General features: G+C 24.3%; 3 protein-coding genes across 3 annotated transcripts in view; 1 reads left to right on the top strand and 2 right to left on the bottom strand.

Annotated features, from left to right (window-relative positions):
• LOC145829588 (matrilin-4-like) overlaps positions 1-10,799 on the top strand; it is a 14,039-nt gene extending 3,240 nt beyond the window's left edge. Inside the window, exons 3-10 of the mRNA XM_082937428.1 lie at positions 1,034-1,136; positions 4,557-4,699; positions 4,925-5,099; positions 5,409-5,477; positions 5,668-5,853; positions 6,535-6,644; positions 9,606-9,721; positions 10,341-10,799. Of these exons, the coding sequence (XP_082793554.1) occupies positions 1,034-1,136; positions 4,557-4,699; positions 4,925-5,099; positions 5,409-5,477; positions 5,668-5,853; positions 6,535-6,644; positions 9,606-9,721; positions 10,341-10,401 (963 nt within the window). The 3' untranslated portion in view covers positions 10,402-10,799. The remainder of the gene's footprint in view (positions 1-1,033; positions 1,137-4,556; positions 4,700-4,924; positions 5,100-5,408; positions 5,478-5,667; positions 5,854-6,534; positions 6,645-9,605; positions 9,722-10,340) is intronic.
• Positions 10,800-15,669: 4,870 nt separating this feature from the next.
• Positions 15,670-27,104, bottom strand: LOC145828963 (uncharacterized). Its single transcript, XM_082936707.1, has 12 exons — positions 27,003-27,104; positions 26,489-26,631; positions 24,453-24,555; positions 22,064-22,206; positions 21,637-21,811; positions 21,205-21,276; positions 20,623-20,796; positions 19,923-20,114; positions 19,611-19,793; positions 19,118-19,242; positions 16,399-16,511; positions 15,670-15,745 (listed from the first exon to the last, which is right to left on the bottom strand). The coding sequence occupies exons 1-12, from the start codon at positions 27,088-27,090 to the stop codon at positions 15,670-15,672; spliced, it is 1,587 nt and encodes a 528-aa protein (XP_082792833.1). The 5' UTR covers positions 27,091-27,104.
• Positions 27,105-34,732: 7,628 nt separating this feature from the next.
• On the bottom strand, positions 34,733-47,988 carry LOC145829575 (uncharacterized). Its single transcript, XM_082937415.1, has 10 exons — positions 47,848-47,988; positions 47,267-47,409; positions 44,191-44,293; positions 41,748-41,890; positions 41,210-41,384; positions 40,820-40,888; positions 40,347-40,529; positions 39,113-39,228; positions 36,497-36,621; positions 34,733-35,293 (listed from the first exon to the last, which is right to left on the bottom strand). The coding sequence occupies exons 1-10, from the start codon at positions 47,942-47,944 to the stop codon at positions 35,212-35,214; spliced, it is 1,236 nt and encodes a 411-aa protein (XP_082793541.1). The 5' UTR covers positions 47,945-47,988; the 3' UTR covers positions 34,733-35,211.
• Between the last annotated feature and the right edge of the window lie 24,101 nt (positions 47,989-72,089).

Here is a 72,089-nt window from a genome sequence, read left to right as displayed (position 1 = left end):
GGTTTAAAAAGTAACTTTAGTGGTTACAGTTCAAACAGAAAACTTTGAAGCTAATTAAACAGTTAATTAAAATTTAAATCACGTTTAACCTAGATTCAAAGAAAAAAAACTTACTCAAGTTATAATAAAAAAAATAATATGAAAATTCAGATTAACGATGTTAACTTTTAAAAGTAAAACCTGTATACTTTAAAATTCAATGAGTTGTTATTAATACAAATATCTCTGTAGTATTTTTAAATGATGTAAAACGCTGAAATGTTATGATTTTTTTTTCACCTAAAGCAGAAAATGAATAATGTTTCTTTTCTGAATTAATTTTCTAAATATTGTTTTAATAACGTTTAACAGCCTGAAGAAAAAAAAACACTTTATGTAGTTATATTAAGGTAAAACTAAGAACAGTAATGCTACTTTCTTATGTAACATTTTCCTAGAATATAATTTTTCTTTCTAACGTTTACTAATTAAACAAAAGCCGTTTTGTAATTATACCATTTATCAATGTAGCAAAATACAAGTCTAAACCTCAAAGAAAATATTTTTTTAAATTGTTTTTCATAATTAAAATAAGTTTGTAGGTTGTTTTTTATTAAAATTACCATCAATTATAATTCATCTAAATTATGCTTCAGATTATTTCTAGTATTTCTGAAATAATGGTTTTCCATATTAATTATGGAAAATTTTAAGAAAATTCTTGTAGAACAAAGTTCAAATATTTCTTTATAATAGTTATTATTAAGTAAGACATATTTAAAACCATAAAAAGCGTTTCAGTTTTCAAAAGGCTGCCAAAAACTAAATAATAAATCAAAAAATCTATTTTAATTGACGTTTGAGTTGTTGTTACATTTTCTCTAATTTCATTTTAATTATTTTTGAAATATTGATAAATTGATAACCCAAAAACTAGAAATATTTAGAATATATTGCACTTATTAATTTTTAAATTTTTGTAACTAGTAAGTAAGTTTATTGTACTAAAAAAAGCTTAGAAGTAAGTTTTTTTTTGACTATTTTCTCTTAACAGTTGCAAATAGCCAGCAATGTAACGGAAGAAATATCGCTCAACCAGTACTTCACTGTGGAGCAGTACACAAACGCGATAAGAAACATCGGGTTTTACCAGGGAGGTAAGATCAGTTTTGAGAAATGTTGCTGTTGCTTATAAGTTGGCAGCTTTGTCGTTTACTAGTAGTTCGACATCGGGAACAGATTGTTTTCAAAGTTATTGCTAATTTGTCGCTTTAAACGTAAAAGCTGTTTACTGGCAACTTAACATCGGAACCAGATTTTAAGTTTAATTAGGTTTAGCATAAGAAATTTTACGCTAAAAAGGGTAAGAATATAACTTAAGTTTTGTTCGGGTTAACTACTATAAATGAGTTTTTAGATATTAAATGTTATCAGTATTGTAATAAATTAGTTTATACTTGTACACGATTTTAATTTTGTAAGATTTGTTGAGTAACAATTTTTTATAGTTTAATAAACTTAATCAATTGAGTTTTAAGTAATTATACATAAACAAAACTGAGCAGATTTTTACTCCACTTAAATAAAACTTTAATTTTTATAATTTGCTTTATAGTTTTTTAAGATTAAAAATAACTTTAGCGTAACTTCTGTACAAATTTAATGGACTATAAATACAATTATACATTAAAAATAGAGTTTTCGCACTATATACCAATTCCAAGCATTTTAGTTTTGTTGCAAAAAAAAAAAGTCAACAATGTAAAATTTAAAAACGTTGCAAAAGGAAACTGCATCACTAAGTTCACTTTAAAACAATGTAAAATATTTTTAATATTTTTACTACTTTTCAAAAAATGCACAAGTTGTCTTTTAAAGTATAATACTTGTCAATATTCTGAAATAATTATTGTTAAGATTTAATCTTTGACTTGAAGCGCGCGAAATTAATTGATTACGACCATAAAAACGCTCTTCAATCATATTCACAAAATTAAACGTACAAAAAAGGTTTATGGCGCAAAGCAAATGATTTATATATATATATATATATATATATAAACAAAAGATACTAAGGTACAGAGTAGATTTGATAAACAGGATAACTTGTTTTGTCAAAAAAACTTTAATTATATTTTTCTTATTATGCCGGTTAGCAGATAATATGCAATTATTAGTTTTGCAAAACAACTTACCATGCAAACCATGAAACCAGTGAAGCGTTGAATATTCGCACGACATTCAAGTATTGCGACGCGCTAATTGATAAACACACTTGAATGCCACTCAATTATATAATTACGTCATTGCTCTGTTATGAAAGTAGATGTAATCTATCAATGCTAAACACTTTATATTTTGTTTATTTACCTAATTTGTTCTACATTTAACATTTTTAATTTTGGTAGACGTTTGAACTACAAAATAAAACATTTCAACTAATGTTTTACAAAATTAACAGGAACACTGGTCGGTTTAAACTTTAAAGTCTAAAAGTTTTTATAGATTAAGTGAGCTCAAGTTCGGAGTATCAAATTTTCGCTTTATTATATATTTTTGAAGAGGTCGTAATTCAAAGTATATTGAAAATATTTTAGAAAAATTTGAAGAAATAATATTTAGTGCCTAAATTTAAGTTTTACGCATAAGTGTGGCTGTATTAACAAAAGTCGCGACTGTAATTGCTACTGTGTTTTAGAAACTGTATGGACAACTTACCTTTAGATATGTAACTAATGCTTAAATAGTAATTTTCTTCTTTAAAACTATGATTAATATACAAAAAGTGAGCTGTTGATGTTGACTAATAAAAAAATATTTTTTACGTAGCTTAAATGTGTAAAACACTTATTTAGGGTTTGATGTTGTTTCTTTTCAAAGCCTTTGTTCTATGATAAAACTGTATTTTCATTTAATAATCAATTTCAAGATCTTCAGTTCACCTGATTCAATTTAAATTTTAATTTGTATAACTTCAGTATTTATCGAATTTTTTTTTTGGGTTTTTAAACTTCCGTTATACTTTCGAACTTCACATTTCGTTTATGTGCATAGTTTTACAAAACCTAGATTTAGTTGGTTAACTTTATGCTTGGTTGTTTAAACAAAAATAAAAATCGTAAGATGAAACTTTTAAATGAACAAACCTTTTCGTGATGTCGATGAGTTTTAAACTAAGTTTAGGAGTATTGCAGTTTTATCGCTATGCAACTATTTACAAAATTGCTTTACAGTTAAATAAATGTTGGAAGTTTCTAAAAACACAGCATTAACTTTTACATATTTAAGTTACTATGTCAGTAAAAACAGTTTCTAACTAAACAAGAAAATTATAACCGCTTATCACAAAATTATGTTAGTGATAAAAGGAATTTTCAAAAATATTTATTATCTGCATGAAAAATTTCAGCTATAAAAGAAAATAATAGCTGTTTGTATTCATACAAGTATATGGTAGTGATAATATTACAAACAAGAAATTTCCAACCTTTTTATCTTCTGTTCGTATAAATATTTATACGGGCCACAAACTATTTAAACTCTTAATAAAAGTATTTGTAAACAAACAAGTTTTGTTCAAAAGTAAATAAAAATATTAGCTTGTGTAAGACTGATTGAACACTTTTTGCTTTATATTGCTAAGTAACAGTCCAATAAAAAAAATTATTCATTTATTTAAATCGTATTAACTAAGTACAAAAGCTTACGTTTATTGCAAAGTAGGAAAACAGTTATTATAAAAGATATAAACATGTTCTACTTGGAAGCTTATAAAGTACGTAAGTTTCGGATATAAGGTGAACTAAACCAACCTTTTGGCAGATTATATAATTTAAAACACGCATAATTGTCGGCTGTGACGTCAAAGTAATTATTTAGTTGAGAATTAATTGAGATGAGCTACTTTGAAATAATGTTTTATTAAAAGTACGGTCTTAAGCATTATATGGAAATGTAGACGTTTTTAAGTTAATAGAATTAAAATTAATAGTACAATTAAACAATTAACAACAAAACAATATGTACAAGTTATACGTAAATAAGAAATATTTTGTAGAGTTTCATAATATTTATACATTTCTTTTATTACTATTTAATTAAAACTAAAAGTTTTATACAATAATTTAAATACTGGTGTTTTTTTTTTAGATACAGTTGTTTCAATAATAATTAGTCTCTATGAGACTTAAAAACATCAAATAAACCTTTACTTATAAAATTAAGTTTTTATTCGCGAAACAGTGAGCTTGTTTTGTGTCTTATAAAACCTGGAAACATGGAAAGTTTTAAAGGCTTATTAAAAATAAACAGATGCTAAAGTTTATTTAACAACTAAAATACACTATCATCACTTTTAGTTGAATAAACCGCAAAAGTTGTAAATGAATATAGAACCTGCTGAAAACATCTATGTTTGTTATTTAATCTTACGCAATTAATTGAAATATATCATTCAAATAAAGACAAAATATAAACTAAAAACATTGAAAGCAAAATACAAAAAAACATCAAATTTCATAAATTAAAATAAATCTCTAAAAACTAAAACTAATCAAATTATTACTACGTCATAATAGGCACTATGACGGCAAAGGCAATAAGGTACATGGTTGAGCACACTCTACGGAGCAGACCTGTTCATAATACAAAAGCAATTGTGATTACTGATGGCGCTGCTCAAGATTTTGAAAATCTAAAAACATCCTCAGATCTTGCTAAGGTACTCAGTGCTCAATTACTAATTAAACATACCTTGTTAAATAGATAAAGCATATACTGGATAAAGTTATTACTACAATGTTTTTAAAAATTTGAAGAAGTATACGTAGAAACGTTTACTTTCCAAAATTAATTGTGACCTGTAACTTTTTAAACTTATAATTAATCGAAATTAAGCATTTGTATTTAGTTAGGTTATTTAAACAGTTTTTGTTGTTGTGAACAGAGTACAGGGGTTGAGATGTTCGCAGTTGGCGTCGAAATACCTTCGCAAAAGAGGGAGAAGTGTAAGGCGGAACTGGCAACAATTGCTTCGAGAACTAAGAAGGATCACGCTTTCATCGTGAGAGACTTCGATCATCTCATGAACAAGAAGAAAATATGGGAGAACGTCCGATGCTGTAAGTATTTTGAATGTTTTTTTACTTCTTAATAATAGTAATAGTTTTTTTTTTATACTTGCGTTCTTATACCACTATACAAACTTTTAAAGGTGCCAAATATAAACGATTGAAAAACAAGTTTGATAATTGCGAGTGCGTACAAAAAAAATTAACAAATAAACTGTTTCTGTTACGCTAAGTTGTAAAAGTAAAAGAAAAATATTAAATATTAGTTTCTGTTTGCTGTCAGTGTTTTGAATGTTTTGATTCGAAAAAATCAAAGTCTAGTTATAGTTTTACACTTTAAAAAATACTCTTACGCCACAGACAACCCATGCACATGTAACGAAGGATACGTCATGACTCAAGACAAATCAAACTGCGTTTTAAGGCCAAGTGAGAACAGTTTATAAAGTATTTTCTAAAATTTTGAAATGCTTTAACATGATTAAGACTTTGCTTATAAAAAAAAAGCAATTTAGGTGTATTGGTATAGTTATCCACTACACTTTAAAACTGATATTTAATTATGACAAACAAAATGTATGCTTAAAAATACTTACCAAGCTAAATTATATTTTTTCAGGACAGTTAGTTCCATCGATCGTTGATTTGGAGGTTCGAACCACAGTTGGGTCAACAAGTGTGTCCGCAGAATGGCAGCTGAACGGCGTTACAGAGTTTTATGAAATAATTGACTACTACTACGTCACAATTACTAATATTGAGAACGGTTATGAACAAACAGTTGTTGTCAGTCAGCAAACTAGAGGTTAAAGTTTTATTTTGTTTAAATCACTGCAGTCTAAAGCTTAAATAGTTCAACTAATTCCTCACCAGTAAGATTTTTATTTCCTTTGTTAATCAAAAATGTACTTGATTTATATTTTATAAAAAAAAATGTATCAAGAGCGACACGTGATGACGTCATATAGAGATTGATTCATCAATTAGCACAATGTCTTTGAAGTTGTAATTTTGAAATTATGTTTGGGTTTAAGAAATTATAACATTTAAAGTAGATCACTTAAGTGTGAAAGATGACTATAAAGGTTTTGTTGTTAAAAGACCTTTTTTTGTATAAAAAATTATTCACAGCTTTAAAATGGTTATGCAAAGTCGAAAAAAAAACAAATGCAATCGAACAATAATAAATATAACATTTCTCTGTTATTAAACCTAGTTTACAAATAGCTTTGTTTTCATAAAAACAGCATGAGAACACTTTATATATGATACAATTTAGTTTTTTTTGTATATATTTTATTTTACATACATTTCTATGTATGAACTAAAACTTTTTGTTTATACTTGGTCAACTTATTAAACAACATATAAAATTTTTATAAATATAATTATACTTCACTGTACCAATAAAAAATTGTTAAATTTAATGTGAATATCGTTATGTTAGTTTGTAAAACGATTAAAAATAATAGTTTATACTAAACAGACAATTATTTCCACGTTGATTTAACTCTTGGATATTCTTACATGATACATGTTGTTGGTACCACTACTAAAGGAAATAAAACTAACAAAGTTTCTAAAGATTTTTATCTAGTAAGTTTATTACTTATTGTAAATTACTTGTGTGCAGAACAACTGATAAAATTTTTTATATAAATGCAATCTTTATAAAATTCGTTTTTTGTAGGTTTTTAACATATGTGAGTAGAGTATATATTACAAAATTTTTAAATGTTAAATTAATAAAGAGATCATTTTCCATGAAAAGTTTAAGATAAAGTATAAATTAAAGCTTACAGATGTTTTTTAGCTATAAAAATAATCTCTAGAAATTATTTTGTTTTATTTGTACACCGGAGTAAAAATTTTAAACAGTGTTAGTTTTCTTACAAAACAAATGGTATAACGATTCGTATGAATATGTATCAAGCAAACAGTTTTGGACAGATTTATGTTAAAACATTCATTAAATTTCTATTTTTGCTGTTAAGAAAACAATAGCTCTAGCGAATTTTTATATTAATTGAATAAAGTTTATTATATTATTATATTTATTATTTATTAATTTATTATTATGTTTTGCAAACTTAAAAACTGAAGTTTACAAACACTCATAATTCGAGCTTGAAACTCATAGTTAGTGGTTAGTTGAGCATTTTAATTTTTTTAATGAACTCAACTGTGAGCAACCTTCTTCAAATATTTCACACTCAATTGGCGATCACAGTGCCAATTAAACAACATCTGTTCATATAAAAATTTCGCAAATTCTTTCCATATCGGCTTATCCATGCAAGTGTCAATTGTCGGTTTCCTAAGCCGAATAAGATTATTTATTTCATGATACACTGTTATAATTACATGTTATTAAGCAATTTGTTTTATCCGCGATTTACAAATTACTGTATTTTCATACTTTTTCGGATCAAAAGATTTATTAGCGAATAAGTCAGCTGTCTAGGATTAGAAAACTGCTATTTTTTATAGATTTACAAAATATAATGTTGAGACTTAATTTTTATTGTCACCATATTTTATTATAATGCATATTTATTTTTCACAGTGCTCAACTTTTTCGAGCTATTAGTTACACAGTTTTTAGCTTTTTATTTAAGTTTCTTTTTATATGCTAACCTTTCTTTTTACTAAAATGTTGTTCCTTTTCATGAATTAGTTGTTTTATGATAGTAAACTATTAAGTTATAGTTTTAAAGGTTTGTGTAACACAGGAAAATTTTTTACCCGTTACTGTACTTCTTTATGATATATTTAAGACTTTAAAGTTTAATTTCGGCATATAAAGTTTGTAAACTTTATCAAATTTACTTATCGTAAGACAAACCCTAATTGTTTGCTTTTAATGTAAATAAACTTATGTTTTGAAATTTTAGTTATAATAGACAAAAAATACATTCGAAATGTGCACGTAATTTGTACTTAATCTCTCAGTAAAGGTTGATACTTTGTTTATGCATAATATGCATTGTATATTATATTTGTAGACAATGAATGCATAGCTTTAATTGATTTTTAAATAAAATTGTTTTAACACTCACATTACAAAACAACTTGAACTTACAAAAGGAAAGTACAAGTACAAACTTCAAGTGTTTTCCTTTCTGGGAAATAATTTCGGTGTTTAAGCTTAGAATACATGCCAAAAGTTCAAAAAGATATACGGTTATTAAACTTTATTTTAAATAGAATGCAAAAGAGACATAAAATGTTTCAAACATTGATGTGAGCTTTTAAATCTCAAGCTACCATTCCAAAGCAGTTTAAGTCTGTTTTATACGCTAGATTAAAATAGTTTTTATCAATAAACTTTTAATTCAGTTAATTTTTTGTACTTTTTTATTTAAAAAAGAATCAGTTAATCTTTTGTAATCCTTATCTACAAATACATAGAAAAAAATCGACCTTTACGTAGAGATAAAATACATACATGTGCACATTTAGAATAAGAGTTTTTGACTATTGTTACGAAAAAAAAGTCAAAGTTAAAGCGTAAATATTTGCTGCTTTTAAACTTGAACTTGAACTAGCTTTTCATTAAACTGTTAATCAGTATAACTTTAACTTTTTTTAAAATCGTAGCTTTTATACCCGTCCGATTTTAACTTTTAGTTTATGTTTTAATAACTGTAGCTTGCAATGTAACTAAATAACTAGAACTAGTATTCTCTTAATTTTGCCAATAAAAACTTCTTTTGTATAAAAACCGGCGTACATATGGCTTAAATCCAAGTGTTTGTTTGTTTGTTACAACTTCTTTTTATAAACAAAAGTAGTTATTGTACAAAAAGTTTTTCTTACTTTAGATTCCCATAAAAAAAACTGTAATGTATTCTAAGTTATAGATATTTGCAGAGGTAAAAATAATTTCAGCTACGTTCTACGATTAAACTTACAAAAAATGTTTTCTTTTTTTCATTAGTTACAACTTAAAATTATAGTGAGCTTAGATTTTTATAACTATTTTGTTTTGAATTGTCACAAATATTTTTCAAAAGTCTTGTAATTAATTGTAATACACAGTACTATAAAACTGTCACTGTAAAAAAGATAAAAAAAGATTACTTACTATTGAGCATTACATTAAAATTAATCTGACTAGAACAGTTATCTTTTTTGATTTTAGAGGTCAAAGTAGCTTTTTTTGAGTAAAATTTCAAAATGTTTATTTGGTAAGGATAACATTGTGGAGAATAAAAGTTTTAGTTTGTAGTCTGTATATTGTTAAGAACTCAAAATATTAGGTTAGAGTTTTTTTTTTGGTTTTCACAAGCTTTCTAAACATTTAACTATTTAACAGGAAAAACAAATAATTGAACCTGATTGCACTTAATAGTTTAGTATCGATAACAACCATTTATAACTTGTGCTATTGTTTTCTTTAGACTTATTATTAAAGCACTAATTGGTTCAAGAACTTTGTTTTTCGACGTTCTTATAAACAAAATAATGTTATGACAAATAAAACCGAACTAAAGACCTAGTAAATTGTAGATGAGGGCTGTTTAAGCTTTAACTAACTTTGTAACTGATTAACAGGAATACGAACCAGAACCGAATGTTAAATGCACTTGCGAACAACAAATAAGAAATCACAATCAACTTGTACAAAAAATGGATGCTATGACTTCTATGATGCAACAACTACTTAATACGTGAGTTTAAAAAGTCATTTAAATTTATAATTTAACAGACATCTCTCGCAAATAGGTCATATTAGTTAGTAAACTAATCTTTGTCTTTAAGTGGTGAATAACTTTTCGATTTTTTGCTTAAGTCACAATATTTATGTCTGTCAGTTTATTTTTTAGATAGTTATCATAAAAGTATTTTATAAGTACTCTTGCATTTATACTATCAGTATACAAACATATTCTATACATCAAACTCAAAGTATAGCTTAAACCTATATAGTTGTGTGAGTTTTAGTTGAAATGAAAATTGAAAGCCAGCATGTGATAAAAAATTATAAAATACAGCTAAAACACGAATAAGAATATTTAGTTCTAAAGTGAAAACAAGTATCTTAAAAAAACATACAACGTTCGATTTCTAACTACTATCAAAATGTTTATGATTTCAGTTGTCTTAAGTTCAATAATTCAAGTAACTTATAAGTGTTTCTTTAACTTTTTTGACTTTATTAATTACCATTACTTTTGATTCTATGTTTTAACTGTAAAATTTAAAAAATGTGTTTAAATTTCAACACCTTACTCAACTATAATCGAAAACAATGAAGTGCATTCTAACAATCCTTTTTATACTTTTTAGAGTCGAGCTTCTCGAAAAAAAGGTCAGCTACTTGGACAGCAGATCTATTTATAAAAATTAAAGAAGTGGCACCAAGAAAATAAATTAGAGACAAACAACTCTAAGGATTTTTTAAGCATCATGCATCCTTGCCAGCTATCAACGCCTCTTATAAAAACTTGAATTTTCATTTTTTCTTGACACAAAAACACTTTTACAAGCATGTAATACAAAAAAAAAATAGCTTATAATTTTTTTGGGTATAAAGTTTCAAAAAATTGTTTTCTTTCTTCTTTTGCACCCGTACACTTTATGTTAGTGATACTGGTTTTATAAATGTTGAAGTTTAAAAAGTTTCGTAAAAGCATTTTCGTTTAATTTTGTTTTTTGCATTTTCAGCATACTTTTTATATTATTTTTTGAATGGTTATGTTTTCTTACTAACAAGTATATTTTAATAAAACTATGCTTCTGCGGTTATCTAATTTTATTCTGATGTTTAAGTTTAACTTTTTCAAGCTTCAAATTTTAAATAAGTTTTAGATCGTAAATACAGTTTACTTTTTGTTTCATAAATATAAAACGATACATATTAAAAAAAAACAGGAATACTTTAAACCGCGTTTTAAATAACATTTGGCTTTTTATTATATTAAACAGGTTCAAATTTAAAGTTTTTTAAAAAGTTCGTTTTTTTTTTAAAACATAGGGACGTAGTTAGCTCGAAAAAGTTACGAATCTGCAAAAATAAAAATAAGATAGGGATGACGCGTGATGACGTAATAGGGTGTATTTTACCTCTCTTCTATTGTACTTATATAAAAATGTGCAGTTATGTTAAAACTCTAACAAAAAATGGAATGCTGAAGTTTAAGAAATAACTGCTAAAAGGCAATTTATGTTGTTTCACATCACATAATAGTGGGTCCCTTTAAGTCTTAAACTTTTTCAAATTTTCATCATAAAATCAGCAGAAAATTTGTTAAAATAGAAATCTTGTAAGATTGGTGTAAACCTTTGTAAATACAAAGCTGCAAAAATTTGGGTGGGAAGCTTCAAGGATTGGCTTAAGACATCGCAATTTAAAAAAATCACTTTTAAAATTTAAAATAATTTGCTGAATACCGCTAATAGTGTACCAAGTTTACAGTAGTAAAACAAAATAAACTCAAAAAACAATTATCAAAATGAAAAGCTATCTGAAAATTAAAAAGAATGCTAATCTAAAATTTATATAAATTTTGTAAATCACATTAAAGCTTGTTAATACGAAAAAAATTAAAACAGAGATAAAGATAAACCTTTGAATGTTCAAAACAAGAACAAAACCTCTGAAAGAATCTTCATATTACAAAAACCTATGCATAGAAAATAAGTTGATTGTAAACAAACTGTTTAAAACTATATATTACACATTGTTTATTAAATATACATGTTATTTCAGTTAAAATTGCCACCCTGTTGATTTTATAATTCAACATGTTTTATTAATTTTAAATGCTTTTATGTATTTTTAATATTGTACTTTTTCACAATATAATAAATGAAAACATATGTTATATATGTTATACTAACCAAGTTGATACTTATGACATAATATGTTCAAATAAAGATTTACATATTAATATTTTAAAAAACTTATCAATGAAATCTTCACTGTTTGGAATGTTTTTACTTTTCGTATGTTCGTCAACCACTGTGCTTCATCTTGCAACATACAATTTAGTGAGCTTATTTTACCTAGTCAAAAGTTTTTCCATTTTATAGGTTTACTTTGAACCTCATCTTCTTTAGAATACAAGTTGTTGTATGTATTGCCTATTTTTATGTTATACTATATTTATTGTTAGTTTAGATTATCTATTGACAAAAAGTAATAAGCAAATTTCCAGTATGAGTTCATAGTAGAATAAACTCTCTCACTTTTTATATACTTTTTATTCCCTCACATTTAAAGAAATAAAGCTTAATATGTTTCTCAGATTCATTTTGCATTGCAAAGCATTTTAATAAAGAAATCTGAAAATGACCTAATTGTTAATAACTTATATGTATTCAATTGGTTCTAAACGTGCTTTAGAGTTTTTATTGGTCCAAAATTACCTCTTAGGAGTGCAAAACTAAGTATATATGAAAGAAAGCAGAACATATATAAGCTAAAATGTAGATTATTGAAAGCGAATTGAAGACAAAGCGAATAATACGTTGAGAATCGTACCAAGATACGTGCCTGCACAATAGTAATAAACTTTAAACACTCTCATCATATCAATTTAAACCGTAAAGTTTTGATTTATTTTTAAGTAGAAGTTGTACTACGAATTTTTGTTTTTAACTATTTTAATACTTTAAATGATAAAAAACGCTTTACATGATCAAGTTAAAAATCTATTTAAAAATAGATAAAGTTATATACTATTTATCATATTTTGAATGAGTTTTTATAAAGCTTTAAAGAATCAGTAAAGTAAAAGTACTAAAAGGGACTAACGTAGAAAAATTAAGAAATTTCACTCAAAAATTTCATTTCACTTTGAGATCAACAAATTGCAACCCTCGGATTCTACTTAAAAACTTTATTTTACGAAACTGTTAGATTTTTAGATTTATAAATTATTTGTTTTTCAGTGTAGTCATTTTAAAATAATCGGTCCAATGTAAAAAAGGAAATCTTGAATTCGACATAAATAGGTATTTTAAACATTTTCGGACTGTTAGTTTTAGAGCTGACGCCTGTGTTTTGTGTTGGACGTGTCGAATTTGCTTGAAGAGTCACTTTTGCGTAAAACACTTTTACACGAAAACACTTTTGCACAAAGACAGTCTTGCACAAGAGCGAAAACAGATAAGTTAAACAAGTTAATAAAAAAAAATTACATACCAAGGGTAAGGGGTAGCAATGATGATAAAAAAAAAAACGTTACCAATAAAGGGTTAGGGGTAATAGTTTTGGTTAAAAAAAAATTAAACAATAATAAAAAAAACGTTACCAACCAAGGGTAAGGGTTAGGGGTAATAATTTTAGTTAAAAAAAAAGATAAAATATGTATGTATAAAATTTACTGACCAAGGGTAAGGGTTAGCGTTAACAGTAGAAGTAAAAAAAAGAAAAAAAGTAAAATATTTATAAAAAAACCGTACAAACGTGTCTTTGAGCAAAATTGTTTTCGTCCATTTTCGACTTCTACCCGTTCTACGTATTGCTAGGCTATTGTAAAAAAGCCATGGAAAAACACTTATAAAATATGTTATACTGCGCAAATTATAACTGTCAGAACACATGCGTTTTTAGCTTGGACACATACTTAGTTTTGTCCTGGACATGACTTAAAACTGTATCCTGTTGTATTACTCGATAACCAAAAGATTTTTCGTACACCATGTCCTTGGACCAAATATTTAAGCGATTTTTGTTTTTCGTTCAACAAACAACTTACATAGAATTAATTTTGAAAATTTCATCTTGTTGTTGTGTTCAATTTCCCGATACAACAGCATAAATGATATACCACTTTAGGGGTGGTTAAAAACTGAAGAAGTTGATGAAGCAAAAAGTAATTAGGTTTTTTATCAGTTTCATAAACTTTATAATAATTTATAATCAAAGTAAAAGTTAACACGTTATTGAAAAACTAAGTTTAAAAATACAATTTAAAATGACCAACTAAACTATGGAAAACGTAACTCTTTTTTTCACATTTACGTATATCTAAATGAAGTTCTAATCCTTTAAACTGCGTAAAGCCTTTGTTGACTGACTTCAAAAGGTGAGACCAAGTAACGCTTTTAATGCAAAGTTATTAAGGACAAATTTTGTTCTATATAAAACGAGACACTATTTTGAATGAAAAACTTATGTGTTAAACATTTTTTTAGTCTTTTTAAGTAACTTAAGATACGGTCTGTTATTGAAAGACAAAGCGATAAAAACTAGACTCAATTAAGTCAAGTACTTATGAATAAACCTCTTAGATGTATTCATTACAAAAGCTAAGTGATAAAAAAAAGAATTAAAGTAATAAAAATAATATTAATGTTAAAAACCTGTTTAAATATGAGCTGGGAGTTTTTATGTATATATTTGCACCTGACTTTCTACCATTTAATATAAAGTTTTATTTTACTAACTTAAATAAAATAAATAATCATTCAACATGACTTTACAAAAACCTTTTTAGTACTAAACAGTAGTAGATATAGACATAAATTTCTAGCTTATCAGGTTAGTAAAATGTGGAATAGCAATCCAAATTACAAGTTTTAAAAAATCAGACTCATTTTGTAATATTTTAAGCGATCTAAAAGAACTTTTAACAAAAGAACAATTGAATGGTCAGGGTATAGACAAGTACAATAAAATAATACTACCATTAATTTCACGACTAAAACGATAATAACTACACCTGGGAATGAACCCTGCAAAACATATTATCTTGGTTCTGATGACATTGGTCAAGACTAAAATATAAGAAATACTCTTTTATTAAGTTAAATTCTGAAAATAGAATTTTGTTTTTTAGGCAGATACATTTACAAAGTTTTCGACTTAATTGTATAAAAAGCTTAGAATATTTAAACTTGCGATCAAACTATTGTAAAAAAAACGGAAATACGTTAGCTAATTTTGTATTTAATTTTAGTTAAAAGATATATTTTTGTAAACAACTTTAATGTTTAATTCAAATGTTTTATTTTATTTTTATGTAGTCTAATATACATGTATAAAACAAGTTAAAAACAAGTGATGAAGCCTAAGTTGTTTACCTATGAAACATTTAAACTGCAGCTAGAATACCACTTATTTGTTGCTACTCATGATAATATATTCTGAATCTTTTCTGAATAACTTTTTAAAGTTGTGGAAAAGTTGTTTATGTTTAATTTAGTCTTAAAAAGCCAGATAAATAAAAAAGTATAAGTTGAATTGTATTGTAAGTGTCTCGAACTTTACTAAATTAACTTTGTGCATATTTATTAAAATGTTACCTTTTTAAAATTTAAAAACTTCAACAGAAAAATTATATAAAGAATATATAAACTTAATTTCACCTCTTTTTATTGGAATAACAAATAATTTTATTAACTAAACAATCGATAGGAAAACAAAAATAAAACTTCAAGTTTTCTTAGAAGTTTGATTACAAATGTACGTTAAGTGTCTTTAACTAACTTTTGAAATTTAACGATAAAAGAATAAGAGAAAAAATTAAAAATTAAGTAAAAATTTAGAAAAAAAATTTAAAAGTAAAATAAGATCTATTGCATTAAAACAGCAATCGTTCTATCTCTTCTAGCAATGATTTTTATTCTCTCCCCACCACAACAAATTATTCTAGTTTTCATTTAGTTACTAGTTTGTTGCTCCTTTTCTCTTTCTACTGGACTCGCTTTCCAGGTAGTTCACTTTGGTCTGGAGCTGTTGAACTCTGTAAAAATAATACATGAAAACAGCTGAAGCCATGTTAATATCAAAAAAACTGTTTATAGACTTTTAATCAAACATTTACGAAAAAATATTTTAAACTAGAGTCTTACTAAGAAGTTGCAAAAACTGCACAGCTAATCATAAAACAATTTTTGTTAGATTCAAAAAAAAAAAAAAACATTTAAGATTTTTTTATCAATTATTTACAGAAAAATATTTCAAAACTGGATTTTTACTTTTTTAAGCTGCACGACTGATTATAAAACAAATTTTGTGTTATTCTTTTCTTTGAGCTGCCTATTTATCAGAAGTGTTGCGGGCCAAAGTTTATGCTGGGTTTTTAGGTAAAACAAAATTTTAATCAATTTATCCAAATAAGTATTTAGTCCGTTAAGCTTGAAACAGAGTCATTCACTATATTGATCGTCTACTAACGACTAATATACACAAACATATATTAAACTTATATAAACAATTAATTACCATCTTAAAAGCTTATTGTAATCAATAAACATTATTAACAAGGTGTAAACAGTAGTTGTAAACAGCTTTGTTGTTAAAAACTAAACTAACACAATCAAAGTTTCAAACTAATTTAGTAAAGCTTGTGCAAAGGAAACATTATTTTTAAGCAGGGGTTTGTTTTCAACTAACCTGGTAAGAACTTGTTGCAACATGAACGTCATATCATCCATTTTTCGAACGACTTCATTATGATTTTTATTTTGTTGTTCGCAGGTGCATTCAACTGTTGATGGTTCGTGTACCTACAAAAAACAGTTTATTTTTTAACGGACTAAAAGAATGTTTTATCAACAACGACAAAATATATTATGAACTTTTTTTCTACAAAATATCACTCGTTGATTTTTTAATTTAAGTATACAGAAAACAAGGTAAAAATAAACTGATGTCTTTATAAACTTTAGAAGTTATTTTAATTCAAAACAAGGCTTTTCCATCTGGTTATAGTTACTATATGTTTTATGGTTTATGTTGTAAATCAGAATGTAAAAAATAGTATTCCACATTGTTGTAAAATTTAATAAACAAAGGTTGTATTTTAAACTGACTTCTATGTAACAACTTTTAAACTTTTCATTAAGATTTCTAAACAAGAAAATACTTTGATAGTATACAATTTTCTAATATAATAATGAAAATTAAAAAGTGTTTATTTAACTTGTTTAATACAAAGAGGCGTTTAGAAACTTGTAAATACTGAAAATAAACTTTCATTGTTTATCTTTATTTGTTATAAGTTTTTGAGTATTTGACAACTATAAATTGATTTATTTTGAAATTACTCTAAAAATTATATACTAATCATTAAAACTTATTAACATTAGTCGATAACAAAAGTGCTTTTCGAAGAAACTTAAAAGAAGTATTTGACCTCTAAAAATTCTTAACTGTTATTTTAGTGATAATAACAATTTCCAGGTAAGTTTTAAATAAACTCACTTATCATGTGTTAATGAAATTCTTGTTATTTTATCTACTACAAATGATAAGAAGCCTTTAAATATGTATTACATCATTTAAATAACATGCTAATTTCTAACTAAATCAAGTGGAAACACTTCCTGAAAAAACTTAAGATTTTGTTCTTTAATTTAAGTTCAAACATTTTTAAACGTAGTATAATCTACATTTACGAAACGTTTTATATTTAGAAACAAAGCATTAAAGTATAAACATGAGCACAACTTTAAGCATAAAGATTTGTGTGTTTAAGAGAAAACTTTTGATATTTTTAAACTTAAGCTGTTGTGTAATTCTTAAAAGTGTTTATTCTTTAACTCTTAGAACAACTTTTAAATATACAACTTGTACTATTAAGACTGCTTAAAAAAATATTTTTGCGAGGTTGAACTTTAAGAAAAGTACATAATTTGTTCAGATTAAAAGGCACAACAGTTTAAATAAAGATCTTTAAAGCTATTAAACTAAGTTTTTTTTTTTATTTATACTAAAATTTTATCTTTCAACTTTATCAATTTACGTTAATTCAACTCATTTTATTCGCAAAACAAAACTTCTTTTTTTTAAGACGACAAACTACTTTTAGCACTAAGCAAAACTTAAAAACTATTTATCTTTCAAATAAAGGTTTAGAAATTTAAATATAAACAAACTTTTAATTTAGTACAAGTTTTTGTGTAAGTTTTAGAAAGTTATTGCTAAACAAATTCTTCAAGTTTATAGATTTAGTTAAATAGCTATTTACACATTTTCTTTTAACGTTTTTTTATCTCTTAGGTTAAATGCTGAATAAAGAATAAACTTTAGACTATTTTTTAGGTATAATCAATATGCTTTTACTTTCCAAACTATGTTAAAACAAACAACACATTATAAAAAATATTTAATTGTGCTATTTGTAACTACATAGTTTTAAAGTTTAAGCTAACCTAATGAAAAAAACTGATAGATTTTCAAAACAAGTTTTCATTTTTGTTATATTAAAATAAATGATAACAATTAAAGGTTCAGTAACAAAACAGAATAAAAAAAATTTTTAGTTATTCAGCAAGTAAAAAAAAAATAATTCATCACAGGAAACCATTAATAACAATTATAGAGAAGCTGATGTGAAAAGAACTTGTCAAATTTTGGCATAATAGGTAGTTTTGTATAATTAGCACTGTAACTGTCACAACAGTTTAAAGCATATGAAATGAAATTAACATTATCAAGTTGTAAGATTGTAACAACTCTCATTTTTTCTGATAAATATTGAGAACAACATTGCGATTAAACTTTAACATTAAGAAATAGTTTTTACTGGAATTATATCTATATTTTCTTCTATTATTTTGGTTAATGTGACAGGTATTTCTTCTAAGCATTGAGAATAACATTGCGATTAAACTTGTACAATAAGAAATAGTTATCTCTGGACTTATATCAATTTCAGTATTCTATTACGGAGTATTTGCGCACTTAAATTAAATGTTAAGTTAATGATATCTGTACTAGTTTTACGAATGTAGTTTGACTTTAACTAATATTAGTAACTAAAAATAAAAATAAAAACGTTTAAATTAAATACATTTGTGTTCTCAAGAGCTTTAAAGTTGATGTTTTACCTTATATTTACGAATATAACTTTTAAACAAACCTCATTTTTTAATTGCCTAAATTTTCAGTACAAGAGAAAACAATATTTCAAAGCTGTGTTATACCAAAACTATAAAATTTCAAAAGTGTTTTTGTTTATAGAAAATATTGTCATAAGATGTGCTCTATGAATAAATCAACCTAAATATTGTTGTTTTATTTAACTGTTATAAACATTTCAGTTTAATGACAAGTGTTTTAAAATACACACATTTCAAAAACTAAGCACAAATAAAAAAAATTAACTTACAAATTTAAAAGTTTGAGAAACTTTGTTGGTGATATGACCTTTCGTAGTTATTCCATAAACTTCTATGAAGTACTCACAATTGAATGTTACCTCTTTGAAAAAAGTTTCAATGGTGAAGTAAGTTTCTGTTAAAATTTTAAGCAAAGTTAAATCAAATAAAACAATTTCTTGCACTAGCATTCAATATATAACAACAAAATGACTAAGTGATGTCATACAAGAACTAAATTTTAAGTTTTAGTAATTTTGTGATTACTAAAATAAATTTTATATAAACTACTTTGATATTTTGTTTAATAGAGCATAAAAGTTTAAAATATTACAGCTTATTCCTGATTTAAGGACTGCTTTAAAATAAAGTGTTCTGGCAGAAAATTCAAGTCTTAAAAAATAAAAAGTACTTTTATAACATAAGCAAACTTTAAACATAAATACCTAATTCTTTTTAAACAAGTTTGCTTCATTTTATTATTAAAGTAGAAATAGTGTGTACCTGTAGTTTTTAACCAGTAATTATTTGTATGCCTTCCGTTCTCCAGTTTAGTGATAGTGACGTAATAATACTCGATTGTTTCGTGAAATTTAGTTACCTCTTCTAGTTGCCATTTTGCTGATATATTAGTTGAACCAATTGTGGTTACGACTTCCAAATCAACTATCGTTGGAATAAGCTGGTCTAAAAAAGATTAAGTTAGTAAGAAATTAATTTATTATGTAGTAACCTAACTTCTTTATATGTTTTCTGTCATGTAAAGTATCAACATAGTAATGCACATACTAATTTTCTAAAACAATAAAATGTTACTTTTTACGCATTTTCCAAATTCGTTATCGAATCCGCCCTTTTTGCAATTAACAAATGGATTGTCCAAATTATAAAAATATCCTTCGTTGCAAACATATTTTACACTAATTTCAATTAAATGAGTAGTACTTATTGCAGCTTCTTTAAGTACTATCTTTTGAGCATTTGGTAACAAAGGAAAAATACCACAACCTATTAAGAAAAGTAATAACAAAATTATTGTGTTAAAAACATTATTACACTACATTGTCACTGTTTAGGCTAAAAAGTTTAGGTAAAAGGCTAAAAGTTTAGATAGACAAAAGTTAAACACTTTCATAGATGAGTTAACATAAAAAACTGTTAAATAAAGTGCTATTTAGTCGAAATTATTTTTGTATACTTTCGATGATATGCTAACTATTTTTTTTTCCTTTAATAAAAAAAACTTTTAAAAACTGTTAGTTTAATGTTTTTATACTGTTTCTCTCTAAAATTAGTTTTAGGTCATATTTTTTATTGTCAGTTTTTCACAGTTTTCTATCTGAGGAAAATTCCCACAACATTAAGTCAAGCAAAAATATAAAATGAAAGAAAGAAAAAGTTTTTCAAACAAAAGATAGTACTTTTATGTTATTGAAAGTAAATGAAGTTATGCTTCATACAATTTTAATAAAACTTAGAAAAAAATACTTAAAAAAATCTACAAAGCTTGAATTACTTTTAATACATTTCGGGTTTAAACAATCAGAATTCCATGTCCCATCATTATTGCAAACAAAATGATGTGTTTCTGTTGATAGAAAGTATCCTCGATCACATTTAAAAACAACTTCTCTGCTGTTAATAACTACTACTTTTCCATTTTCTATACTTTCAGGTAAATTTGGGCATTCTAAAAGTTTTATTAAATCATAGAAAAATATTTTATCTATATACATGTACAATGTACATCGTACATGTACTTGTATATGAATATATGTATATATATATATTAGCAAAATAAGATTTTAAAAATACTGGTACATATGTTTCATAAGACTAGACGCCTTAATCATCAACCAGTTAAACTTAAAATAAAAAGTACTTTGCTAAACATAGATGCAAAAGTTATACAAAATAAACAAAAAAACAGTATGACGTAATATTGTATCTATATTGTATCTACCAATTTTAGAATTAAATTATTTTAGACCTATTACTCAGTTGTTAAAACCGGAACACCTTAAATTTTATTCATTAGGTAGTAAATTATCAATGTGTTTGAATTTAACAAAGTTTTTAGGTTAAATAATGTTCTAACTTGGTGGCTGTAAAATGCAGTTAGTTCTGTCTTGAGTCATCACGTATCCTTCTCTGCACGTGCATGGGTTGTCTGTAAAGTATAAACATAATGAGACATGTTGGGGAAATGCGGGAATAAATTGTTAGCACTAATAGTAGTTTTATGAAATGTCTTATGTAAATAAAAAAAACGCAGTCATCTGACAAAATAACAGCTCTAATACTTAATTATTAGTGGTTGAAGTAACAAAGTATAATTCTTGATGAATTTTTTAGTTACAGTAAATAATAATTTAAACAAGTATGTAAGAATATATACTCAAACTAAAAATAACTATCTTTTTTGTATAGTTGTCTACACTATACCATTTGCTCTTCAAACAAATAAAAATATAACAAATCTAAAATAGCTTGAAAATAATAATCATTTATTAATCTAATAAAAACTTACAACACTTAATTCTCTGCCATATTTTCGTTCTGTTTCCAAGACGGCTGTAGTCTTTGGCGAGAAATCTGTGATCCTTTATCGGCTTTGAAGCGATTGTTTTTAGTTCTGCTTCGCATTTTTTTCTGATTTGATCAGGAATTTCCACTCCAATGGCATACATCTCAACTCCTTTGCTCTAAAATCGAATTTTTTATTTGATTTAATAGTTCAGTATTTAATTAAATTATAAAAGTTTAGTACAAGAATAGTGTATCTTTAATAAAATTTTAAGTTTGCATTCTGTTTATTTATTTGTAATTCAATATTTGTTGTACTTGTACGCTTTAAGCTAAGTATGCATCTTTAAAATTCTTTTTGGTAATAATAATTTAATTTAGTAAACCCTGTAAAAGTAGACTTATTAGAGTTCTTAGTGTAATTTTCAAACCTTAGCAAGATCTGAGGTTGTTTTCAGATTTTCAACATCTTGAGCGGCACCATCAGTAATCACAATTGCTTTTGTGTTGTAAACAGGTCTGTTCTGAAGGGTGTGCTCAACCATAAACCTGATCGCTTTTGACGTCATAGTGCCTAAGAAGTTTAACGTGACGTAATAAATTTATAATAGTATAAGGTTTGTATTATGTACAATAAAAATCATTTTATTGACGCCTTGCTCTATCAAATAAGTTAAAAAGTTTTAACAGTTTAATTTTTTTGAATATTTTACTTATTAATACAGATCTTTTATTATTGGTTTATAACTATACATTTTTATAGTTTTTTATTATTTTTTTATCTCATATAATTGATCTCGTTGCTAAAGCGTATAAAAAAGAAATCTTTGTTTCCAGTAATAAATAAGTTGTTAACAGTTATGACAAGTAGACAATACAGTAATTAGTAAAACTAAATTGTGCAAACGCAACAGAATAAATAACAAAAATAAACTGTTAGTTATATCCAGCAATAATGACTTTTATACGTTTCAAAACAGTACAAATTGTTTTATCTTCAAAAACAATTTTTATACAAAATGAGTAGTTGTAATCTTTAAGTTGTAATAAAAACGTTATTAAAGTAAATTTTGTCTGTTGTAAACATTACAACTATTAAATGCGCATTTAAAAGCATTAAATCTCTAATTTAGTGCAACACAAGCTAGTAGTTGTAGTAGTTTGCACTTGTGTTGTTGTAGCTTTTGTTGTTTGGTAAGACAAAACTTAGTTTTAAAAAGAAAATTAATCAAACTTTTACATCAGGCAATAAATAAAACTTTAAACAGCTATACAGGTTGTAAGTATTCTTTCTTCTTTATTTTTGTTACTAATATTTATAACTACATTGAAAACTTTTAAGCCGTGAAATCTTAAAAAAATTGCATTTAAACCTTTTTCACTTTCATCTGTTTTTCAACTAAAATTTAAATGAAAATATAAGTTATGTTATAGCTTTAACTAAATTAATAATTTATTTACACTTTTCACTGTTTTTACAATAATATTTATTATTTCTCAGTTATTAGCAAATACATAAAAAAAAAGCTTTAATTTCTCGCTATTTCATGTAAAAGTTTTGTAAAATAATATGATAGGAAGAGTATTAAATGTTTGTTGAAAATTCTAGAAAGTTGCTTAATGGTTACAAACAAAACCCAATAAATTCATAAAGTATAGTTTCGTTTGTACTTTTTCTGTATTATGCTTAAATTGACTCACCTTACTGTTCATAAAGTTTTATGATAAAATTATAAGCTATAGTGATATAACACATAACAGTAAAAATTCGAGTATATATAACTTTAAACAAACTCCTTTTTTCACTTTGGCGAATAAGCATTACACAGTGTTATCTCTACAAGTATAATTATTACGTTAATAGCTAGTTACTTGTCTTATTAACCAATGATATTTATAATTAAAATCCGCAGCTATCACTTAAAAACTTCAGTATTTTTGCTATAAACTTTCCTCGAAACGCATCAACCTGTCTTGCACTTTTCGTAAAGACTTTTGTATATACAGTAAAGTTTTATTACAAACTTATAACTTAAATATTACATAAATTTTTATCTGAAAGAGTTTTAGATTACAACTATACTCAATCAAAAACAAATGTTGGTGTGTTATTTTAAGTGATAAAACACGTGAAAAACTAATTTTTTTAATTAAAATTTTAGAAGTTACGTTTACTGCGAACGACATTATTGATGTTTCTCTAGTATAACTGGTTTAAAGATTTGAAAAATTTAAAAAGGAAGCTTTTCTCCGTCATTACAAAAATAACAAATAAGCTGTAACGAAGTAAAAATAGACTGTTCAAAACTCAAAGAAAATATTTAAAGAAAACCAAGTTTTCAAAATATAGTAAAACGAAACTTATTCTCCCGAAGACTCAATAGCTTTTCAATCAAACAGCAATTTATATCTTGAGATAAATGATTTTTTATTTTACTATTTTAACTATTTTATAGGTAATTTAAATAATTTATAGATATCCAAATATAAAAGTTCATTAGATGATTTTAAATCAAGTTCAATGATTTAATGTAAAACCTATAGGTACCTAGAGCTTTTAATTTAAAATGTTCACTTATTGCACCGATAATTACCCTAAGTAGCACATAATCTGCAATTATGAGTTTTGAAAATCTATTTGTCAGCGTAACTATGAAATCATTGAAGCATCAAGTGTTAGCGGGATTTTACAATTTTTACACTGAAACTTAGAAACAGGTTAAAATTTACTAGTTGAACTGTTTTTAACTAATCAATTGTTATTTACCTCTTAACTTTCTACAAATTTACGACTAAATCATTTCTAAAAACAAATATAACCTCCTTGGTAAAATCTGATATTTCTTATTGCATCTATATATTGTTGAGAAGTGGAATATTGACCAAGAGAAATTTCCTCTGTTACATTGCTTGATATTTGCAACTGTTAAGATATTTTTTGAAATAGAAAATTATTTTACATAAAAAACTGTTATAATTTAAATTAATATTTTGGGAATATTATTTTAAATTCAGCTTAAAAACGGATTTTTAGTTTTCACATTGTTCACCTAATTCTTATTTATAATTCTTTTTGAAACTAGCTTTCTGTTTTGTATAAACAAATATTTTAAATACTTGTGGTTTCGAAGCAATCACTTGAAGTGTTTTTATAGTAAATGATTAAAAACAAATTAACGTAACTATTTAATGACAAACTATTTATGGTTAAAGTTCATATACAAAAACGTTAAGTAACATAAGTTGTATTCTTAAAATACTACTAAATGTAAAACAGTGAGTAAGGCTTTAAAACTTGTAAAAACTGAAAGTATTTGTTCATCATTTTTATAGTAGTACTTAAACTATATAATAAAAACAGGAAAAACCTTAGTTAAACTTTCGCTGAAGACTAGCTAAAAAAATAATAATTAATTTAATTTATTTGAATTTATAAAATCAGAAAAAAAAGACTTTGAAACTAATTTAGGTTTAAATTTCTTACAACAAACTTTTGATGAAATTTTTTTTTTTACTTTTTTCTCTTATGACTTATTCAAAAATGACAGTTTGTTACAACAAGTAAGTAAAAAATCTATAATACTATTTACTTTGCACGGAAAGCTGCACAATAGAAGTTATAATTACCTTTTAAAATAATATATAATCGTACTGAAACTGTTCTTTATGTTCAAAGATTATTTTAAATTATAAAGACTCGAGCATAACAACTTATTTTAAAACATGCTAAGTGTGGAAAGTTTTAATGAAAACAATTCAAAAACGCGTTTTGTTTTAACTAAATAAAAAAAACTAGGCTGAACGTTAATTAACTAAAGTTTTCGACTTGAGAGTTTCACATATCTTTAACCGCATAAACACGTTTACTTACAGCATTTAATTTATTTAATTAGTTTATATATGTCAGGTCGAATGACTCATAATAATCTCATTTCAATATAATGCACCACAATTACCACTAACAACATAGTTTTAGTATTTCAAAACGGATTATATAAAAATTATTTTTTTAAGTTTTCTAAATATTACATTGTGATATTTGTGGTTTTAAGTAAAAATAAAATATTACATGTGATATATATTGTTTATAAATAAATCACTTGATTTTATAAATTTTAACTTAGGTAAAACAAGTTTATTGTAACACAGAAGTTTCAGAAAACTTTTCTCAAATTTTATGAGCTGTATTTGAAAATCTAGCAGTTATTAATTACTTATAAAACGTAAAAAAACAATTTAATTGCTTTAGTTTAAAAATTTATAAAAAGTTAAACTTTTAGGAGGAAAATCCGTGCGCTAACAAATACTCTTATGTTCAGATTTATCGGATAAAAGTACTTGAACTTTTATTTTTTGTGACGTAATAATGTTGATAATGCATTTGAAATATCGTACGGTGATCATAAGAATATTACTATAACTATAACAGGCACTATAACTGTTACTTTGTGCGTGGTAATACTCAGTTAATTCAAATTGTAAACGTTAATTAAACTTAAAAAGTTCAATAGTATTCCAAAATACTGGCGAAAGTAAATTATTTCACGCATATTTGATTTTATTTAGTTCTTAAAAACCAGTTAAAAAATCTAAAAACTAGTTTTATAAAGTTGTTATTAATAAAAAACATGGTTTTTCAATGTAGAAACTTGTAAAATATAGATTTTACTTGAGAGTGCACAAGTTTTTTGTTTACAATCAACTTAATTGTGAAAATATGAAACAAACTTTGTTTCTACTCAATGAAAAATTATTCAATGAAAGGCTTATTCAATGAAAACATGACTTTAGTTAAACTAGTTTCAGAGTTTTATCAAAAACTTACTAAAAATATATATACTTATCACAAAACTAACCACTGCATATTTGGTATTTTCAACTCCTTTATATTTGATAAAGTTAATGACATATTCCTTAGCAGAATTGAAACTTTTTCTTTTTAAACTGTTCGACCCATCAATTAAAAATATTATGTCCAAAGATCCGTTTCCACATTCTTCTGTTTATAGTTTTTTTTTTAAATATCGTTAAATCAAAATTTTTGATTTCAGTAAAAAGTACTATACTAATTATTGTATTATGTAAAAACATTACCATTTTTTTTTAGCTTGTACGATAACAAAAGCTTTTAATTTAAAATGTACTAATAATAAAACTTATAAAGTATTTTTTTTAAATACAAGGGTTATAGAAACATTATTTTGTAAATGCTTTAAACATAATCTAATAAAATATAGCTCCACTCGTTTAGGTTTAAAATAGTTTTTTATACCTGAGATACAAAGGTAAGAGAAGGTACTTATAAGTTTGTCATTAAAATGGTATGCAGCAAAATACAGCTTTGTTATCATTGTTTTTTTTAAAACTTACTTCTACAAGTTGGTCTATGACTTTTAGGAACATTCTTGCTCGCTACTAGAGTAGCTACCAATAGGAGAAGAAACAGTTTCATTTTCATTATAATAAAAGTAATTAACCCTAATAAATAAAACTAAACTTAAATACTATAAAATAAGTTCAAACTCGATACGAAGTAAGAAAATACACATAATGTATTTCCTAAAAACTTTCAAGTTATTGATTAACCCTTTAAATGATTAAAAATTTACTACAATATACAATACTTTTTATCTGCATCTTAATTATTTACATGCTTAAAAGAGTACATTATTAAAATGTTGTCTTATTATTGTCGAACAATAATTTAAGAAAGTTATCAAAAACTATTAGAAAACTTAGTATATAAGAGCTTAAATGTTTTTTTAATACTTAACCTTTTACTAGTTTTTTTTATTAAACCAAAATTTTAGAACATAGTTAGCCTACTTGATAACTATTATTTAGTTAAAGTCCTTACTGGTTAAATAAAGTTCTAATACACTACAAGCTTTATGTATATAGTAAGCATGCGCACACAATAAAAATTTGAAAAAACTTGTGAACACTCAACTTATGAAGCTGTTTTTGATGATAAAACTCATGAGTTACACTTTTGATCAATGAAAACAGATGTGTGAAAAAAAAAGTTTATATAATAAAAAAAAATCAATGCTTATTTTTTTAACACGACCATAAAAATCAAATAAAACAACAACCTAGGATTGTCTATTAAACAGAGTTTTAAAAACGTCATATCACAAAAACTTTCTAGACATTAGAAAATATAATAAAGTTTGACTTTGATCAGTTTTCGTACAACTCGTTTATAATTTCCAAAAAAGTATTTGGTTATGAGAACGCTTTAGAAAAAAATAACTACACCCACAATGTGTTTATTAAAAAAAAGGATCAAGTTCTAATAGAAACAAGAAACTAAACTTTTATGTCTTTTAATATTTTGGCAAATAGTAATAGGAGTGATAAAAATTCTTCAACGTTTGGTTAAAATTGTATGTAAAAGAATGTTATTTTGTTTAACAATATAAATAATAAGTTGCTTATGAATAAATCAGTGCTCATAATATGCGTTAATTTTCATTTGATAATTAAGTTTAACCTGTAAGACCTAAAAGCAAAAAACTAGCTGTAAACTAGTAACAGAAAGTATAAAAAACAATACTTTAAAATAAAGTTTTTATGATTAAAATATAATTACAAAAAAATACATCACTACGAAACTTACTGCTATAATTTCAAAAAGAAATGAAGGTTATTAAAAAACAATTGTAAATTATAAGTGAACATTGAACACTAAACAAATCAATATATAAACACTTACATTTATACACTTTAACACTCTCTCAAAATAACGCAATATGCTTCTCAAGAAAAAAAGCTTATCAAAACAACAAAAGATTGACATTGAACTTGAGAAATGCTACTTGACAAGTTAATCTTTTCTTTGAAAAAATAAAGCACAACGAGAACTCGAAAGTTGTTTTTACTCAACGAAAAATATGTCTGCATTATAAAGTTCCGCTTTTAAAGCGTTACAAAGTTTAATAAATGAAAAATGTTTGTTTAGTTACAAAATTTGACAACTTGAAAAAATTCACATAAACGTAATGTTTTCATAATTAAATCTATATGATTTAACAGTTTATTTAAGCAGGAATTTAAACTTTAACATAAAGTTAGTGCAAATAATATACTCGATTGACATACTTTTTGATTTCATTACGTTCTACTTTTTTATAGACATCAACTCGCTTGTTATGTATAACAACTTGAATACTTGCTGTCCGGTATATATTTTATAAATGAAAACAAAATTTTTTGACACAATTATTTTTAGTATATTGTTAAAACTATGCTTTTAATTTAATAAATAGTAGCTATTTACTAGATAATATCTATAAAAGCTATATTCTTTTTTTTGGACTTAGCCAGTATTATTTTTATTGATAACGACAGTTGTTTTCAACTAACTGCATCGTACTGAAAATTTTTTGCTGTACAGTGTTGCCCGCCAATATTTTTTTACGGGAAAATTGGCCCGTTACTCGCATAAGGCTGCCGACCCCTCGTTTAAAGTGAACAAATGTTTCAAAGAAAATTTTGACGCATGCAAATAAGCAAACTGACGTAATAAAGCTTTTGTCTGCAGTAAAATTTAATAAAAATTAAAAACTGTAAGAAATCAAACAAGTTTTCAAAGGCATTTGAGTACAAAATACTCAACAGCATTTGAAAATGAACAGTAAAGAATAAGCTTTTTAAAATGTAATTAAGGCCTAAAACTACTATTACTTATTGCCTAATGAACAACAACATAACACTTTAGTGCTAATTTGTTTACTTTTTACAGCTTATCGTGAAAAGTAATTAGAGTGTTTAAAATTTCAAGCATTAAAGTATTAAAACTAGAAGACGGGTATCGACTTTCAGTAATTACTTTGTTATTATAGTGTCATTATGCTTATAAAAATAAAAGCAAATTCCTTTCTTTAACTGCTTTGAACTTCAAAGGTTACATTTTGTCTTTTGTTATTTCTACTATTTCTACTGTACAAGTATGTTTCTTTTACTTACTTCAAACTTTTTTAAACTCATAAGAAAATTATAGTATATAAAAAAAAATGCAATAAAGTTTTATCTACTAAAGTAAGAAAAAATTTATTAAACGCCAACTTAAACGTTAAACTTTTTACTAACTAATAGTTTTATTTATACGCTTCTAACCCTTAAACTAACTTTAAAAACTGAAACATGCTTTCTTTATAAACTCCTCACAATGAAAACTATCATAAAAGATAAAAAATAGCAAACCTTTAATTTTTTTGTTTAGTTTTTATATAATATTAAAAAACAAATGTAAGTTTTTCTGTTACTGTTCACATTATAAACTTTAAAGTATTTTGACGATTTTCAAAACTTTAATTCAATTTCCGCAATAAAATTAATGACGATAATTATTGAACCTAGAAAAACTGAAATAAATAAAAAGTCGATTAAAACTTTGAGTTTAATCTTAGTTGAAAGGTTATTTAGTTTTTGATACGTCTTTTAAATATAGCTAATAAAGTAAGTAAAATGTTGTTTTATTTTTTTTAAATAGCTTTACAAAAAGTTTATCCTAAAAAACATTGGTTCTTAGAATATAAACTACACAACAAGACAAGAACGATGTAATAAAAAGGACCTTTTTTCATGTTAAATATTAAAAAATCAAAATATCCAAACCCTTTTAATTTCCCCATTCTTAAAAATATATAAAAGTTAATTTAAGTTTACCCAGACAACAAGGAGTATTTGAAAAAATATAAAAACAACAAAAACAACAATTTACACCCAGTTAAAAGAGGATTAGTCTGGAGCTTTAAAAGCCAACACTTTAGAAGTTAATACACATTGTGACGTAATACAAAGTACACACTTCAAAAACAACACTATTTTAGTATGTTTTGAAAATCACTACTTTTATCAAAATAGAAACAGTTTTCTATATTTATACAGCAACTCATTAGAAATTGTCGAAATGCACTTGAAATGCTCTAAAAAAATGCGGTTTTTTACCCTTCAGACCTACTTGTAAAAAATACTGATTAAGTAGGTGATGAAAAATTTGCATGAAATTTACCTATGCAATTGTATGTAACTATTTGCTTATAAAGAGAAAAAAAAATAAAACTTATTATTGAATTTTAGCTATTTACAAGTTTTTACTCTCAGTTTCAACAAATTTATCATTAGTATGTTTTAAATAACCTCTGTAGACACTTGAAATGTTGTTCTTTGCCCTTGTCTGTATATTAAAAGAAAAAGAGTGGAATATAAATTAAAGTTTTTAAATGTCCTACAAAAAACTGTAGTTGTTGTTTTTTTAATTTGTGTATTTATTCTAAAAATAAGCTTAAAATAAATGCCTTTTAAAGTTTTTATTTTGTTTATATTAAAATAAATTGATAAATGCTTACAATTAAGTGTATAAAAAAAAACTCAGATTTCGATCTAAACTAAGATCTATGCTTTAACTTGTTTAAAAAATGAACTGTTTTATAGATATGTTCTTTACTTCACAAACATCACAACTGTATAAAATTATTTGATAAAAAAAAAGGATGGAATTTTTAGTGCAAATATTTATAAACTTTTAGGTTGAATAGATTTCACAGTAAATGAACGTTAAAACCAAAATTGAATTCTCGCTCAGACTTGAACGCTTCTTTGTGAGTGTATTACATAATAATCAAGTAAAATTGACTTTGTACTCAACATATTTTACCAACACAAATGTACATGAAAGTTTTAGATTAAACCAAAGCTTTGTACTTTTAAATACAAATTTACGTTTTATCAGATTTTAATAACTAGTGCATATTTAAGTACTATTCTTATGTTTAAAATTAAAAAAGTGTTTGAAATGTGTTTCAGATCATCAAAACAAATATGTCAGTCTTCAAATATAACAGTGAACATCTTAATTTCAAATTAGTTTTAAGCATTTACTAAAAACAATTTTTCTTTAAAACTACGGTGTTAATTTATATTTTTATAGTTAACTTCAAAAAAGAAATCAAAGTACAACCTAGTTTATTAGCATAAAAAGTGCTTTGTAATTTAAATTTTATGGTTAATACTTGAGGTGGCATATAACGGCCAACACAATTGATTTTAACAAAACATGTACTAGCTTTTTTTTTAATTTCCCTTCACTATATTAAGGTTTTAAAACTTTAAGCAAAAATAACACCTTTTAATTGAATGTTTATCTAAAATTTTACAAATACATGTTAAAAAGACATAAACTATTACTATGAATACTATAATTACTTACTTTAAAAATCAAGCGTACTTTTGAAACTTTTAACTATACCTTCATTTAATACTAATTTTTATATGCAAAACCAACAAAAACTTTCACACTTTTCAGCTACTATCATTTGCATCTAACTACATAATATGAAGTCTATAACATCATTATTGAAATTGCCAACTAAAGCAATTATACATGTGCTTAATTTTATGTTTGTAAATTGATTTCAAAGTTTAAACGGGTTTGACACATATAAAAGTCATAAATCTTTATCACTTAACCTTTGGATTAACATAAAAAGAAAGCTAATTAAGATTAGCGAGCTTAACACGCTTGAGCTGTACATTAAATTTGCCCATTGGTTTGCAAATTTTCAATTAATGATAGTCTTAGTTATAAATATATCTTACTGCAAACAAACAAAAAAAGGAAATAGTGCTTACTTTAAATAAAAAACAGTAAGTACTAAATAACAAATTTAATATTTAAAACAAAAAAAATCTTCAAAATATATACGTTGTAATTAAGCACTTAATGAATAAAAATTTTCAAAAATGTTTGTGCAATACACTATAAAACACTTCTTTTTAATTTTGTGCTTAATATTATTATACTACTTATATTTAAATTTATGTATAAGCCGTAACAAAATAAAGTACACTAATAAAGCACTTAAGTTTTAACGTTATTAATATAAGTTATGTTATTTTCTTTAAATAAAAATATGCATTAAGATTTTTAGATTTAGCAACTTTAGTTGAAAACGTAATTAAAAATTCATTTTAATTCAATAACGTTTAGCCTATGAAATTAAATTATACAAATTTCTATTATAACAAACTAAATGTGTATTTAAAAACAATGTTTATCGCAATATGTGTCATAAACTTCAAATTATATATATTTATTTTAATACTTAAACATCTTAATTATGTTTTTTTAGGCTATTAGAGCTAAACTGTACATAACTATTTTGAATAAATAAAGTTTTGATAGAACTTTAAATCACTTGAATTAAAGATAGTGATCACAAAGTACACAAACATTACAATTGTTTAACTATTGTCTTACCCTATACTAAAATACAAAACAAAAATACAAGATACAAGTTGTATTTAAAAAAAACTAGTCTTTACCCTGCATAAACGGATCAACTCTGTAAATGAAAAAAGTTTAGTTTAAATTTAAAGATAGTGATTAAAACTGTTTAATTATTTATAACTAAACACAACAATAATAAGAACTATTTTTTTTTTTCGTTTAACACTTTTCTTTTAGTTCAACTGATTGTTTTATAACTAAAGATTTTAATATTTAAATGATAAAAAACTTAGGTAATGGCTCGTAAGAAACTTTATAAGCATGTGGTTTACGACTCGATAACCGAAAGGTTCCTTTGTACACCAGGTCCTTTGACCAAACTTTTTGAGCGCTTTTTTTATCGTTCAATAAACAATACTTATACTGATTTCCAAAGTTATTTGTGTTAAACTTTAATAAAGAGTAGTTCAGTTTAAAACACACATAATAATACAGTGCGGTCTATTTTTACCCCCACAGGATATAAGGCAATACTCAACAACGGTTTCAGAACAACTACACACCTTAAAACTTAAGTGTTCATTAATTTCTTTTGTGTTTTAGATAAAAAATAGTTTTTTAAATCAATTTTTGTTTGTTATATTTAGTAACTCTTAAAGTTAAAGAAACTTAGTTGAGATATTTAAATGTCGTTATTTAAATAGCTAGGATTAAAAACAAAAAATATATAAACATATTACTTAAAACTATTTATTTTTTAAAATAATTGGAATTTAAACAGAGAGAACTTAACAAAATTATTTCATTACGAATAAAAAATGGCTTAAAATCCACAACAAACAAAAAATACCAAAAAGTAGCTTTATTTGTTTTAGTTTTTGGTTTTTCTGCATATACTTTATGAACATTGAAGCAGATTTGCTAGTTTTTTAAATCATACGTCTTTCAACTATCAATTCAGCAAATCTGGAACAAACTTAAACTGATATATTTAGTTTAAAACAAAGACGTACTTACACTTAGTTATCATGTTTTCAAATATTCAATACAAGCATTGGTTAAAGTAGCTGATTTTCTTACCTAAGCAAGGTTGTTTACAATTATTTTCAATGACTAATTACAGCTGCATTTACTCCACGTGGGTAACACGTGCTTGAAGATGATTTATTGATAGTTGGTTGTAGTATTAACTTTTTCATGATTCATATTTTACGTGAAAGCTGATTTCATTAGTTTTCAACATTTTAAAGCAAAACCCAATAAAGGGAGAATAAAAAAAATAGAAAGAATATAAACAATTGAAGTTTGTTCAAGTTTTAGTGGGAAAAATGATTAATTTCACTAAAGTCACGATCTGAATACGGCAGTTAATCTATTGGGGGGACTAGCAAAACTACTTGTTTTGATATAAAGCCTGTGATTTTTTTTAACAAGTTAGTTTTTAAAGCATTTACCTGTAGTAAAATAAAAGATTGATAAACGTTAAACTGAAGACAGCAACTCGTTGATCGAGTTAAAAAATTTTTAATACTTAATGTTACAATTCGTTTTTTTAACGTTACAACTTTATCTTTTAAGGTAATATAAAGTGTAAAATGAATGGATGTCTGAAGGTCATGACACACATACTTGTAATTATGAAATGTATAAAATATCTTAAAAGTAGCTGGGCGAAAAAAGAACAAGTAAATTGCTTGTAAGTGCATAGTTTACAAAATTTGTAAGTGCATAGTTATTGAAAACTTAACACACTTTTTTCAACTTACTTGTTTTCTAGTTGTATAAAAACTTATTTTTGTAAAAGTATCGTGTGATAAAAATACGTTCTACCAAGTTTTTTGTATATATGATTAAGCCAAATATATAAAAAATAAAGTTACTTCGATAAAATAATAATATAAAACTAAGCAGATCAAACTTCAGATGCTGTGTAGTTTAATGTCGACACAACAATATTTTTGTTACAAAGCTTCTTTGTATTAATTAAAGTTATATAAGAAAAGTTTAGGGAAGTTATTTTAAATTAAGCAATATCGAAATCTCACCATATTTGTAAATTTAGTTCATTTTTTTAAAGATTGTGCTAATAGAAAAATTATGGGCAATCAAAATTATAATACACTTAAAAAATATTTTCTGAAAAACATAAACAGTATAAGAATGAACACCAATTGGTACCGAAATTAAGTGCAAAACTAAAACAGCATTTTTACTTGTGTTGGTTAATTAAAAGTGTTTAAAAAAGTTTAAGAGTCAGCAGTTTGAAAAACATTTTTTCTCTCTTTTAAAGCTTTTCTTTTCACATTGTGACATCACAATAAGTCTTTCTCGTATTCCAAAAGTTTATCTTCGGATTGTTACATCACCTCTTATTCCATCAGATTTGTTTTCCAAGTGGTTTATTTTGTTTTCAAGATGTTCAACTCTGATGAGGTTAAAAATAGTAAAAACTAACCATCATCAAAAAGTTAGTTATATAAAGCTTATCAATCTTTAATGTTTCAAGATGAAATCTTTTTAAATAAAAAATCTACATAACTTAAAGCTTAAACTAATTTACAATTTATCGTTTTATCTTGCTTACAAAACATTATGAGTTTTAACACTAGTTAGTATAATTTACAGTAACCTGCCAACTAGGTACGCACTTTGAACGCAGCGCTAAAGTGCGTAACCAGCCGGCAACGCGTACCTAGGAAACTTTGGTCTCTAATTACCTACGATAAGTCTAGTACAAGCATGTTAAAAGCCACTGAAGTTTACAACCGACTTCGAAATTCCCAAAAACTAAAACTTTTATGACCAAAACAATACACATTTGTTGAAAGTATATCAAAAGTAATGCTACTTAATGTATTTAAGTATTTATTAATGAATACATGTCTTTTTAACACACACCAAAAGTTTTTAAATATATCCTGTATTTTATTGTAACTCTACAGTTTCTATAGAACAAATAATAAATAAATATCTTTAAATAAATGAAGATTCATCATGCTTTTATTAAATTAAGTATATTTAAAAAAAAAAATATTAGCATCGCGTTTTTATACGCTTTTTTATTTTAATTTCAATCATTAGGTATGTACAGTAAATTTTAGTGTCCTTTACTTTTATCAATATTGCTTTATATACGCTTTTTACATTCATATTTTAATTATTGGGTATGTAAATGCTAATTGCACTTTTATTATTTTCATTTATCTAGATTTTGTATTGATTTTTGAACACAGCTTTTTTCTGCTAAAAAGTGCGTACGATACTGGTAGTTCGTACCTAGGAATTGCATGTTTATTAGGCAGGTTACTGTACTCAATTAGCAATGTATTTAATTCTTAATAAATTTATTATATACTTTTATCGCTAGTTTTTAACTTAAATCATTAAAAGCATGTTGAAAGTTTCAGAACTTAAATTTATTTAAAATTATAATTAATTTTAAGTACAAATAAAAAATTACCAGCGTAACTTAAAAAAAATAGTTAAAAGAAGTTTTTAACAAACCAAACTTGTATTAAGCTTTAATAAAAATGTTAAAATTAAATATAGTATGATCATTTATCAAATTTTTAACAAGTTGTTAGCTACTAACAATGAACTATAATAAGCAAATGTTTTTTAAACTCACGTATTTAGTAATTGTTGCATCATGGTAGCCATAACATCTAGTTTTTGTACAAGTTGATTGTGATTTATCATTTGTTGTTCGCAAGTGCACTCGCCAATGATATCATCTGGTTTTGGTTCTTTTTCCTGCAAAAAAATATTAAAAACTTTCAAATATTTAGTATGCTATAAGAGCTAGTTTATAAAAACTTTTTCACCCTAAATACTTATTTGATTTTTTTTTGTTGTTCTAAAATAAATAATAATTCAATTTGTCTATTTCAGGCATTGAAGAAAAAAAATTTTTGAGTTTGGTTCCTTAGAGTTTTTCCATTTAAACTTATACAAGGAACTGCTAAAAGAGGAGTACAAAAGTTTGTTTTTAGAACGGATTTATCAAAAAACATTTGATTTTTACATAAAATATTTCGGAATAACTTGAACAGTTTGAGTTAATTAGTAAAAATATTTTTATCAGCAAAATTATTTAATTACAGTAGCTTGAAACTTTTTTTACTTAGCCTTATATAACAAATTTTTGAAAAGAAACTTTAATGATGCATGCAAGGTAAAGGTTAACTGTTTCTCAGAAGTGGGTGTAACGTTTGACCTCTTAAATTAAAAAAGTCATTTTGTGATGAAAATAGCTCTAAGAAGTGTTTTAGAAACAAAACAATTTATCTACTTATAGTTTGTACTGTTTTATAATTGAGAAAAACATAAAAAAAATCATATATAGTTTGACTGCATTTATACCTTGTCTAAGTTTCTGCACTTAAAGTAAAAAAATAAAACTTTATCTAAAACAAGGTAGAAGTTTATTTTAATATTAATTTTTTTGTTTTTTTCTCATCTCAATACAGAAACACAGCTTTAAGTTTAATAGGCTTTTAATATTAAACATCAGAAAAACAATATTACATCACAGTTATATGAATAACACATTTTTTGTACAATACAATACGTTTTACATTTGAATAAAAAATGATATTCGTTTAGTATAGAAACTTAAACACTCTTAAAAAAATACTTAAACTGAAAAATTTTAATTCAAAGCTAATCCGAGAAACTATTTTAATTCTTGTTTAAAACTAGTATTACAATACTTTGGAATTCTGTGCCAAAACTAAAAGTTCTAGACTAAAAACTTTTAATAAAATATTATCTGTATCGAAAAACATTAAGTACTTAATAATCTTTTAGCCCTTTTCTATATCTCTTAAGATAAATTTAAATTTTTAGTATTAGTTAGAACTTAATTTGATTTCTGGGAAGCAAGTCTTTTGATGTTTATCTGTGACCTTAAAACAATATAACTTTAAGCTTTTTAGGTTTTTTGCACATATGATGAACAATAAAAACTTTGACAACTATTAAAGTCAAGTAAGACAGATAAGACCTGTCTTACCTATATAAAACAGCTGTAGTTTAAGAAATCGAGTGTTTTAGTTTTTTTCGTAGTAATTAAAGGTTTCATTTTCGTAACAAATTAAAACAGTTAAGCTCTATGTTAATTTATTACAAAAAATTTGAATATCATCATAGCTTGCTTTTATGTGACGTAATAATCAAAAAAGATTACGACAATTAAATGTGAAAAAAAAAGATAAAAACCTAATATATGTAAAAAATAAGTTATACTTTTTTAACGCTTAAACAAATATAAAAAACTATAATACACTTTTAAACTAATCTGTAAATTTTTTTTTTAATGTTGTAGTTTTATCGAAAAAAAATAATATTGTAAAAACTATAAAAACAACTTAAAATAAAGTGCAATGCAATTTGTACAGGAAACCAAAAATAACAATTATAGATAAGCTGATATGAAAAGAATTTGTGGTATTTTGACATAACAGATGTTTTTCTACAATTAGCACTGTAATTATCAATATAAAATAAGTGAGATATCTCCACGGCACTATTTTTTTTGAATAAATTAAAATGCTTAAACGGAAACGCACTTGTTTTTTTCTTGTATAATTGATAAATATATATATATAATAAACTTTATAATATTTTTGTACTAAGTTTTTTGAGACATAAAATATCTTTGTTTTACTCGAAAATGTATTTTTAGCACGTTGATTGTATTGATGCTTTCTTAAAACAAGTTACTCAAACATTTTTTTAAATTTGTTTTGCACTTTGTCGAGTTCGAGAAATGTTATAAAAATTCAAATCGTTTTCTTATCAAACAAAACAATATTTTATTTAATCCTAATTTACTGTAACATACAACATTGAAAGTTGATAATTAAATCGCAAGCTTTAATATCAAGTAGAACTGTAAACTTTGCTTTTCATCAGTGTTTATTAATTTACCTAGTTCAAAAATTCAATATACAGATGTGTTAAAACAGTTATCTATATTATTATATTCAAAAAAGACTAAATTTGTTTAAATTGTTTAACTCTTAGTTATAATATTTAACTTGTTTTAATTTATTAGTTACTTACTTTCCTAGTTCAAAGACTTAATATACATATAGAGTAGTGTTAAAACAGTTATCTATATAGTTATCTTCAAAAAAGATTGAATTTGTATAAAGTTTTTAACTCTTAATTACAAAAATAAACTTTTTCTAGTTAATTAGTTTAAGTAGCACATTTTTTTTTTTACAAACAACAAACTTACGAGTTCAATCAGTTTTGAAACAACGTTTGTTTTGCTGCCCTTCACAGTCGTACCCACTACTTCCACCAAATAACTGCAATCGTCGTTAAGTGGCAAGTCCGTCTCGAAATGAGTGTCTGTTTTAAATATAATTTAGCTTTTAAAAGAATCATTAAAAATTGCTAACAAATTTCAATATAATTTCAGTTTGAAAGTAGTTTCATTGTACTTTTCGTGTTTAAGTGACGATTAAGTACTGATAATATATAAACAAACCATGTTTCTGCAAAATATAATTTAATTGAAAAAGAAAACATTAACAAACAAATTATAAAAAGCTTAGAAAATCTAGTGGATGTGATTAAACGTTTTATAAACACTTTCTCTTACATCTATACAAATCAAAACATTTGTCCAAAGTTTTAATAACTTGTTTTCAAGATAATTTTAAAAAATACGTATCAAATTCTAATTTCAAAATGTTTTCTTAACGTAACTACATATTTTATAGCAGTTGTTGATTTTAAATATTACAAAAAATTTATTAACAATTAATGTTTCATTGTCAATGAAAGTGAATTCATTATTATTTTGAATTGCTTTACAATACACAAGTTCTAATGACGCAAGTATTATCTAAACAAACCTAAATGAGTTTTAAATTAAATTTTTGAAAAACTACTTATATATTTACAAAATTTAAATTCGCCACTACTTAAGTTATGATCGATTAGCTATAATTTTAATCCATTCAATAACAAAGAAATAGAACAGACACACTTGTTTCATCACAATGCAAACAAAACGGATTAAACATTTTAGAACCATTGACTGCTGAATACAATTGAGTAAAATATCTCTTTTGTATTAGCAGCTAGCTCAATATAAAAATAACGCTGCATTGCGGCAATTAGTCAACTTCATTTGAATAAAATTCATATTTAAAAGCTTGTTAGCTTTTTCAGGCTGTTGTGGTTTTTAGCTATTAAGAATATATAACGAAAATTATTAAAATTTGATTTTCACATTCTTGGTTAAAATATTTTTCTAAACTGAATTCCAAATTATAAACTTTAGCTTTTAATATCAAAAGCGTCCCAGCTTAACAACGTTTTAGTACAAGCTTTTTTTATATAAACACAACTGAAAATTAACATTTAGCTTGTTTTCTTGTAAGTTTTAACTTTTCACTCTCTTAAGTAACTAAATGGTTTAAATTTTTTTTCTACTTAGATATACTTAGAAAAAAATTTACTTTGTGTCTGTTGACTGTAGACAACGTTTTGTTCTCCATCTTCATTTTTGATGACTGTGACGTCATAGTAGTCAATTCTCTCGTAATGCTCGGATACTCCCTTCAGCTTCCAATCTGCGGACACGGTTGTGGCTCCGGTTGAGGCTCCGACTTGGAAATCGACTATCGTCGGAACTAGTTGGTCTGTAAATTTATAGTTTGTTGTTTAACTATCAGTAAATAAAACTTTTTATTTTGTATTTAAAATGACAAAACTTATTGACTGATTTAAAATTCATAACTCTATTAACTTTACTAGCATTTAAAAATTTCGAAAAATCATCAAAAAAACATTTCTTATTTACGTTTTATGTGAGATTTATCTAAAAAGTAAAAATTTGAGGCCAAGTAGGTTCACTAACTAATACGATTTAATCGAGTTATAGAAAAAGTTTAAAATATTTACAAGTAAAAAGAAAAAAAAACGTTCTTACTTTGCATTAAAACGCAGTTAGAATTGTCCTGAGTCATAGCATATCCTTCATTGCAAGTACATGGACTGTCTGTTAAGAATATTAATGTAAAAAAAACAATTAAGTAGTTGTCAAAATTGTTAAACAGTATAAAACAAAATTATTAAAGTTAAAAATTATTGGCTAACATGTTTTGTTTCAATAAAACACTACTGCTCTTATTGTACTAGATATTTAACAATAATAACACAACAAAGCACAAACAGCAATAAAATAAAACAATTGAGTGGTTATCAAAAATATTTGAAAAATATTCGAAAAAGTTATTAAAGGTACATTCTTTTGGTAAGTATTTTAAATTAAACTACTCTTACTTAAGTATTTTACATAATTATCATACAAAGCACCAACAGCATTGAACGTTGTCCCACAGCTTGTTTTTGTTCTCGAGGTGAAAGTAGTCTTTCACGAGGAACGCGTGATCTCTCTTCGGTTTCGAAGCGATGGTCATCAACTCCTCCCAGCATTGCTTCTTGATATCTGTTGGTATTTCAACTCCTATAGCAAACATCTCTACTCCCATGCTCTAAATTGTAAAGGTTTTCGGTCATTTTTGTAATTCGTACTTATAATTCAAACACTGTAATTAAATGGTGCTTTAAGTTTTAAAATATGCTTTTAATATATAAAAATTAGTAAAAACAATTGTTACACTTAATAAAACAAGTGCTAAGTTTTTACGAATTACTAACTTGTTTGTATTAATTTTTTGTAACTAACTATCAGAAACCATATTGTAAATTATTAGTTTTGATATATATATATATATATATAATAAGTAATTATATTTTAAGTAACTGTTCTCTATTTCTGAAGTAATGAGCACTAGAAACTTAAATTTAATTTTTTTAACACGAAAGCTTAGTATTTTATTATAAACATCACAAACCTTAGCAAGATCTGAGGTTGTTTTCAAATTTTCAACATCTTGAGCGGCACCATCAGTAATCACAATTGCTTTTGTGTTATAAACAGGTATGTTTTGAAGAGTGTGCTCGACCATGTACCTGATTGCCTCTGACGTCATAGTTCCTGTTGTGACGTAATAATTGTAACTTTTGCTTTTAGATTTGTTTTTATGTTTTGAAGCTCTATTTTTTTATTTTATTTTGTTTACAGGTATTTTAATTTTAGCACATTAATATTCAAAGATGGCTTAGAATAGTACTTATTGAAAATACGCTTAAGGTTTTTTGATTATATTTAAAGTATTTATAACATAATTTAAGAACAAAACCACAAATGTTATTACAATAAAGTCATGCAGACTTTACATACAACAAATATTTCAAAACATGGGTTATCTAATATAAAATATATATGCAAAACTGTTTATCATGATTGAAAAAACAACCATTTCAAACTTTAACTTATGACTTTGTTTATTGTTGTATATATAACTTTCTATGTGTTATAGGTTAATCCTTTTTGTAATGTTAATCTAAACCATATAAAACAACCTTTTTACTATACTTTAACTGTGTAAAACTACCAATTTTTTTAATTTAAAAATTCCTTATGGTCGTTTAGTTATTCTGTAAAGGACTTTCATTGTCTTTATTTTGAGTTTATCTACAAAATAATCCCTTTGTTGGATCTTTACTTTACGTAAAAAATAAGTTCGAGTTTATAATGTTTTATTAAAAGAAATTTAAGTCATTTTTTTCTTACGTATTACATCAGTCAAACTAAGTTAAACTTTATTTTTTCGTCGCGACTATTTGTCATTTAACGTCTGTTGAAAACTCGCATAATCATTTCTTTGTAATGAAAATTAGTCAGAAGAATAACAATACTAGAATTATAAATACTTCTTTACAAAATCATTAGTTGTGTTTTAGATTTTATTTAAAACATTTCTGTACTCTAAAAAACTCTTAAAAAACACTTATACGTCATCGTATAATTTTGAAGCAGCGTAAATTTTACACTTAACTCTACTAATAATCGTTGTTTTAAACTATACATTTTCTATACAAGGATATTAATACTATCATTATACATCCAAGTGTTTGTTTAAACTAACAGTATAAACAGTGTGTATTTACTATTAATTTTAAACATTACTTGTGTAAAATCAGAAGTGATTATTAATACAAGATTTCTTTGATGATTAGTTAAACCTTTTTACAAACCAATATATTTATTTTCTTTAAATTTGTGTATGATAGCTAATACGCTTTAGTAAGGTTTTGTGACGCAATCTTTGTTTGTTTTAAGAAAAATATAATATTTATAAATTTGCGTAATAAATTTAAAACCTTATAAAGCTATTTATAAAGTTTCGTTTAAAAAATAACTTGTTCAAATGTTTAGTTGTATTAGAAAAATTATTATATTTACTAAAAACTTTTGAAATTGGAACAGCTTTTTATCAAACAGTTTTATACGTTTTGAATAGTACAGCTTTTTTACTGACCTAATAACTTAATATGTACTACTTTTATACTCAAACAACTATTTTTCTTTAAATCTTAGAGTTTTAATTTTGTAAAGTTTTGCTAGTTAGAATTGGTGTTAAGTTTTTCTATCTTTATATATCGTAAAAGTATAACTTTTAGCATCTATTTTTAAATAGTTTGTATAGTATTTATAAAACCCAAGTTTTTGGATCAAACATGCAAACTTGATAGCCTACTTATAACTCAAGTTTTTTAGCAGTATATTAAAAGTGCATGGTTTTACAAGTATGCATAAATATCAAATAATCTCTTAAAATATTTTATACGCGTAAAGTTTATCGCGCGAAATTTTAACGCTTTATTGATTTCAATTTTTCCATGGTAGCTAGTTTTAAAATGCTGGAAAACTTAATCATTTTTTTTACATTCATTTTCGGCAAAGGAACAAGCGGCTAACATCGACCAAGAGTTTGAATTTAACACGATTTAATTTGTCTAACCTAATATAAAACGTTTTGTATATGGGATTAAAATTTATGTAATTATTGTGGAATTTATAAATCGCCGACTAATACCAACAAAGTAAATACCTCTGGTTTTGTAATTAATCTTCATGCTATAGCTTAAATATAATTTTATTGGCAAATTATTTTCATACTGGATAAGTATACGCATGTATTATGTCTTTTGAATGATTTATTAAATTGACAGGTGTAATATTTGTTGATGAATGTTTAATCAATTAAAAATGAATTATGTTTTTTTTAGTATTGGAGCGTTTTTTAGTTATAAAGTTACAAATAAAGCATATACATTTTACTAGAAAGTTTAATAACTTGATTATCTTGCTAAAAAAATTTTGTTTAGTAGATGTTATTACATTTTTTATACAAATTTTTATATGCAAAATGTTTTTTAAACAAATCTAACCTCCTTGGTAAAATCTGATATTATTTATTGCGTCTATATATTGTTGAGATGTTGAATATTGACCAAGAGAAATTTCCTCTGTTACATTGCTTGATATTTGCAACTGTTAAAGTATTTTCAATTTGGCATACTGATAATAAAAACTTTAAGTTAACTTTACAAACAAATTTCCATACAAATCATTACTTTAAATAAGTATAAAAATACTGAAGGTAAACTTTAGATAAGTTATAAAAATACTTTTTTGACAAAAACCAAACTAGTGCAAGTTATTTAAAAAATATTTGAAATTTCTTTAGTTTAAACAACTTAAATTATAAGCCATTAACTTAAATAATTAGCCAAATAAATATTTTTTTTTACTTTTTGTTTTAGATCACTTAAGTGTTACGCAATTATAAGCAAAATATGATAATTAACTGTAAGTTTTCAAAGTTTTATATGAAGTCTTAAAGTTTAAAAACCTAAACAGAAATTGTTTTGAAGTTGGATCGGCGGTATTAGTACTGTTTAAGAAAAAATTTCAACACTTAATTTTTGCAATATTAATAATACTTAATACTGTTATTTAAAACCATATTCCTAACCTATTTGATTAACCTAGGGTATTAAATCTAAACTTTTATTCTTACCCACCTTACCAAAACATGTAAACATATTAAATTATTTAATAAAATAACTTAAAAAAAATCTAAACTTGAAAAGCAAAACAAAATCAAATTCTAGCCAACCGAATTTGAGCAGTACTACTGCAGCTTGCATTGCAGCATATAGATGGTTGAAATACAGTTTGTAGATTATAATTTAGTTACAAAAAAAAAACAGTTAGTTAAAATATACATTTTTTTTAACTTTAATTTGGTTTAAAAATCTTTAATTAACCTTACGTATTTCAATTATGTTTAAGTTTTTAAGGCTTAGTCCATCTTTTCAAACGACAATACAAGAATTTTGTAAATGAAATAAAAAAGACAATATTTTTTTAAATTAGTTAAATCTTTAGAAGAATACAAAGTTACTTTAAAGCAACCACAAGTTGTATCGTATTAGCATTGTGCAACTTGACAATTGACTTAGTTACGTAAGTCGTAGAAATGATTAAAATTAGAAAAAAAACCCTTTTGTTTAATATTTGAAATCTATTGTTACACTCAAGTATAAATATTTTTTTTTTGAAATCTAAGTTTGTGTGCTTGTTAAAAACAATATATTTCAAACTATCATCCTTTAACCTACAAAGTAGCATGTTCATTACTGAATTAAAAACACAAACTTTTAGAAAATTTACTAAGTAAACAAAATCGCTTGAAATTTAAAAATTTAAAATATTTTGAAATTGAGAGCCTCATGTGATGGTAAATAACATCTTTGACACACATACAAAACTGGGTTAAACGTTAGTCAACCAAAGTTCGCAATTCAAACTATTCACATTTCAAATACCATCTTAAACCGCGTATTTTGACCTATCTACAGAATTTGGTTATTTAATTAGACTTTGAATGACTGCTAGAAATTTTAACGTTATACAACTTAAACCACTGTGTTTGTGCTAAAATCGTTTTCAATAAGATTAAGGATGCAATGATTGAAAGCATTTGAAAGATTTAAATAACGGAAGATGTAAGGATTACGGCTAAAGGTATATGATTAGAAGTTTAATTTTTAAATAAATAAAAATAGTGTTTCTTAAAGAGTGTAGGTTTTTGAAAACACACGGCTAACACAATAATCGAACTTCTTGTGTTTTTAAATTTAGGATAAGATGTAAATTAGTTAACCGAGTAGTTTTTAATCTTATTTATAAGTTGTAAGTTAGTTATCACGCACAAGACGTCATGAAACAAAGTACACGTATAAGCTTTAATAAAATATTTGAAACGATTTGTTCATCACAAATCATATCCATTACAATATTTTTTCAACACGATTATTTACAATTAAATTAATAATTCGATTATTCTATTGTGATGTAAAGGAATTATTCACGCGTGTATAATAACAAAAACACTATTAATTTTGATTACTTAAAAAATTAAGTTTAAATTGTTTATTAAATCCACAAAAATTCAACGAAAATGTTTTAAAATAATTTAAAAAGTTCGATTGAACAAAACGGACTCTCAATTAAGGTTTAAAGTTTCATGTTTTATGAACTTTGATAATATATTTTAGTAGTATCTTAAATCTTATCATGTGGTTTTCTTATCATGTGATGTTCTTTTTTTAACTATACATGTTCTCTTAAAAGGCAAACATTTTTTAGACTAAATTATTAAAATTAATAAAATTAGTTAGAGTAAACTAGTAGTAGGTTTATGACCAAATAATAAATCAAAAGCAGGAAATATGTTAATGTTATTATGAATTACAACTACAGTTTAGTATTTAAAAGAACACAATTTTTTAAACGCGATTGTTTAAATTAGCTTTAAGGTTATTAAAAATTAACCGATTTTTTTTCATCCACATAAACACTTTTATATAAGCACTTGTTAAGTGTGTTTATATGATAAACACCAAAACAGAGGTGAAATTAAATTGCTTGAAATTTCAAACATACTTAGCAAGTTTAGGTTTGTACTGTAAATAACCACATTATCAGTCAAGTGTAAGGCTATAACTTGATTAAAGCGTTTAAACGTTTTAAATGTTTAAAAGTTTTTTTTTTTGTTAAATTTCCTAATAAAGCATATAAAAAACTGTTGGGTAAAGTTGAACTAATTCAGTTGTTGGAAAGTCTTTCCATTAATACTATCTGAGGTTTTTTTTTGTATAATAGAAATACATTATACTTTTATAAGTGGCTCATTAATAAAACAAACTAAACTTGTTAACGCTTCTGTAAACTAAAATATATTTACTCATTTTACAAATAGAAAACTGCTCAATTTTTTTTCACATCGGGTCTCGAAACACCAATTAAAGTGATAAAAATACATATACATTAAAAATACGACTTTTCTGAGGTTTAAACAATTATTAAATATCATATCAGTAGTTATCCGCATACATTAAGTATTTTATAACTATCATGTCAATTTTTACCTAGTAAATGTTTATTACAGAAACTTACCACAGAGTATCTGTAATTCTCAACTCCGTGTTCCTCAATAAAGTTGACGACGACTTCTTTACCAAGGTTGAAACTTTCTCTCTGCAAGCTGTTGGAACCGTCGACAAAAAATATTATGTCCATCGACCCATTTCCGCATTTTTCTGTTGTAATTAGTTTTAAAAGTTGATGTTACGTAGCAAAAGAGCATTTTTCAGCCAACTTTAGCTATAGTGAAACGTTATTCTAGTTTTATTTAAAAACTACGGTCCACGGTCTACACGCGATGTACATTTTTGTTTAAAAAAAACACAACTACTACGTATTATATAAAAATAATTTTGGTTAAAAATTTTGATTTTGATACATTTCCACAGCACTTAAATTTACTTAAAAAAAAACAAAACAGTTATTTAGGAAAGTTTGCCGTTACTTATAGAAATCAGCGACCCTTGCTTTAGAACATTTTGTCTGTATAAAACTTATATGATATCGGTTACATTAAAATTTTTAATAAATCATGAAACAGGGGAATCAATATTTTTAGAACAAAGCGTAATATTTATAACCAATAGATTTAAAATCAGAGTATTTCAACTAACTTGGTAAATTTCTTCTGCAATTAGGCTTGTGGCTTTTTGGAAGATTAGCAGAAACTAGAGTAGCTACCAAGAGTAGAAGCAAAAGTTTCAATTTCATTTTATATTAAAACCACTAAACTGGTAAAGAAAGATGAAAGTAAATTATTTGTCGTAATATGTCTAAGACATATTTCATATACAGTAAACGAGCTTTAAAAACTTTCGCTTTTAGATTTTAAAAATTTATACATAAACATATCCATTAAAATAATCTTTAACGACTTAAACGTCTACAAAACATAGATCGTTTATATAAAAACAATAAAGTATCGTTAATTTTAATCTATCAACTATAGCAATTCGTGTTTTTAAATTTGTTTTTACATTATGTTTTTTATTATACAAAGTTCTTTGAGTTCATTCATACTACTGTTTATGTTTTGAAAAATGTTTTTTATTAGTATAAATCCACAAAATTTTTATTTTACTACTATAGAGTATATGGAAAATGTTTCAATTGATAAATTGAAATACACGCTAATAAAACACATTTTATGCATTTTGTTTTAATGGTTTACTGTTTAAATGTGCAAGAGTTAATAAAAACATATGGTTGTTTGTAATACGTATTAAATATTGCGTTTGCGACAAATTTTGTACTAAAAAAATTCTTAAGCTTTTAAAGAAATCATTTTACATTGATTTTATATGAACTTTATGTGATATTTATATACACATTATACATGTACAGTCACGTTTTACTTGGAAAACGAAAACATTTTTGATTAATCTTAAGTACACCTTTAACTCAGGTCATCTCTCAACTATTGTGTTATACTAGCTTTTAATTTGTGTAAAACAAAATAGCAGTTTGAACTAGCAGTTGTAGTAGTTTGAACTTGTAGTTCTTCATATTCAAAAGTTTATTAATACTCAAAAAAACTTCAGTTTGCTTTAAAACGTAAGTTTGAAACAAATGTAATAAACATTATGGCACTTATATAACTGTTCCAACTGAAGACAATAAAAAAATAGTTTAATTAAAAACTAAATTAAACAACAAAAAGCTACAAAAAGCTGCTCAAAACTTTTACTGATTAGTTAACTTGAACGCACAATGAAAAGCAGATAAGATTGCTTTTGTGATTTGTAATTAAGTAAAAAAGGCGTGCTGAAATTCAATTTATGTTGGATTTTTCACGCTTCACTTGTTTTTCCACACTGACCATAAAACCCAAACCCGTGCCAGCGGACGAATATTTCAAAAAAATAAAAATCCCAGAAATTCGTGACGTCACGATCGAAAATTCTTGTATCGAATAAAATTTGAAACTAAAACCTAAAGTCATGCAATTTTGACTTACGATAGTTTTTTGATTAATTTATAAATATTGTGAGAAGATAAAAAGTTCAAACATCATAAAAAAAAAACACTTAACAGTATGTTTAGGTCTATATATATTTTTTTTTTCATTAAACAAGCAGTTTTAACCTCATAGATGTGAATTAAAAAAGTTGTGTTTTCTGTAATTTTATAGTTTTATAACGCACGAGCAATCAAATTTGTAAACTAATATTACTTTTTGTATCATCAAAAAAGTATTTGGTTAACCGCAGTACATGCCAGCTTTAGTAAGAAGTGAAGTACATCAAATTATTTTAATTAACTTAAACTTCTTCATTTAAATATCATCGCTAAGAAAGTTTCAAATGTTTACAAAGCATACAAACTACTAAACTTAGAAAAAAAAGAATATCGGAAATGCAGATAATAAAATGTTTTAATTAATGATAAAATACATTTTGAAATAAAAAAAGCTTAAATACTACAAAAAAAACTTACTTATTTTTTATAAAAAAGTAAATTAGCTTGTCTGTCTGTGCAGTTAATTTAAAAACCCGTATTAAATTAAAAAACTATTACTACAAAACAAAAGTAGTCTAAACGTATAACATCTTAACACCTCTAAAAAACATTAAAAAAATTCTAAAATGTTGTTTGAACTGTAGTGTTACTTCACTGCTAGATAAATTCCATCAAAACACATTCATCAAAGCTGTTCAGAACAGAGCGTAGCCACTTTTCGCAAATTCAAACGGGCACTTGAAACTATTTAATAACATGACAGCAATTAACCCTGTAACTAATTAAAAACATTTCACTTTATTTATACGCTGAAATATTTTCCTCTCTCAAACTGGCGAAAGGGCAAAATACTTGCGTTTCGAAATAAAAAACCCATTAAAACAACAAAAGGCTGACATTGAACTTGTCAAAGCGACTTGGCAAGCTAATCTTTTCTTTAGAAAGCACAACAAAATTCGAGTGTTGTTTTTTCCCCGACAATAAGCTGTTTTGTGTTAACAAACTTCACTTTGTACAATCTCGGCATTATTAAATAAGTTTAACTTTTGCTGTTAGTATTCCACTTGCTTTTTGTTAACTTTGGAATTTTCTTTGACAAAAAACTGACGCTTTAAGAAAATTGTTTGTTTACAACTAACGAAAAATACTTTTTGTCAATTAAACAAACCAATTTTAAAATTTATTTTATAGACTGAACGCTATCTCCACACCTGACAGAATTCTAAAAAAACTTTGATACTTGCTTTGAATAAGATTATTGCTTTGTTAAACATTTTAAATTTTTGTTTCCAACTCAAATAAAATAATTTTGAACATAATACAAAAAATTAATTTCAAAGTTGTTTTACAAACTTCAACATATTTTCCCTATCTCGGCATTTTTAAAACCAACACATATAAATGAATTAGCGTCTATATTAATAAAGTTTGTTATTTTATATAATACAAGATATGAACTTTGCATTCATAAAAGTATTAATAAATATATGAAGTAATTTATTTTTCGTTTTAATTTATCTCTGTAGTCTTTGCATGCTTTTAGATATAGTAAGAATGTAAAAAAAATAAAACTTATATAGATTTATAAAGTTTGTTGTAAGATAAAATGGGTATTAAATTTATTACGTAAAAAAAAAAAAATTTCGTTTAAATTTAAATAAAAAATAAAAGCTTTAGAAATTGTTTCAGCAGTTTATTTTGATTACAAAACATATTTCGCGTACAATTTTTTTATAATTGATAGTGTCATACGTGTGTTAATTTCTAGTAATTACCTTGTGACTAAAATGTAACTATGCTTGTAAGAAAAAACTCAAATACCGTCATTTAATTTTCTGAACTAGAAAGGTTACTTTTGGCATTTTAATTAACATTAATGTAACAAAAGTTTTTTTAATATTATTTTGGTACATGAAGAAGTTCTGGTAGTTGTTTGGAACAATACTTGTACAATATAAAAACTCTGAACTATTTTAAGTTTTAAATGAAAGTGAAACTAGTTATTTTAAGCAGAACTTGATGTTGGTGGCTGTATACCTCTTAATTATTTTTTTGTTTTTTAATACCTTAATATGTTTCAATAGCTTAGTTCCCTTAAATTTCTCATTTTTATACTGTTTATATAGTTGGTTTTATAATTTTAGTAGTTTTTCTATTTGTAGATTTTAAACTTTTATTTTATTTTAAACTTACTATTAATTCTCAAAAGGCGATGATTTTGGTTCATAGTTTGGAACGGAACTGTTAATCCAAATATTTTGGTCACATGAGTGATAATAGAAGCGAGATATCTAATGGATTTGATTAAAATAAATACACTTAAAGATTGAAAAAAATAAACATAAACAAAAAGGAAGCACAAATTTTAGGAAACAAGAGGAAAATAAGAAGTATAAACAATTATGAGACATTTTGTAACTTTTTAAACAAAGTTTAGCTTAACTACAAAAATAAGTTGAATCATAGTTTAAATATATTATTGGTTTTATACAATTTTTTTTTTTTTTTTAATAAAAAAAATACATACAATTACATAATTTTTTTTTCTAAAAACAGCATAATTGAACTTAAACATTTTGTAGCTTGAACTGTCCTGAAGTTATAGGTTAAAAATATTTTAATTATATATATAATTTGAAACTTAGTGTTACAATTCTAAAGTAATATTTAAAAAAAATCAACTAAAATACAAACTATATTTCTTAACTTACTCTTTAGATTTAATTTAGTTACATCTTTATTTGATTGTATTGAAATGGATCATTTTTTTTTTTTATAAAAGACTCTTAAAATCTATTTATTTTATTTTTAACAATTAAAAACAACGAAACTTTCAGCTTTAAAATTTTAGCTTTTAACAATTGGTACAAAGTAACCATTTTAGTTATTACTAAGCAGTATATTTCTAGTTATATCAGAAAAAGTAGTTCTAAAGTTTCAGAAAAATGTTTGTATTTTTTTACTAAATCTTTATATTATGTAATAAATACTCAAAACTGAAACTTACTTAGTAAAACTAGCAACTCATTAGAGTAACTTGTTTATTTAAGTTTTGTTTAAATTTAACATACTTATACTATTTGTTTAATTGTTTCTTTGTTATTGATAATCTTAAACTAATATATTACAAAACAAAAATGGCAAGAAATTAAATTTTTAATTATCGAAAAAAAATTAACCAATTTGTTTATAGGCAAAATAAAATGATAATTAAAGTATAGAAGATAAACTGTTTTTTATTCACGTACAAAAAATTTGTTTAAGTATTTTAATATAACCTTAAGAAAGTTTTAAATTAACCAATTTGTTTATAGGCAAAATAAAATGATAATTAAAGTATAGAAGATAAACTGTTTTTTATTCACGTACAAAAAATTTGTTTAAGTATTTTAATATAACCTTAAGAAAGTTTTACTAAAGTGTTTAAAAATACTAGCATACGTTATATTTACAAGTATACGTTATTTCTGAAGATGTATTAGTTTAACTTTTTTCTATTTAAGTTTTATTTATTTAAAAATTTACTTTTTATTGTAATATTATAATTTTTTCATGCAATAGTAACTTAAGCTTTTTTATTTATTAAACCTGTTTTTAACGTTTTCAATCAAGATTTGAAATTGTTTTTTACGACAAAAAAAATTATGATCTGTATAAATAAACTAAAAATAAGGACCTCAAAGTAAGCTTCTAAAATTATTTTCTATATTAAAATTTTTAGCATTTAAAATATTTTAGATGCAAAATAAACTTTAAAATTTTAAAATATGTTAAAGGTTAGTTATTTCTAACAAGTAGGGAAATCGATAAGGTACGCATTACGCACCTTAAAACGAGGCAAAAGTGCGTGCCTTATAAAAAATTTTTCAAACTTATTTAACTAAAGTTTTTATAAAGTCTGGTTCAATCTAGTTTATTTTAGAACTGACAAGATGTTTTCTAAAGTAATTGTGTTTTATATAAAGTAATAATGTTTACTTCTATTTTTTATTTTATTTAAAATAATCAATATTTGCTATCTAAGAGTTATTCTGTATATTAAAGTAAACGTTTTCTAAAAATTTTAAGTAAATTGTTATTAAAATTTAGGAGAAAAAAGTTTTTAATTTTTATAAAGATTGTTTCTTAAACAATAACTTAACTATTCAAAAGCTATATATAGCTTAAACAAAACTCTACAAATTAAAATCAAGTTGTGGAAATAATAACTCAGCCATCTACTCCTTTTTCAGATACTATAAATATACCAATCAATTTTATTATCTAAATTTTAGCATTATATATACTATAGGTTATGAAATAGTAAATATGTAAAATATATTTTTATTTAGTATTATGTTTACTGCCGAACAAAGTTTATACTAATAGCTTTATTACAATAACCAAAAGTTAACTAGTCATAAATCTATGTCTTTAGTAAAATAAATTCTGAGAATGCTTTTTTATTATAAAGATTTAAAAAAAAGGTACTAATTTATATATATTATTGTTGTTAAATCATACCGATAAAAGCATCATAACAAACAAAATGCGTTATGAGTTACGTAAACAGTTAAGTTTTTAGCAATTAATTAAATACTTTGCTATTTAAAATTTAAGTTACAAGTATAAAGAAAATGTAAAAGCTTATAATGTTTACTTAACCTTATGTCTAAACTTAGAAAAAATGTTTATTGTTTTAATTAACTTAATTCAATTACTAGTTTAGTAAAGTACTATTAAAATTTCGCTATCATAGTATTCCTAGAAATTGTTAACTGCAATTACTGCCTTCAAAATCAGAGAATTTGCTTTTAGTTCTTACTTTTTCAAAAAGTTATTAAAATTACATGTTAATAAAAACCAACAGTTAACTAAATTAACAAATTTATTACAACTGAAAATGAACAAAATTTAGTTTTGTTATAATTTTATTATTTTTTTTATACCATAACTAGAGCGTTGAAATGCTTCGGATGCGCCGATTGCGTCCCAGGTTAATCTCAGGCGATATCAGCACAACTTGCGAAAACAAAGGTTACTGCTACTCAACGCGTAAAGAAAATTATTCTTTCCCGCATGCAAAAATAGAACATTCGAGTATACTTTTTGAAAATCAGTGCGTTTTATGTTAAAAACTCCCCTGCAGTAGAATTAAAAGTAATTGAAATAATGAAAACTGTTTACTTCAAAATTTTGTTGTTTCTAAAACTTAATTGGAGCCTTTCAAGCGTAAGTTTTATTTTGTAATAAAGGTTTTTTTTAGTTTGTTAACTTTTTTGTTATGTTAAAATCTTGAACAAATTAACAATGCGTATAATAAAAAAGATTTCAAACAATACAACACTAAAGGTATCAGAACTGTTTACGTTTTAACGTATTACTTTTTAACTTTGTTGTTACACTTTTAACACCTTCTAAGAGTTTTTTGATTGGTTTCATCTTTTAGTTTATTATAGTAATTTTATTTTAAACTATTTTTATTCTTTTTTAGCTTTTTTTTATTAGTAAAATAAAGTTGACTACCATTTTATTAATAACGAATAAGTAGTAAAATCGTAATATAAACGTCTTTAAAACGAAATGTTTATTAAATAACTAAAAAATGAATATGTTTAAATAAAATTTATACTTTAAACTTTCGATGATAACATTTGATGAACTTTTTAAACAAAAATTGTATAGAATTATTTTTATAATACCCTTTATATACCTTTAACAACTTTAAAAATGAATTGTTTAAAAATTGTAAAACGTTATATTCTTTTATTCTCTGGTTAATTGTTTCTAAGAAGTTATAAACATAAAATATCAGAAGCAATATTTTTTTATTATTTTAATAAAATATAGTTTAAAAAAAGTTGAACTAAAGTTTTAAGTAATTATTTATAATAAAAACAATTGTTTATTTTACGCTAAACATTTTAAGATGAATGTTAACAGACAACACAGATTTTAAAAACCAGGCAAATAAATATCTATTACTTTTTTAAACCTTCAAGATTAAAACTTTATGACTTTTATATAATAGTTTAACTGTAGTTTCTTAAAGTATAGATGTTAAATACAATAAAAGAACTGTTATAAATGAGGAAGGCATAAAGTATGAAAATTATTCGTTTTTTTTATTTAGCCCTCTTTTGAAAAAGGTGTTTCTGTTAAATAGTTTAAGTTTCGTAAGGTACAAGCAGAATTATACAGTTAAATTATTTGTTAAACATTTCGTCTTCATTTCAATTCAAAAACTGATTAAAATATTAGGAAAACAAAGAAAAAAAAACTTTTAAATAAAGTTTAAAGTTTTTAATTTATACTTAAGTGTAAAAAACGTTGTCGTACAATCAGTTGATTGTTAAGATTTTTCGATAATAATTTTAGCTAACTGAATTTATCGAAATCACCTTTTTGTGATAAAAGTATTTAGTCTTTAAACTATTTAGTTTTGTTATTTGATTTACGTAATGTTTTTTCTTATGAAAAGATTGAAGTTATCTTAAAACATTAGATTTATATTCAAAATAAAACTTTAAAAAGCTAAAGAGTTTGTGTGACTTTATATTTTGGAAGGTTTATTGAATAGAAAAAAAAAATTAATAAAATGTCAATCAATTCTTAAAAAACTTTTTTATTTTATTTTAGGGTTTTTAAAACTTTTTTAAGGTAAAAACATTAAACAGTGTCAAATAATTACAAATGATGCTAATTTATGAGAAAAGTTAATTTTTTTTTTTAAGTTTTCGCTCTAGAAAAAAATTTAATACAGTTATTGAATACTTATTACCTTTGTAAATATTATTTAGTCAAATTTTATGTGAAAATAATTCAAGCTCCATATAAAAGACACAGCATAGCTTCCAAAATGGTTATATTTCCCTCATTTCAAGCAACTTTAGTAAATTGGGAAGAAATAACAAATACATGGTGCGGAGAAGGGGCAACGTTGAAGTTTTGCAAAGTTTTGAAGTATTTTTTATACAGCTTAATATTAAAATAACTTAATATTCTGTTAGATATTTGACTCTGAGGTATACTAAAACAAAAAAGCCCATTTTTATGTAAAACAAAAATAAAACTAAAGCTAGTTTTTCAAAATAAAATACATATTTCTATCCATGTTTTTTACTGACTTACGATTTTATAAACGAAATTAATGTTAGTTAACTAGTAATTAATATTATTTTGTTTTTAACATACTAACAAAGCTTTAATTTGAACTCATAGAATTTTTATACCAAAGCTTAAAACTAATCACTAATAATAGAGCTAAGCAAAAAATTTTTAAAAACGCTATTCAACGATTTGACATAAACTGGAGCAGTGAAAGCTTATCACCGCCTCTCAATGTAATCAAATTTAAATAATACACTAAATTGTCATCAAAATTGAGTAATAACATAATTAAAAGTATAATAACTAGTATTTTTATTTTTTAAATTTAAATAAAAAGTCTTAAATTATATTGTTCGAAAATAATTTTACGAAGTATGATACTGCTGAAATTTGTGATAATTAAAATAACTTAGCATGTTTAAGTTTTAAGTTAAGGTAATATAACACTAAACTGTTTATTTTATGAAACTGACTGTTCAACAAGTATTTATTGAAATTTAAAATCAAAAATAAGGCATAAAATAACTTATATATTTTAAAGATTACCATATAAAATTTTATGCACTAGCAGACGATTAAATATCTTCTATTGGTAAAATAGTTACAAAAATCTACGTTAATTTAGTATAAATCTGGCTGACATATATACGTATATATGAAGTTTGAAAAATAAAAAAAACCCTTAAAGGTGGGCTCTGTGTTGAAAAAAATTATTTAGTAAGTTATACACTTTATTTATATATGTATCAAAAATATTTTCAGTAGGAAAAATTAAAAAGTTGCTATAGTTTTTTTTTTATTATTTCACTGTAAAAATAGTTTAATAGAACTTAGTCTTCATCAGCCTTTAAAGGCTGATCATGAAGTCATCATAAACCTTTATATCAAACATTATTTACATTTTTAGTTATTAACCACTTACAATGGTTTTAAATATTAGGCTGCGCCTGAACTACACGTTTGTTTGAACTAGGCGTTTTCTTCTTTAATATTTACTTACTTTAAAGACGTGCGTTCACTAGAAATGCGTCATGACGTCATTAGGAGAATAAGTTGATAGCACAAAATATAAGTTAAGTTAGATGTGCTTTATTCAGTCGCATATAAAAACGTCGCATTATGATACCACCTAAAATCTCCACTTTTTAATAGTTTAGCTCAGTGGTCGTCAAGGTGTTTACTGGTGCACACTAGTGTACACGAAACTTTTTTTTGGGGTGCACGAAATTGTGGTGGGACTAAGTAAACACTTTTATTAGTGCATTTCTTCTAAAAAGTCATAACTCAGTTTATATTTATATGCAAACCATTTAACAGCTGAAACTGAACCTTTTTATTTGATTATCTTTTCAATTGACCTATTTATTTATTTTACCTTATTTTCACAATGATATTTTAGTTATATAGCTTTGTTTTACACTCTTATTAATTGAACATTTTTCCGCAACTACTACAAAATCCCTAGTTCATTATTCTTTGAACACTTTAATAAATATTAATTACATACTTAAACTAACTCTTTTTATTTTTTTTGTAATTTCAAAATTTGATCTTGGGGTGCACCGATTCTATTTTTCTCAGCTTGGTGTACACATAATTTGATTAGCTTGACAACCACTGGTTTAGTCTATACACTGAAGAAAGTTAATAGATATCATGACTTATATTAGGTAAAAAAATATACATGATTAAACTTTGACTGTAGTAACTTTGTTTATTTTAAAGATAGTACAAATTATACTTGTTTGATAAAATTATTTAAACGAGTTAAAAACCAAAAGCTTAACTTTTACAATTATAAATCAACCATATATTAGGATGAATTTTTTTATGTTTTTTTATTGTCGCTCAATAAACAAAGTATTTATGATTGTTTATTTAAACTGTTTTCTTAAAAATTATGATGACTAAAGTTAATATTTTTAATAAAAAAATCATTAATTTTTTTTAAATACTAAAATTAGATAAAACAATTTAACATTAATATTTTGAATTTTTTACATTTTGAAATAATCACTGAAATTAGATATTAAATCTTAATGTTTTAATAAAAGTAAATTACTAGTTTTGAAGTTTAAGCTAAAAAATTATTTATATAATTTTTAACCTAGAAAAATGTTCAAATTCGGAAAAAATGAAAGTAAAGGGGATGAAAAATATTTATTCAATATAATATTGTATCTAAACTAATAAATACCTAATTATACTCATTTTTATAAACTTTTTTTTTCCTTGTAGTTTTAGAAAATGCTCGCATTTTTCTATTATAATTAGTTGTAGTCAATTGGTTCTAAAAGCTTTTTTTTTTTATTTTAGCAAATTGTGTAAATATTCAAATATTTTTATAAAAAAGTCATATTAAGATTTTGGAAGCTTTTAATGATCTAGATTTTAAATGAAATTACCTATCGTAAACGGTATTGAGTGCAGAGTCAATATTGTTATTAATCACGTTTAGTGGTTTTCAACATGAAAAGTGATTAACATATCCTACAACTAGTTAGAGATTGTACATAATATGATTTTGAATAAATATTCGCTTCGAATAAAGAAAGACGTTCACTAGTTAATGCGTAATGATGTGTTTAGGATGCTAAGAGAAATACAAAATTGAAGTTAAATTGTACAGTTGCAGAAAATTTTTATGAAAATCAATAAAACGATTTTTACTTGAATGTTAAATTCAAAAATAATAACATTTGATATATTCATAAAAGTTATATAATAAATAGTTAATAAAATTGTATTTATTTGATAGATTAATGATGTGAATTTTTGCATAGGTCTTTAATGATTTATATTCTTTCTCTAGATAATAGCTTTATTTTAAATTAACAAACTTTCAGTAAATTGGTTAACTTAATAAAATAGTTGTTGAAAAAACTAAGTTGAAGTCTCCTACATTTTTAATCAGTTTTATAATTTGTAACTATCAAAATTTTTACACTGTTACTTAAAAAAAAAATATTGGTTTTAGTTGCGTACTAAGCAAATAACTACCAGGAATTTTTATATTTCGTCATTGATAAAAATTTAGTTTATATAGTTAAACTATTTCTAAAAACTACTCAAAACTTATTGTAAATCAATCATAATTAAGTTAAAAATATGCAAAATTAAAAAGTAACTACGTTTGTTTACGGAGTCGTCTAAAAACGACGAATATCTGTAACAATTTGGTTTTCATTAAAACTACTTTCTTTACCGATGGATTACAATCAACAAATCTTGTATAAAAGATTTGAATTGTAGTTTAATAAAAACAACTTGTTACCAAAGCGTATAAAAAGAGCGAAAACTAAAAACAAAATTTTTAGTTAATTATTTTATCAGTAAGATATTTAACAATGAAAATGTAAACTAAAAGTCTACTTGAAAGACAAACTCTAATACTAATTTATAATTTTTAACCGTATATAAACGAAAGTTCTAAAACTATGAAAGTTGACTTACCATTTTCTTACAAAAACATTTATTACTAAAACTACAGCAACTATCGAGAAAAAAACATTACATTTATACAGTTTATCTATAGATATTAAAACTATTAAAAACTTTTCAACATTGCATTTAAAAAAGTACTTTCAGTTTTTCAATAAATTTTGTAAGAAAATAATCAAGTAGAGTGGTAAGAAATTAACTTAATAACATTGTATATGTTTTGAATAGTTGTTTGTTATTCTAAAACTAAACATAATAAAGTGAATGGCAAATATATATACAACACAGAGACTTTGTACAATTTTTCATTATTGACTTGCTTTTTTAGCATTTACAAAACTTTTTTTTTCTAATCGGAGAGAATTTGCACAGCTTTCTATTATATATAGTTTAAAAAAAATGGATTTTTATGTAGTCTTTTATTAGTTAAACTTACATACAAATTTTTTTTTTATTCAGTTTTCCACACAATTAAATAAATTTACTGACTAAAACAGTGTTAGCAATTATGTTTAAACTTTGAAAAATATTTTATAAAAAAATATTTTTAAATTTTGTTCTTGTTGTTTACGAATCATTCAACCTGTTATACAAACTTTATAGTCCATAATTGCAAAATAATTATTAATTCTAAAAAATTGAGCTAAAATATTTTTATTTGGTATATTACTTTAAAAACCTATAAATTACCGAAAATAAAAGTGATAATTATATTTGTTTTCCTATAATTTTACAGTTTGTTTAATTATACTTTTTGAAAAAAGGCTAACCTCTAAAACTTAATTTTGCCAATATCATTTTTTTAAAATACTTAAAATTCATATTTATTTAAGCAAGTTATTTGCAATAAAATTTCATTAAATATCTTTGACATTTAAATCTATTTTCTATTAGTGATTTAATAATATTTATAGATATCAGTCTATCGGATCATTCTGTTCTTACCACTAAACTAAGCAGATTTATAATACTTTAGATGAATTGCTTAAAAACGTTAAGTTTATATTTTCTTGCAAAAACATTTCAATTAAAAAAACAGCTTTATTCTATGTTTTTTGTATAAATTAAATAAAACATGAACATATTTACTTACTAGTAGTAATTGTAGAAAAATCGACAATTATTTTCACTCAAAAATTGTAAAAATTATAAGTTATTGTGATCTTTCTTACTAAGTATTTTAAGTCTATATGTTTCAATCGTCAAAACTTATATAATATGACTTTGATAACTTATTTTTTAATTTTAAATAAATTTTTGATAAATGCCATAAAGAAGTATAAATAAAAAATATCCTTATTTCTTTAAAAAGGTATTTTTTAGTAATTTTTATTTAAATTGTATTTTACCGTAGAAATTTTACTAAGAAGTCTTCTTTTTAATAACAGGTTAGTTTTTTTCAGATGCTACCTTTTAATATCTTTATCAAATTTATTATTTTGTAAAATTTAGGAAATCCAATCTCTTTTGCTTTTTAAAATTTGCTTTTTAAAGTTTAGTATGTGTAACCTAAGGATGTAGGTACCTTTAAATCATAAACTTAAGTTATACTAAATGCTTATGTGCAATACTACTTAGGGCTATTCTATTAAAAACTGAGCATGAAATGAGTTAACATATTTTATATAAAGAACAATTGCAAACACTAACAAACATGTGAAGAACACAAAATTTAGAAAACACTTTAAATTTGGACAAGACCTTACACACGAATCGATCTAACAAGAATATACTTTAAGAGTTTATAAAAAAAATAATATTTAACTACTTAGAATGTAAATAAGAAATACTTATAAAAGTAACACTAACAAAAATACATTTTATAAAACACAACAAAACAATATAAGTGTCTATTTAACATAAACAACATCTTTACTTCAGCAGGCTCTGGCTCCCACTATTTTGTGACTGGTTTATATGTAGCGTTCTAAACTTTTTGCAATATTACATCAGTAATTTCTTGTCCTCACTTTATTTTCTCCTTTTGTTAACTGTATTAAACTTGCATCAGTATAAAACTTGACCTTGCGAGCTTTCTCTTTATCGCTTGAATGAACTTTAAGCTCGAAACTTACAATCAAATTTAAGCAGTAATCATGTGCAACTTGATACCCAGTTACAAATGCACCATGCCAAGTGGTTTTTGGAATTAAGAAAGATGCGATGAGAACTACGATCGAAAACTGAATACCAATTAGTTGTTTTTTTACACGCTTGAACCGAGAGCACTTGCGAGAAAATCTTCTATGACTTCTGTAGGAGCTCAAACATTTACATGCAGTGTGTATTTAAATGAAAGCTGATTTATTTAATTCCATTGGAGCATTAAAACAATTTAAATAAACTAAAAACTTGTTCACTTAGAACAAGAAAGAAATTATACCAATATGTTTTCTAAAAAAACTTTTGTAATATATTACTTTAGAATACTATTTGTAAACAACTTAAGCTTAACTTAAAACAACTAGTACAACTTTGTAATCGATTTTAAACGAGTTTTTAAAATATTTTATCAATTGTGAATTGTTTATAAGTTGTTTCTTGTTTTATTTAATGATAATTGTCTGCTTCTATAAAACAAAGCATATGTAAACTTTACTAAGCATTAGTTTTAACCTAATACTTGAATATGATAAATTAAACTAAAGCAAGAGGTTTTAAAGTGTATGAAACTAAACTTACAAACCTACAAAAGTAGTGTTTTAAATGTTGTTTAAGATTTAAAGTTTTAATGAGCTTAATTTACAAGCTAATGTTTTTCTTTTAGTTAAGATATTAGTTTTTTTTTAGAAAACACGTTTATCAAATTTCAGCTATTTTGCCAATTACTTTTAAATTTCAAATGAAGACTTATGTCGGATATAGTTTAACATGATGACTAAATGAATATTTATATGTAAAGTTAATATAATGCACATAATAAATATTGTTTCAAAGAAATTTTTTTTAGGCAAGTTTTCTTGCATTCAAATAAGATGTAATCTGTTGCGGTACGTACTGCTACTGTAAGACAGTGTACGGTTTTGTATTTAGAATAATAATTATAAAGCAGTTATTTGCTGCTGTGTATTCATTATGTCACCAAGAGCTTTGTCAACTTTTGGTTTAAAAAGTTCAATTTATTTCTTACACATGTTTAAGAACCACTAGATGTTTGTAAAGTTAAAAAATACTAATTGTAAAACAGTTTAAGTCATTAAAAGTGTTATTAAACATTACATTATTATTACATTGTAAGAGCTATTACGATATTTTTTTGTATCAGATAATAAAAAGAAAATCAAAAAAAGTTAAGATTGTAAAATTACAATTTTATCTAGCTATTAATGTTTTAAAACGAAAAAGAGTAAACAGCAGTATATTTTCAATTAAAAATAAAACATTACTTTAAAGACTGTTAAGGAGCTTTGCTGATAAACACTTTTAATAAAACTACTCAAAGTAAATTAAGAAATAACAAAATAAGAAAATTTATGAACCAACTTCAATCTAAAAAAAAAGCTATACCATACTAATTACTTAATAAGTAACAAAGAGATAATATTTTTGCTCTCATAAATAACAACTACTATCATTTATTCCTACATTTTTTATTAAAACTATATATAGTGATTTTGAAACAAAAAAATTACTTCAACAAAAATAAAAAATAATAATTAAAATGTTTAAAAAATATGGTCCACTTGAAACTTTAAAATAAAACGATCCGTTATGTGGGTAAATCTTAACCAAATATAATATAAATTAAAAAAAAAAGACAAAACTATGAAGTACTCATTTAATATAAAAACGTATAAGTTGTTTTAATCTTTATTAATAATTGTTAAATGATAAAAACTTTTTGTTTTAATTTTAAATGTTTTAGTATACATTAACTAAAGATTAACCAGTAGAATACATATGAAAATATATTCTAAGACTTCTTTACTTAAATATGACATACAACATTAACAATGTTTGTATTTCGTTTTATGTTTCGAACCAAAAAATGTGGTTTAGAAATTGTTTGTAAAGTTATCAACTAATAAAGAATAATCTATCAATTGTTTGTTGTATAAAATTTTTCTCACTTGAACGAGCGGGTAAATTTTGTCGCACTTATGACGTCATTAGGAGCGTTAACTTTGTGCAAACAAATTAAAGTTTGTAAAAAAGTTTAATTAAATTTATGCGTTTTTTAAAAGTAAGAAAATAAGATCTATTAAATGTTTTTGAACTATGTGTTTGAAAGAGAATTGAATAAATTTTTTTTGTAGAACATTAAAAAATGTCTATTTAAAAATTTCTGAACAATATTTTTTTTTAACTTGGTCTTTTAGAAATTTATGACGTTATTTGGCTAAAAACAAAGATAAAAAAATAATTTGATTGCATATTTTGAATATGCAATTTAAAGTTAAAATTTTAACATATTTTTGTTTGAACTCGAACTAATAATAACATCTGTTTTACAGTTTACTGTTATAAACTATTTTTAACAATTGAAACAAAATTATTAAAAACATAGGTATAATTTCAAATTGAAATTTCCTTGAATATATCAAGTAGTCATTTTAATTTATTTTTTATTTAAGTTATAACTATATGATAAATGTGTTCACAGTTATTTTATAAAAGAGCTATGATGTTTTAGTATACCACTAAAAACATTTTAATATATCTATCTTTTGACATGTTACTAGTCTTATTCATTTATTTTGTTTTAAAATATCATTTTAATTTTTTTTTTCAAATTAATTATTAAAACAAAATTTAGTAAATTTAAGTCTAACAGTAATTTTTTTACTACATAACTGTTAAAAAAAATTGCTATTTTATTTACCATATTTTTAACAGCCGTATACTGGTAAACAAATTATGATATTTGCACGAGACGAAAGTAAGATGCGATAATTATACTAACTTTAAATTAATAACTGCAAATGCGATAGTTTCATAACTCTAGATATATTTTTTTCATTGTATTATTAGTATTTGCAAAGTATAAAAATATATGTTTTTAAGTCTTTAAACTTTGTATTGCACATTGATTAATAAAAAATATATATAGTTAGCTCAAGACATTTACTGAATTCACAGTTGGTTTCACAAAAAAATAATTTACGTAGTTTTAAAAATATTAATGCTTTTTAGTTTTAATACTTTTTTCTTGTTAAGAATAAAGAGTGTTTAACAAACTTGATTTGATTTTTTTAAAAAACACTTTTATAATCTAATTAAAAATTATAGTTTCACCTCGATTAAAGTGTTTAGCAATTTATTAAAGTTTAAAGAATTATTTATATAAAATACTAAAACAGTTTACTTTTTTTACAAAACAATCCTTACATTTGTTTTACTTTTAGTTTGTTCACTGCAAACATTTATTTTCTTCTTGATAAGAAATTATAGTAATGCAAATTTTAAATTGCTGTCAAAAGTAACATCTGTTGAACATGAAAACAGTAAAATAGAAATTCAAAAGTAATTAACTAACTAGTTTTGGTTGTTAGAGTGTTTATTAATTGTTTGATTGTAGTTTGACCACATTCAGTGGTTGTAAAAATTTATAGTTGTATTCCCAACTTGATGTTAATCCAATAGTGAGTGTGTTTTGTTTTTAAACTTATTTTTAAAACTGAAATTAATGGTTATTAGCTTTTTTACGTCAGTAGGAGCTTAAAAATTCTGCGATAAAAATATTATTGCGCAATTTTAAAATCAAATAGTACCAATAAAAAACAAAAAGGTTAAAAAATTTTGTTTTTCAGGGTTACATATTTAGTTGTTTATCTATGCTAAATCAAATGACAATTAATAAAATAATTTGTTTAATAAACCTTTAAATTTTATAATTATTGAAAGAATTTAAGAGTAACATTTTATCTGATTTATCAGTTAAATCAATTTAAATTAAAAAATGTTTAATACTAAATTTAACTTCTTAGTTAAGTTACGTTTTTAATAGGATGTATTCTAACTTTAAAATTTAGTTTTATCACCGTTTTTTTATAATTCAATAAAATTAGATTACTTACTTTTTATTTACAAAATATGTTAATGTTAAGTACTTATGATTTCACTGCCGTAAAGTATCTATTTAGAACTACTAATGTATTTTCAATCAGCTAAAATTAGTAAATCAACTTTGTTATTTTCATATTTTAAAAAATATTTTACCCAAATAATTCGTTTAACTAGCACTTAGAACTATATTTTTAAGCAGTTTTATTTTCGCGCATTAAACAGTATTTATGATTGTTTATTAATTTTTTTTATAAAGTATTATGACTTTACTTCAACATATTTTATATAAACAAATCATTCTTTATTTTTCATATACTAAACGCTTTACATATTTATAAATTTAAACAATTAGTTTAGAAAGTTAATTTCTAGAAATCTTTATTTTGCCAAAACTAGTATAGTTTCAAAACTTAAAAAAAATAAAAGTTAGAAATTCTGTGTAAACTATAAGACTTTTTGAAAAAAGAATATTTCGGAAAGCTTTTAATTGTCAAACTTTATATGACTCAACCTATTATAAATCATATCGAATGCATAATAAAAGTTATTATGAACCACATTGAGTGGTTTTTTAAATTAAGAGTGGACAAATATACCCAATAACTAATTGGAGAAAGTAAAAATATAATTTTGTAAAATATTCACTATGAAGAAAAACGTTCGCGGTTAAATGCGTCATGATTTCACTAGGATGCTAAGAGAAATTTTATGCGTAAAAAGTTAAAATTAAGTAAAATGGTGGCATAAAAAATAGTAAAGTAAGTAATCCAGTTTACTGAAAAATTTAAATTTTGTGTGTTTCACAAAAGTAAAGAAAACATTTTTATTCAAATACAAGTGTTTTCTTTTTAAATCGTTAAAACTTCTTTTTTGTAGTTTTAAAGTTGAAATTTTAGCTCTTAAAAAAAGTTTGATTTCTATTATACTGGTTTTAGTAAAACTAAATAAGACAGTTTCACTTAATAATCTAGATCGAAGTAAAAGAAACTCTGTCTTTAGAAGCTTATAAACGATATAAAAAATTTAAATAAATTTTTAGTTTGCACTCAATTATAGTTTTTAGTAAAACTTTATCATAAAAAAAACTCTACCCTCTAACAGTTAACTTCTTGTAAGTTACTTTTTATTTCAAATTCGATTTAAAGAATTGTTATGTGGATTTTTCGGTTCTTAAAATTAGATTGTAGCTAAAAGTACGTAGTTATTATATAAATGTTATTTTAATCTTTTTAGTGCTCTAAAATTATTACATTTTTTGTTTTGAAAATTATTTTTTTGATCTGGAGCTACTTTACGGTAGAAATGAAAACGAATTAAGATATACCTTATATTTTTTTACTTCTATGTGACAAACAATTATCTTAAATTTTGTATTTAATATTTTTTTATAAACCACATAAAGTGGTTTTGAAAATTTAGAATCAATAACGCGCTAGTTGTAAAAAAACTAATTCTCTAATATTTTTTTTTTATTCTTATATTGTCCTTTGATACTAGCATTCGTTCAAAATTTTATCGCACAAGTAACGTCACTAGAAGTTTAAAATTTGTGCGAGCAAAAAAAAGTTTAATAAAAATTTTATATAAAACTATATGTTTGGCTTTAATAAAAAAAGTTAAGCTTAATTTATAAACTATAATGTTCAAAAAAAATATATATTTATGTTTTACATAAGGTTCTGAATATTCATATTTTAAAGTTTTATTTATGTTACTTTTGATAAATTCTTATTTTGCAAAACTGTTATTTAATTAAGTATTTTTTGACAAGTTTTTAGAAATTAAAATTTAGAACTAAATAAAATTAAACTAGTAAAATTTCTATAACACGACAATAATTCAGTTAAAGTAAAACTTAAAGTCAGCAAACAACAAATTCAATTTATAACAATCAATAAAAATTTGAAAGCTTTTGTTGTAAAGTAAAGTAAATTTTATAAAACCAAAAATCAAGCATATCAGTATCTACTTAACTTTTATTACTTGCAAAGTGCTTATTTAAAACTGAAAGAAAGTTTTAATTAACAACTTTAGTTGGATTTCAAAAAAGTTTAGATGTAAAACAAATTGTTGTTCTAAACTAAAATTTGAAAAGTGTTAAATTATTAACTGATTAACTACCTAACTATTATTTATTTAAAACATTTATTTAATTAAAATACATTTAAACATTATTATTAAAACATATTTTATATAACTATTATTTATTTTAAAAAATATTTAGTTTATCAAATTAACACATTTAAAATTGATTCTCTCAAATGCCATAAACTTGTAAAATTTTTAAAATTTTCTTTACATATATTTTGCTCCCATTATCAAATGTCATGTTTACGTCATCACGCGTTTAAAAGTGAATGATTTCTAAATTATTAGGTTTATATTAATACACTTAGTTTAAATAATTGTTCTGGCCGAATTTAATTACGCGAATGTTTTCCTTTTTTTCAATACCACTGGATGTGGTTTAAAACTGATGGCATTGACATAAGAAAATTGTTATTTTTTTAATATTTAATTTTTTAATCTGTGATTGAGCTCTTTGTATAAAACTTTGTATTTACTGTTGAATGATTTCATCAAATTTTTTAAATTAAAATAGTCAAAACTATAACAAAGTTTAATTTCATACTACACAAAATTTTCTTAATGATTTTCGACATTTTACTGTATAAAAACGAAGTTTGATCAATAAACCATTGAAGTTTAAAATAAATCGTAAAATTAAAATTGAATTGTTTTTCATATTAAAATAAATATAAGTCAAGTTTTTGTATGGTAAAAGGCTTGTCTTTATTACTGATTTGAGGAAAAAAAATGTTTTTTTATTTCTAATCGCAGTTTAAATATAATTACACAACTATTGATCAAGAACACGAATTATTTTTTACACATGAGCAAAATTCTTCTGTTCTATTACTTGAAAATCATTTTTGATTTAAATTTTTGATAAAATTATTAATGATTTTCAAGTGTTAGAACTATTAATAACTGATTAGTTTTATTTTGGTAGAAAATTTAATCAACGTTCGATTGTAATTGATCTGTTACAAAATTATTTTAAGGTTCTTTTTGTCTTTTTTTTTTTTGACTGATAAGAACACTTGCTTTTGATAGGATATTATAGATAAAAGATAGTTTAAATTGCTTTCAAAAAAGGGCTATAATTAAAGTTTTTTAGTTTATTAAAGTGGTTGTAACTCACTAGTTTTATGATTATAAAAAATCTATTTAATTTTTGATCATAATTTTTTGAAACCACATTAAGTTGTTGTAAAAAATACAAGCTCAAAGACGTTCCTGATAAATGTTCTGAATGTCTGTTTTTTTTAAGAGCTTTTTTGTAAAACGAAGGTTAACGAATTGCAAAACGAAGGTTAATTTTGTGACGTCATTAAAGCTTAAGGATTCTGCGAATAGAAAAATATTGAACAAAAAAGATTAAAAAGTAAATTAATAAAGTTAAAAAATTACAATTTTTAAGTATTCTAAATAAAATAAAAATTATTAAAACAGTTTATTAAATTTCATTTTAATTGTATACCTTCTAAGTTTATTCAAGAATTACTTTTTACTAGGTGATTTTCTTTGAAAATCTCAATAAATTATTATTAAAATTTTTTTAATTAGCTACTCTTTAGAATTTTTTTAATATTTGTGCAAATAATTTATTATTATTTAACATAAGATTATGTTAAAAATCACAGTAAGTTTTTTAAAAGAACTAACGCTTCAACTTAAATACCAAAACTAAAACAAAGTTTTGCTCGTGCATACCAAAATAATTATATTATCATGATTGAAATTATGTAATAGTTTTTATATTGCGACCAGAAATAAGTAAAAAAATCTCTATAACTTTAATTTTAAAGTAAAAAAAATCCTTTTTTTTTCCACAAAAAAATTGACTTTAAATGATAACAACAACTAACAAAATACAATTTTAGTTTTAAAAATTTTTTGAATTTGAGTATTTTTGTTTGTACAAAAAAAGACTTCTATTAGGATAAGTAGTTGAATTTAAACTATTTAAAAACAAAAAACTTGTTTAGATACTTAAAATAGTAATAGGTTTTCAAATTATTTTTCTGATATGGGCTATATACTTAAAGCAAAGTCAATAACCTCAAAAAGCATTTAAAAAAATCAAATTATTTTACTGATTATTAAGAGTTTTTTTAGTTAAGCAACCTTACTTATTTCATAAGGTTAAGCTAAAAACATACATGTATAAAGTATATTTTAATTAAAAAAAAGCAATATTTCACTTTATGAAACATGCATTTAAAAATCATGCCAAACGTGACTATTTTATGGCAGGTTAGTATTAAAATCAAACTGAAACAAGTTAATTGTAAATAGTAAAAACATATTGAAACGGTACACAATAAACTTTCAGGTCTACATTTTTGTTAACTAACCATGGTGGCTTTTGAATTGCAACAATATTTTCTTAAACAAAACCTATGTTATCGATATTTTTTAAATTAATTCCATCTATTTTAGAACCGACTGATTCTGGATGTGCTTAGATGTTGTTTACAGATTTAGCTCGTTTTAAACTGCCTAATTTTTTTTAATCGTGAAGATATAACATCCTTGTTTCGTTCATTGTCTTTCATTTAAAAATTGGATGACTAAACCGAATTATGATCTGCTGTTTCTAAAGTAACTTGAGCAAAAAAGACTATCAAAAATTTTTGTAACAAAATTAATTTATTGCTAAACGTCTATTATATATAGCTACTGTCAAATAAAATATCTTTAAGTTTTGAAATATGATATTTAATAAAAATTTGTTACTTTAATTGAAACTTGAAATCTTGTTTTGTTTTTTAACCTATCTTATGACTGCAAACCACATGTTTATACAAGTTTATTGATTATAAGTTTGATATCAATAAAACAAACAAAATACTTCTACAAATATCATATCACTTGTCTTGAAATAAGAATCATTATTTTGGTGAAATAAAATCAATTATACTAGCGAAAATTGAAGTTTACAGTGAACTTTATTTCGTGGGTGGATGTAATTTTTCATGAGGGGACATTTTTGCACAAGCATCTTTTTGTACGAAGGGTAATTTATGCATAGGGGAAACACATTTTAACGGCGACTTTTTTGCACGCGCGTCACTTTACTACGAGGGGAAACTTTTGCACGGCGTCACTTTTGCACGAGTGGACACTTTTGCACGAGGGGATACTTTTGCACGGTGCACTATTGCACGAAGGGACACTTTTGCACGAAAAAACTTAGGCACAAATTAAGATTTTCATTTTTTTTATTTTACTCTATTTTATCATTTTAAAAACATGAGTTCAATAAGGATATGTTTCAACTTTTTATATAACCTTAACATCTAAAACGAGCAATCGAAATCGTCAGCCCAACTCAATCTTTAGAAAAAAAATATTATTCTGTATAAAATCGAGCTTTGCACTTATTAAAATTTTTTATTTTTATTTAACTCTTACTAAAATGATAGTTCGCGATTTTTAGCCTAAGTTTTTAAAAAACTACTACTATTTTTATAATCACCATATTTTTTATAAACCACATACAGTGGTTTTAAAATTAATTACGAAGTTGAAAAGATTGTTGATATTAAAAATCGACCTAAAGTCTTTATTAATAAACTAAAAGCTTAAAAAAAATATTTATAGTTATGAGCTTCATAACGTCACTAGAAGCTTTATAAATTTATGCAAGCAAAATCAAAATCGCATTATTTAATTTAACGTTCGATTGTAATTGATCTGTTACAAAATTATTTTAAGGTTCTTTTTGTCTTTTTTTTTTTGACTGATAAGAACACTTGCTTTTGATAGGATATTATAGATAAAAGATAGTTTAAATTGCTTTCAAAAAAGGGCTATAATTAAAGTTTTTTAGTTTATTAAAGTGGTTGTAACTCACTAGATTTATGATTATAAAAAATCTATTTAATTTTTGATCATAATTTTTTGAAACCACATTAAGTTGTTGTAAAAAATACAAGCTCAAAGACGTTCCTGATAAATGTTCTGAATGTCTGTTTTTTTTAAGAGCTTTTTTGTAAAACGAAGGTTAACGAATTGCAAAACGAAGGTTAATTTTGTGACGTCATTAAAGCTTAAGGATTCTGCGAATAGAAAAATATTGAACAAAAAAGATTAAAAAGTAAATTAATAAAGTTAAAAAATTACAATTTTTAAGTATTCTAAATAAAATAAAAATTATTAAAACAGTTTATTAAATTTCATTTTAATTGTATACCTTCTAAGTTTATTCAAGAATTACTTTTTACTAGGTGATTTTCTTTGAAAATCTCAATAAATTATTATTAAAATTTTTTTAATTAGCTACTCTTTAGAA

Source organism: Thalia democratica, chromosome 2 (assembly GCF_965202585.1).
Source record: "Thalia democratica chromosome 2, ktThaDemo2.hap1.1, whole genome shotgun sequence".
Lineage (NCBI taxonomy): Eukaryota > Metazoa > Chordata > Thaliacea > Salpida > Salpidae > Thalia > Thalia democratica.
This window is presented reverse-complemented; position numbering and strand designations above follow the sequence as displayed.

Coding starts and splice junctions, on each gene's coding strand:
- LOC145828963 (XM_082936707.1), bottom strand. CDS start 27,090: ATGAAAATGAAACTGTTTCTTCTCCTATTGGTAGCTACTCTAGTAGCG. Junction 21,812..22,063: donor CAACCTCAGATCTTGCTAAG/GTTTGAAAATTA, acceptor ATTCGATTTTAG/AGCAAAGGAGTTGAGATGTA. Junction 20,115..20,622: donor AAACCCGAAATGTATTAAAA/GTAATTCAAGCT, acceptor TTTTCTTAATAG/GTTGTGGTATTTTTCCTTTG.
- LOC145829575 (XM_082937415.1), bottom strand. CDS start 47,944: ATGAAATTGAAACTTTTGCTTCTACTCTTGGTAGCTACTCTAGTTTCT. Junction 47,410..47,847: donor TTGCAGAAGAAATTTACCAA/GTTAGTTGAAAT, acceptor TAATTACAACAG/AAAAATGCGGAAATGGGTCG. Junction 41,385..41,747: donor CAACCTCAGATCTTGCTAAG/GTTTGTGATGTT, acceptor TTTACAATTTAG/AGCATGGGAGTAGAGATGTT.